The 61627-nt window shown below is 39.7% G+C and overlaps 3 protein-coding genes, 2 non-coding genes and 1 pseudogene across 6 annotated transcripts; 1 reads left to right on the forward strand and 5 right to left on the reverse strand.

Moving 5' to 3' along the window:
• Positions 1-2207: 2207 nt before the first annotated feature.
• On the reverse strand, positions 2208-19792 carry TTC5 (tetratricopeptide repeat domain 5). Of its 2 annotated transcripts, XM_044230884.1 has the most exons (10): positions 19729-19792; positions 15974-16106; positions 14304-14515; positions 13792-13942; positions 12645-12736; positions 10479-10535; positions 9781-9927; positions 9383-9597; positions 5570-5714; positions 2208-2834 (listed from the first exon to the last, which is right to left on the reverse strand). In XM_044230884.1, the coding sequence occupies exons 1-10, from the start codon at positions 19777-19779 to the stop codon at positions 2715-2717; spliced, it is 1323 nt and encodes a 440-aa protein (XP_044086819.1). In that variant the 5' UTR covers positions 19780-19792; the 3' UTR covers positions 2208-2714. The 2 variants fall into 2 exon arrangements, with proteins under 2 accessions (XP_044086819.1, XP_044086821.1); XM_044230886.1 differs by lacking the exon at positions 5570-5714.
• Positions 19793-21376: 1584 nt separating this feature from the next.
• On the reverse strand, positions 21377-24106 carry LOC122894638 (annotated as a pseudogene).
• On the reverse strand, positions 23896-30711 carry CCNB1IP1 (cyclin B1 interacting protein 1). The gene is made up of 3 exons (XM_044230430.1): positions 30415-30711; positions 26682-27015; positions 23896-24638 (listed from the first exon to the last, which is right to left on the reverse strand). The coding sequence occupies exons 1-3, from the start codon at positions 30709-30711 to the stop codon at positions 24436-24438; spliced, it is 834 nt and encodes a 277-aa protein (XP_044086365.1). The 3' UTR covers positions 23896-24435.
• Positions 30712-35355: 4644 nt separating this feature from the next.
• On the reverse strand, positions 35356-35503 carry LOC122894746. Its single transcript, XR_006381818.1, has one exon. It is a non-coding gene; the product is annotated as a small nucleolar RNA SNORA79 (small nucleolar RNA).
• A 1966-nt stretch (positions 35504-37469) lies between these two features.
• Positions 37470-37539, reverse strand: LOC122894749. Its single transcript, XR_006381821.1, has one exon. It is a non-coding gene; the product is annotated as a small nucleolar RNA SNORD126 (small nucleolar RNA).
• A 13202-nt stretch (positions 37540-50741) lies between these two features.
• On the forward strand, positions 50742-59950 carry PARP2 (poly(ADP-ribose) polymerase 2). Its single transcript, XM_044230856.1, has 16 exons — positions 50742-50868; positions 51880-52026; positions 52333-52403; positions 53011-53061; positions 53277-53373; positions 53785-53860; positions 54764-54866; positions 55594-55753; positions 56060-56198; positions 57477-57540; positions 57621-57755; positions 58138-58265; positions 58417-58516; positions 58907-59005; positions 59248-59372; positions 59699-59950. Exons 1-16 carry the CDS (start codon positions 50826-50828, stop codon positions 59856-59858), a joined length of 1698 nt encoding a protein of 565 aa, XP_044086791.1. The 5' UTR covers positions 50742-50825; the 3' UTR covers positions 59859-59950.
• Positions 59951-61627: the final 1677 nt, after the last annotated feature.

Raw genomic sequence — 61627 nt, forward strand, 5'->3', positions numbered from 1 at the left:
CTCTCAAGCTCTCTCTTTCTCTCTCTCAAATAAAATCTTTAAAAAAAATAAAATATATATAAGACTTTCCTGGAGAAAGTATATAATTATATTGAAAGACATTGAAGAAGACTTAAATAAATGAAGAAAATCATGGATAAGAAGATTCAAAGTTATAAAGATGTCTCTTTTCCTAAACTGATCTATATATGGAATGCAATCCCTCCCTCTGCCCATTTCCCCTCCCCCTCTTCTCATTAACTCTTTCTGGGCGGTGTGGGGGATAAGTAGCTCCAGGTGGTGATGATGCGGTTGGTCTGGGGACCAGTCTTTTGAGAACAATTGCTATTAAAAAAACTCTTACACTTACACATTCAGGACAACATGTGCAGAATATTAATAATGTGCTACCCTGACAACAAACCCAAACATCCTTGAACAGTAGGATGACTAAACTGTGGTACAATCATACAAGGAAATATTTTCCAGCTGTGAAAACAAATGAGCTCATGGAGAGGCACACAAGGGGTTCTAAGATACTAGGGATGTTCTAGTTTATAAGCCAGGCGGACATTTTCACAGGTATTCTAATTACTCTCTAAACTACGTACACATTTGCATACTCCCCTAAACATGTACTTCATCTTAAATCTTTTAAGTTCTGTTTCACTCTACTGTAGAGGTCGCTCTTAGTCAAACAGGCTTGAGCTTGAGAAGGTAGAGAGGCCCACGGCCACCCCCAGGGCCCATCCGGCGCCCTACCTCAAAATCTCCATAGGTCCTCACTGACCAATGTGCTACTCACAACCAGGCACAGTTACGGAAAAACGGGAGAATTCCATGGGCCGCATGACCTCCTCACCTTCTCCCTTTAAATACAGCCCCACCCACAGCCTCGAGGCAGACAGCCCCTCCTCTGCCCTCCTGCCTGCTGCTCCCTAGTGGTGTAGTCAATAAACTTCTCTCCTTTTCTGCCTCAGGTTATTCTTTCACCACCTGCGCCACCAGCTTCCAACCGATGGCCGCCCCACATCTGGGGGCCCCCATCCAATGAAAACACCCCATTTAGGCACATTTTTCCACTGTCTGGTCCTAACACCAAGTATGCAAAATCACACCCAGGACTTAGGTAAAAGGGCAAGTGTGACTGGCTCTCATCTCACTACTGACTCGAATGCACACACATCACACCACCCCCACAACCTCCCCAGTTGCTTTCAGCCTTTTCTCAACGCATTTTACATCCCTTCAAAGTTCCTGATTGCTCTCCCATGACTGTAGGTCTCAAAATCAACGCCCAGAACTGCACACAAAACTCCACGTGTGGGCTGTGTTGAAAACTCCCTGGCTACTAGATTCACTGGTACAGTCGGAAAACAGAGCTTTTTGCAACTGCGCACATGAACTACTCATACTAATTTTATCTACTAAAATTCCCAGTAAGTTTTCGCACATGATATTAAAGAGACACCTATGAAGTTGGCCTTTTGGGACCAAAACAATAACTTCAAGCTTTTATCTTAGATTCACCCCTTGTAACTTCTTCAGTTTTATCATCCATTATTATCATCCATTTAGCTTATTTTTATCACCCATTCTCTGAGCAGTCCTCTGAGTTTTATATTCTTTATAAAATGAATGAGTCACCAATGATATTCAAGCCAATGATCAAGAGCTCAACAAGACCGTGGTACCTGAGTGGCTCAGTCAGTTAAGTGTCCCACTTGGTCTTGGCTCAGATCATGATCTCAGGGTCTTGAGATCAAGTCCCAAGTCGGGCTCCACACTCAGTGGGGTCTGTTGCAAGATTCTCTCCCCTATTCCTCCCCCTACCGTCTCCCTCTCAAATAGATAAATAAATCTTGGTGGGGGGGAACTACTACAAAACATATCACTATAATTTAAAGGAACTGAATACCCAGCCCCCTCTGGTCTTGCAGCCCAGTAACACTATTAGAATAATATTACTGTCATCTTGTACCAGGGTGAGGGCCACCCCTAGGGATGACAGAAGGGTGAAATGGTAGGAACTTATTTCCCAGTGACTTTGTGGGGTTACCATTCCTGCCTTGGGCTGCCTGTTGTCAGGATTCTTTTAACTGGGAGAGAAATGAACTATTTTATGTGAAGAAAAAAAAGGGTGGTGTGGAGTGGCAGGGGAGAGTACAGATTGAAGTGATCCTAAAACCAAAATCCAAGCTTGGAGAGAATAAAGCCAAACTACAGTATTATTTTTCTCCAAACAAATTTAATTCTGTTCTAGCCCCAAAGAAGGGGAAGAACCTAAAGTTTAAAAATAAAAATAAAATAAAAATTGAAAAAAAAAAAAACCAAGCCATTAAAAAATTAAGCCCCCTCCCGAGCAATAAATACTGAAATGATATATACACATGAGGCTTAGGAGGGAGGCAAGAACAAGAACCTTGGGAACACCATCCCATGGCAAGATCCCACACTTCTACCAACTCCATGCTCTTTGCCTAAAACACAGAAGAGCAATGAAAGAGGCTGCAGGGATTACACCAAGGAGTGTGTGGCCTCAGGGAGAGCTTGAACAGGATAAAAGGAGGAAAATAAGAGACACACAGTGTCTCACAGGGCAGAGGAAAGGAAAAGTCATCATCTCAAACATCCCCCGCGGCCTGGCTGAGTCACGGGGTGTAGGTGGTCCAGTTGCTAAGTGCCCGTGAGCTTCTCCTCTCAACCCGACTCCTTAGCATGCAAGTCAGGTAAGGTTATTCACACTGGGGCCGAGATGCCACTGTGGCAGCAGCCTGACTGCTGGAGCCCTGAGGCTTCCCATTCACCACCAGCAGGAGGGGTGTCTCCACACGAACACTGGAAAAGGAATAGTCCTAGAAAAGACAAACACACAGAGGCTTGTTACAGATCCTAAGATGGAAGCAACTTCAGCACAGGAATACACCAGTGGGGCTTTCTCCCCATTCCTTCCCCCTCAGGACATACACCCTTACCTCTATCTCACATTAAAGAAACAAAGCTGAGCTAGCAAAGGGGTGTCATTTTCCCCAAGTTTTCAATCTTCAGAAGGAAAATCTGGGGAAAGTAACACGCCAGTAATACCACTACAAGAATGGAACAATTCTCTGAAAAAAGACAGGTTCCGGCAAACAGCCTAGCGAAAGGGCACCACCACCAGCTCTCACAGAATCTGCCCTTCCTGTTGTTTCCTGACAAAACCAGATACACAGAGGGACACTGGGCGGGCTCAGTCAGTGGAGCATGAGACTCCTGATCTCTGAGCTGTGAGTTCGAGCCCATGCTGGATGTAGAGCTTACTTAAAAATAAAATCTTAGGGGCATCAGAGTGGCTCAGTCATTAAGCATCTGCCTTCAGCTCAGGTCATGATCCCAGGGTCCCAGGATCAAGGCCCACATCAGGCTCCCTGCTCGGTGGGGAGTCTGCTTCTCCTTCTCCCTTCCCCCTGCTTGTGTTCCCTCTCTCACTGTGTATCTCTCTTTCAAATAAATAAAATCTTTTAAAAAAATAAATAAAATAAAATAGAATCTTAAAAACAAAAACAAAAACCCAGATACACAGAGCCACCAGTAAAAATTCTGAGAAACTCTAAGTTCAAGTGTTTGTAAGGCCCGAAATTAATCTGCCAAATATAAATTCGAGTTACCTCTCCTTTTGCATCAGCAGGAAGAAACAGAATGTGTAGTTTAGACATTCTTCTAATAACAGAAAAGAGAGCTCCCTTTACCAGTTCAAATGTATTTTAAGTTATAAAACATGTTAAAAAAAGATCTTTATCCAAAAAATACTTTCCCACCAGGAGTGTGAAGGCAGCCCTTTTAAGTCAAAGTAATGAGGTGAATTAAATCAAAATTTTTTTAACATCCTAACAGGAATATGGGCAATAACCAAAAAAAAAGAAAAAGAAAAAAAAAAGCTGACTTATAAAAGGAATATAAATAGTCAATAAACAGCTGATAAAATGTCCAACCTCACCAATAATCAAGAAACCAAAGCAAAACAATACTGATGCTGTATTTTTCATGTAAAAGCAGCATATAATGTTTCAAAGGTTTCTCCCCAGAGCTGAGAAAACTACAAAGAAACACTCACTCACATCTACTGTTCGTAAGAACTGGTAAGACATTCCAAAAATTAACTTGGCAATATGTAGCAAAAGTCCTAGAATTCTGCATACCCTTTAGAGCCAGAATTCAACCTTAAAATTCATTTAAGTAAATAATCCTGAATACAAACAGATACAAATTTTTTCACTACAGTGCCTTTATGACAGGGAAAAATTAGAAATAATCTATATCTGGGGGCAGTGTATTTTTTCTGTAAATGGCCAAGTAACAGTTTAGGCTTTACGGGCTCTACAGTCTCTGTCACAGAACTATTCAACTCGGACACTGCAAAAAGCAGCCACAGACAATCATGAACAAATGAGCGTGGCTAGGTTCCAAAAAAAATAATTTGTGGACACTGAAATATGGATTTTCTGAATTTTCAGGTATCACCAATTATTATTCTTCTTCTTCCAATTGCTTTTATTTGAAAATACAGACACTATTCTTGTCTCACAGGCCATATGAAACAGGCAGGGAGCCAGATTTGGTCAATAGGCCACCAGCTGTCAACCCCTAATCTAAATGTGAAAAATGGTTAAACAGCGACTCGTGTAAGATTTCTGTGATGATGAAATGAGCCAGTACAGGCAAAAAAGCTCTTAACCCAGCATCTAGCAGTCAGTTAAGTTTTCAGTAAATGTTAACTATCATCATCGTCCTTATGACCACCTCTGCGTGTCCATTTAAAACAATGTTGTAGAATATGTAAAAACACAGGAAATGTTCACAAACATTACATATACTATTCCGCTTTTTTAAAATATACATATGAATGTGCATGTACAGATTTATGAAAAAAAAGACTGGAGGTGTACAGACGAAACCATGAACAGTAATAACATCTGAGTGATAATATTTTGGTCCAGTTTTTAAAAAATTTTTGTTGAGATAACTGGCATCTAACATTGTGCAAGTTTAAGGTGTAAACATGCTTATTTAATGAATTTATATAATGGAATCTGATGACCACCACGGTGCTAGCTAACACCTCTATCGTGTCATGTAATTATCATTGCTTTTTTTGTCATGGGAACAATTAAGATCTAGTCTCTTGGCAGCTCAGAAGTATATAATACCATGTTGTTGTCTGTAATCACTGTACTATGCATTAGGTCTCCAGGACACATTTATCTACTGCAAGTCTGACCCTTAAACAATATCTCCCTAATATGCCCACTCCCACAGCCCCTGGCAACTACAACTGTAGTCTCTGTTCTCCTAATTTCAGCTTTATTACTTTCCACAGAGAAGTGATATCATACAGTATTTGTCTTTCTCTGTCCAGTCCTTTTTTAAAATTCTTTTTGTTTACCAGTAGTTTCCCTTTTTAGTAAAAAAAAAAAAAAAATTACATGTATACATACGTATACACACATATATATACATATATAAGCATTATTTTACATATTTGTTAAAGCAAATAAACTCGGCCCCACTTTCAGAGCCTATGAGCTGGGAACAAATCCTGGCCATCACTCACTTTTCCTTTGTGCTGAATTTGGTGAAGCCGGAGGTTGGGCTCGGGAATGGCTACAGAGTCCCCAATGAGCACTCCCCAACTCTGCACCATGTTATACACCATCACTGCATAGCAAGGTCCATCTGAATCTACCAGGCCAAATGTACTGCCAGGTTAAGATGGGTTAAGGGAGGGGTGGGGAGGAAAGTGGGCAGGAAAGAAGAGCAAAAACAGTGGTTTTAAAATACCAACAAAATAAACAAATGCTTTCTCAGTTACTTAGAACACTTATGACAGGTAACCATCATCCACAATGCACATCTGAGTCCTCATTTTTCATACATATATAATATCTTTGATAAAGGTTACGCACAAGACTCATCAGTCACTTTGCCACACACTTGAGATGTATGCACGCTAGGACCATTCAACAAATACTAATAATGAACCAGCTCAAAATGAGGCAGCTGCAACTTTATTCATGGTCTATCAGTTTAACCATCATAACCTTCCAATTCTCTAAGCACCACCACCAATGTCACTGAATCCCACAAACTTTCAGTGATTACCCATCATGTGTCAAGCTTTGTGCTTAGTAAGAAGACACTGATCCAGCTGTGAGTAAGCTTACAGTCTAGCAGGAGTCAGACACTTAAACCGTCACTTACAAGACAAGTGTGAGAGGTGCTAGAATAGTTTCTCCCTCATGCTGAGTTCAGTGAGGCCAAAGGTGGGACCATGGAAACCCAGAGGAGAAAGCAGGGGAGATTTCCTTGAGAAGGAGAGCCTCAAATGGAATGTAAAGGATGAAAAATTATCTGGGTTACAAAAAGAAAACTAATCCTCAGTATGAATAGAAAACCTCTGGGGGGATGGGAATAGGGATTACCTAGGAACACAAGAGAACTTTCTGAGGTGCTGGTAAGTAATGCGCTCTATCTTGACAGGTGTTTGGGTTACATAGATGTATGTTAGTCAAAATTTAGCAAATGTACACTAAGACTTGTATATTTCATTCTACGTAAATTTTACATAAAAAGAAGAAAACTAAATACTGAACTCTAGTTAATGATTACATGCTTAAGTATTTAGGGGAAAGTATGTTGATCTTTGCAATTTACTCTGCAATGCTCCAAAAATAAGATGGATTAATAGATTAATAAGGGGACATAGAGATACATGAGGAACCAAGTAAGGTATTAGTGGTAGAATATGGGTGGTTGGGTATGCAGATTTTTTTTTTTAAGATTTATTTATTTGTCAAAGAGAGAGAGAGAGAGCACAAGCAGATAGTGGCAGAGAAAGAAGCAGGTTCCCCATTGAGAAAGGAGCCCGATGTGGGACTCGATCCCAGGACCCTGGGATCATGACCTGAGCTGAAGGCAGCCACTTAACCAACTGAGCCACCGAGGCGTCCCTGTTCACTGCAAAATTCTTTTAATTTTGCTGTGTTTGAAAAGTTTAAAATAAAATGTCGGGGGGGGGGGGAATGTGAGTTGTATCAAGAAGGAAATGGCATCTAACATTGTGTTGCTTCTCTACACTGTGAAAATATTTCTCCGCACTGTGGAGCACTGGACAAAAAACAAGGAGTCCAAAGACCTGTCTGGAGAAGCAATAAGGGGCTACATTGTGTCCACAGAGACAGGGCGGTGGGGGAATGTATTGGACTTGATGAGTGCCATAATGCATGAGAATGGAGAATTCCAGAACAACTTCCAGAAGTCTTAATTAAGTGACTGAGCAGAAGTGCACCACTGATTGACAAGGAAGTCAGGGTGGAGAAACAGTTTAGAGAGAAAGAGAAAGCAAGCAATTTTGGACATAGTGAGTTATACATTTCTGTTGGGAGCCCAGAGGCAGCTGGATATAGGAATTCAAAACTTAGAAATGAGGCTTGGACTGGAGATACACCTGTGAGCATGGTGGGGGCAGCCACAGCCTTGGATTTATACGACATCACCAAAGGAGAGGACCTCTAAAGATGGGAAAGAACTGGGGCTCATGCCACCACTTGGTACATCCAAATTCATAACCAACACGCAAGCAAGCCCAGCACTCTGCTAGTGAATCCAATCAAAGCCTCAGAACCCTCTACACAGTATGCTAGGCAGCCACTGCTAAGCGATAGAAGCTGGCACCTATTTGCCATCCTGGTAAAGGGAGAAAAGAGGAAAGGACAAAAACAGCATCCTTCTGGACTTAACATTTAGAGGTTAAGAAAAAGAGAAACCGAGGAGTGATAAAATATTTCCTCGAGATCCCCTAAAATCCACATTTGTCCATCTCCCCTTCTCATTCCTCTCAGTTTTCAGGTCTGCTCTAGTTAACTAAACTTTTCTCTACTACTTTCTTGCTCTTCAACTCGTGCATCTCTAGAGAATGCCATGGAGAAAGTTCAGGCATGTAACAGGATGTATTTGGATTTGGATGAAGCAGAAGAGATATGAAAAGGAACAGTGAGAAGAAGTCAAAATGTTGTAAAGCCATGTAGTGGAAGCCACTGGACCAAACACTGGTGATGCTAGACAAAATAAATCCAGTAGAAAACAAAAAAAGGAAACCAGTTAATGAGGGATCAGAAAGTAAGGGTAATGACATAGACTAAACTGTAGTTTTTCAAGAGTTAAAAATTTTCTAAGTGAAGGACACCTGGGTGGCTCAGTCAGTTAAGCATCTGCCTTCATTCAGCTCAGGTCATGATCACAGCGTCCGAGGATGGAATCATGCATTGGGCTTCCTGCTCAGCGAGGAGCCTGCTTCTCCCTCTCCCTGTGCTTGCTGCTCCCCCTGCCTGTGCTCTCTCACTCTCTCTCTGACAAATGAATAAAATCTTTTAAATAAATAAATATCTAAGTGCCTAGATGGCTCAGTCAGTACAATGTTTGACTCATGACCTCGGGGTTATGGGTTCAAGCCCTGCACTAAGAGTGTACAGATTACTTAAAAATAAAATCTTTTTTTTTAAACTATTTTTTTTTAATTTATTTATTTGACAGACAGAGATCACAAATAGGCAGAGAGGCAGGCAGAGAGAGAAAGGAAGAGAAGCAGGCTTCCTGCTGAGCAGAGAGCCTGATGCGGGGCTCCATCCCAGGATCCTGGGATCATGACCTGAGCCGAAGGCAGAGGCTTTAACCCACTGAGCCACCCAGGTGCCCCAAAAATAAAATCTTTCAATGAGTCACTGAACACTGTATCAAAAACTAACAGTGTATTATGTTTGCTAATTGAACATAATAAAAATAAATAAATAAATAAAAATCTTTAAAAAATACATATTTTCTGAGAGAATGTTCTTAACTCATTCTCTCTGCTAGACTGTAAGCACCTTCACTTGGATCCTTTACATTTCACTCCCTACCACACATATACCAGATGCTCAATAAATATTTATTGAATAACATCTAAGACTATCTCCCCATCAGGCCTTAAATTCTAACTTAAAGCTAACCTTCCAGAACTGCCTAGGTATACCTAAGTCCCAACAGGACTGAAAACTCTCCCTCTTCCAACTTCTGGGATCATGAAAACACAAAGAGGCAGGAGAATTTCTAGGTTTTCAATACTAAAAACAGTATTCAAATTTCAGCTATGGATGCAGGACTCCAGAGCACCAAGATCTGGAGGGAAAAAAAAAACAGGTGATGACAAAATCTATGGAGAGATCTGTGAAACATCTCCTAGATAATACCTGCTCATGGACAGTCAGAAAGCGAAGCAGAATGCACTAACCTGTGACCACCAACAACTTCCTCACTGTCAGAGAAGGGCCAGGAAGTAAGACCCATTAGTTCAAAAGAATGAAAAAGAGGAAAGGCAAGAGAAACTCACAAGGGGACTTTCTCCTCTGTGGTGAGGCTGAACACCACCTTTCCTAGGACCACGGCACCACTGTTCATCCCAGGCTGTAGGGCACTCAGTGGCTTGAGCTCCAGGGTCAATTTCTGCCCAGAGGCTGACTGGTAGCGCCCATCGCCACAAGGGCCTAGATGGGCTGGGCGCAAGCTTCCCAGCATGCTCTGCAACTTTTTGGTCTTCACCTTTCCCTGCAAAAAAAAAAAAAAAAAAGAAAAGGAAAAAGATAAAAAGCTATAAACTAGTCACTCACTGTGAGAGTCTACTCCTACCCACTTCTGTAGATAGAGTCACTACGAATGAAGCCTATTTTATTCTTATCGTATTGACCCCCAGGAGAAGAAAAGCAGGATCCAGCCTTTTGACACCTTTACCTTGCTCTCAAGGAGGCTGGTTAATCTATTCAGGAATTCCAGAAGTTGCTGCTCTCGTCGCTGGGGCTCTGGCCAGGCAGGGTCCAGTGCTGCAGCCCGAGAGAAGCCCTCCAGGGCCTCTCCATAATTCTCTTCATATTTATGTAACTGCACAAAAAGTAAATGAAAACCTCCCAATTACATGTGTATCTAACACAAACTATGCCAGGGGAAGTAACAGCACAATGTGCTAGGAATCTACAGAAATAAATTGTTTTCTTTCTAGTGATTTCCCTGATCTATGAGAAACAGCCTAAGGAAAGAATAATGCTTTACATCCCTCCTCCTGGCTCAGGGGATCACAAATCCTGAAGATGGAATCGTTTCAAAGACGCTAACTTCCAAATTCGAAGCTAGTTACGTTGCATACAGTGGGTCATTCTATTTTTGTATTTATAACGAACATTTCAGAAGAGTCTCCTAAACTGTCCCTCCATCCTCTGGGTACCCTCCTGCCTCCTCGGCCCCCTCCTCTTTCCTGCCATAGACTCCACCAGATCCTAAAGTCAAACTGGGCCAACCCTCCCTCGAAATAATGTGGCTTTTCTCTCATAGTTTGTACTCAGCCCTGTCCCTATGAATACTCAGTTACTGTCCCAGACAAAGACTTAGATGTCACCTAGGTGACTTGCAGATGACCACCACCCCACAGGTCTTACCGTTGCCCTGTTCAGATGAAGATCAGGATTGCTGCAAGCTGTCCTGTCAACCTTCTCCTGTAGCAGGAGAAAAGGATGATCAGTGGATCCTGTCTCATTCTTACGGATGGCCATGCCCAACATAGCCTAGTCCTCTCCCCCTGAAAAATTCGAGTTTCTTCCTTGTCAGAATGTTAACTATACCCACACTGTTATACTGTAACTGGCTGAGTTGTATATTACGTAGTCCCTGACACCTTAAGGAGGTAAGGGTTTGGGGGTGCGTATGAAACTTTGAATATAATTTATCCATGCAATAGTACAAAAATAAACATATAAATGCATTTTAATTAAAAAAAAATTTTAATGGTGATATAATGGTATAAATGAGAAAAGCCTAGAAAAGAAATGTCATCAATTTAATGCGTTTCCTGTGCCCATTAACCCCGCTCCAGATACAGGCAGAAGCGTGTTTCTACATTCAAGCCCCCTTCAAAATCCACTGAAAATCAAATTCTGATTCTCTAATTTAAATAGATGACCAGAAAAACCACATGAAAGTGCAGACAGATGTGAAGAAACTGCTATGTTCATGGCCACGTTCAGCTTATTTTTCTGATTATGTTCATTGCCTAGCACATTATAAAAGTAAAAACAACATGGATTAAAACTGTTTAAATGGGGACACCTGGGTGGCTCAGTCGGTTAAGCTGCTGCCTTTGGCTCAGGTCTTGATCCCAGAGTCCTGGGATTGAGTCCCGCATCGGGCACCTTGCTCGGCAGGGAGCCTGCTTCTCTTTCTGCCTCTGCCTGCCACTCTGCCTGCTTGTGCACGCTCTCTCTCTCTTTCTCTCTGACAAATAAATAAATAAAATCTAAAAAAAAAAAAAAACTGTTTAAATGGTTGGTTCAAACATGTTTAAAAATACAGGTTTGGGTAAAGAAATTAAGAGTTAAAAGCAACAATTTAGTGGAAGCCAAATATAAAATTTTTAAAGAATACACCGTTACTATTTTTGAAAATGTAAACATCCACCAAAGTAAGAGATTAGACTAAAACATTAACTCCTCTGCCTTCAAGTTCCCTGATGAAAAAACGTCAGTCCCTCAACTACAAACATGAACAGAAGGTAGCTATATTCTCTATTCTGTCACACAGAACAAATAAGAAATAGTAAGTTAAAAGGCAATTCTTTATGTCAAGACAAGCAAGAAAGCAAAAAATGAGAGATGAATATGAGGCCCAAATAAAAACTGCTTAGAAGGCCAATGTGAACCTTCTTTTTTTTTTTTAGATTTTATTTATTTATTTGTCAGAAAGAGAGAGAGCGAGAGTGAGCACAGGCAGGCAGAGTCAGAGGAAGAAGCAGGCTCCCCGCGGAGCAAGGAGCCCGATGTGGGACTCGATCCCAGGACGCTGGGATCATGACCTGAGCCGAAGGCAGCTGCTTAACCAGCTGAGCCACCCAGGCGTCCCCAATGTGAACCTTCTTATAAGAAGTAATCAAGAGCTCAAGCCTGAAGGAATTCCCCATGTAAGCGACTGTTGATAGAAAAACAGCCTGAAAGGCCTAAGCAGAACATGAGCTCCACTGGATTGATCCTGAGGAAATGATGCAGAATAAGTTAGACGCTGTTTCCTATTTTAAACTTTCATTTTTAAGTAATCTCTATACCCCACATGGGGCTTAAACTCACAACCCTGAGATCAAGAGTCTCATGCACTACCAGCTGAGCCAGCCAAGTGTCTCCACTGTTTTTGATTTTAGCCTACAGGAAACCCAGAGTCATAGTGTCTTGTGGTTAATTGCAAGATAACACTTCATTTATACTTAAGTATTAGAGCTTTCATTTTTCTTTAAACACATATACAAGTATTAATAAACATTATTTTAATATAGACTTTTTTCCCCACCACAAAAGATGAACACATTGGGATGGGTTCTGGGATTTGGTCATAAGTGCCCGCAGGAAATCCAGGTAGTTCAAAGAGCTATCTAGCACTGAGGCACCCTTTAAGTAGCTGCTAATACCCCAGTTATAAGAAGAAATAAGTCACCCCTGCAGACACAGCTTTGCAAAACCATGCACAGTTGATGCCACTGATTACCGTCCATGTTGCTTGCTAAAGAGCCACAGAGAAGACTGAATGACACTCTTGCTTCTGTTGTGACCATAAATACTTACTGCTTGGGCATAGGCACTGAGGGCTTGCTGGGAGATCTTAGGGTTCTGGCCAGTATTGAAGTAAAGAGAAAGATATGCATTCCCCAGAATATCTGAAAGAGAAACAAATGGATTCTGGTTCCTCGTGTAAGGGGCTTGGAAGTCACCACTCCACCCTGGTGGACTGAAAAACCCACAACTCTTCTTGGATCCATAAGACAGGGAACAACACAGGGCAAACTACTGCTCCTAAAACTGGAGACAGACAGGCAAACATAGGTCCTGTGGCTCACCAGGGCAGAAACTCACGAGGCGCAGGAACCAGTGCTGAGGTAGGAACACCTCAATTGTAACTGACGAAGAGCTGGGGGTTCAATGTGACCAAGTCAGGGAGTCAGAAACTCCCGGGGTCCCAGGCATAAGGATGTCCCCACAATATTGTGAGATTTACCTCCAGAAGCTCAACCAGATTCGTACAGCAAGTATCCAAGAACAATCCCCTTCTTTTCCCTACTTCCAGCAGGGGAAATGGGAGAAAGAACTGTTACGAAATATGCTACAGCACCCTGTTCTTCACGAGGCCTGCTCTCAGAAGAAACTAGCTAACTACAGCCTAACTAACCTAAGGAAGGAAAATTTCCATCTGGCTGTAGCCATCCATATGGGGGAGGGGAGGCACCCAGCTGCAGCCACTCAAGCCACCCTGACCCACCTAAGTAGGGGAAGAACCCTGAGAAACACAGTGGTGAGTCACCTCAGAGCCCAGGTTCAGGATATGACCTATTTTGGTTACCCTCAAAAGACTCTCTGAAAGGTCCCCCATCTGACAGACCCCAGTGATAACACCATATTTATATACTCCAAATTCCACTGGGATAGGGAGGTGAACACAGAGCCAAAGCAGAAACCTGAGCAGACTGCACAAAAGCCCTGCCTTGCTTATGTGGAAACATAAGCGTCCTCTCTTGGACGAAAAGATCCAAGAGTTCCTAGAACCGTGGTTCATCAAAATACCTATCAGGCTTCTTCAAAACAAAGATGCCCAGGCTTGACATTAAAAATCAGACCCAATAGGTGGGCTCCAGAAGATTCTGGCATGTGTGGCCATGTTGAGAACCACTGCTCTAGAAACTTGTGGGACTGCAGGAGATCTTTCAAGAGCACTCACACCAGGAGCGGCCATCGTGGACATCCATCTGCACAGCCAACTTGGCCTGTCGGACACTGTCCATGACATGACGAGAATGTTCATCTCCAGTGTCAGTCCGCAGCTGGCGAAGCACCATGGACAGGTTTTGAAGAGAGACCTTGTTCTTGCACTGCAAACAGAGAAGACACATACACAACCTTCCTGATTCTAATCCCCTTTCCCGATCTTTTCTACCTTAATCTTCGAAATCTAATTTCTCATCTTGATTCTTAGCACTGTCTACAAGGATCAACTTGGCTGTTAATTTTTCTTCACTTCTCTTCTACCCCTGAAACTGATCCCATCATCTTCTTCCTTTCTCCGTCTCTATCCCTGTTTTCCTCAGCCACGTCTGCTCCCCGACTCTTCCTCCCCTCTGATTCCATTCTCCTAGTTCTAGTGCAGTCCTATTCTGGTATTCACATCCTAGGGAGATTCACAGAACCAAAAGAATGTTGGCCTTCCCATCTGTGTTTCCCCAGATGGCTCACATGGGTCAGGGCTCCTGAGAAGCAGGTGTGGGCAGCCGCAATATCGCCTTTCTTCCAGTACACCTCTCCCAGCTGGTTCCAGGCTTCCACCAGCTTGGGCTCCAGCTTCACAGCCTTTGACAGAAGCTCCTCAGCCTTAGGACTGTAGTCTGGAGTCACATTCAGTGCCTTTCCAGTCAGCATCAGAACCTGTGCCTTGCCCTGGACAGAACCTAGGAGGAAGAAGAAAAGAGGAAATTGGAAAAACCCAGGCAGTCTTAGAGAAGACCAGAGCACTCTTCTCAAGAAATAACCTCAGGTCAGCCCCAGGAATGAAATAGTTGAAGAAAATCTTTATGAACAAACCACTTATTGAAAGCCTATCAAGGCAGAGTAGTATGTTAGGTAATGGGGAAACAAAGAAAGTATTATCCCTACCTTGGAAAGGCTTACAATCTAGTGGAGAGGACAAAGCATATTCATGGAAGATTAAAACAACAATGAAAAGGGGCATACGCCAATAAATGGGCTTTACCAAGTGAAAAGGAGGGGCACCTGGGTGACGGTTAAGCATCCAACTCTTGATTTCAGCTCATGTCATGATCTCAGGATCATGAGATCAAGCCCCACATCAGGCTCCATGCTCAGCAGAGAGTCTGCTTGGGATTCTCTCTCTCCCGCTGCCCCTCCCTCACTGACTCCCCACCCCAAACAACATGCTTGCTCACTCTCGCTCCCTCAAATAAATAAATCTTTAAAAAGGTTTTAAAAAGAAGTGAAAAGGAGAAAAGACAAGATCCTCCAGTTAAGAAAATGATGTACACAAAGACAGAGAGGCAGAAACCCATGTGGCATGTTCAAGGGAGAATAGAAAGTCCAACCTGAAAGACACAAAAAGTTCCTCTGTAAGTTAAGTAGTCAGAGATAAGGGTAGAAGAGAAAAAAAAAAAACAAAAAACAAACAAACAAACAAAACCCAAAGAAAAAAATGGTCAATGAGATCTGAATACCAAATTAAGGTGTTTAGACTTCAACCAGTCAATAGTAGGAATCTTTGAATATACTTGAACAAGGAGGCAGGAAAAAATGTAAGATTAAATAAAGGAAGTAATATTTAGAAAGATAATTGCATGATCATTACATATATTAATTTGAAAGTAAAAGAAATTAGAGGCAGAAAGGTCAGTTAAGAGATTAAGGGCTCCTGGGTAGCACAGACAGTTGAGTGTCCATCCAGCTCTGGGTTTCAGCTCAGGTCATGATCTTGGAGTCTTGAGATGGACCCCTGAGTAAGGCTCCACTCAGCCAACAGGGAGTCTCCTCCCCCTCCCCCTTGCCCATCCCCCAACTCACACACTCTCTCTCTCTCTCTCTCTCACACACACACATACACACACACCCTCTCTCTTTCCCCCCTTCTCAAATAAGTAAATAAATCTTTAAAAAAAAAAGTAGTTTAAGGAACAGTTATGTTCTTTTATTTCATGGCATCCGCTATAATCAAACTTTAGAAAACATACTTTAAAGGACTAAAAGGTAGCCATCCTACAGAGGGGCCCTCAGAAGAAATACTTTGTTGTACCATCCTGTAGCAACCACAAATGGGATACAAAAGGGTTTACAGAGGGAGAGCAAAACTCTACCGCATTTCGGTGAAGGGCAGGGGGTTGCGCGCTCCTTGCCACTCATACCCACTACTTCCTCCATCTGCTGCAGGGTCTTCTCCATCTCCTCCCGCACATCCTGTTGCTTCCTTCCAGCATCCTCAACACCATGTGTCTCGAAATAGCACTCTCGAAACGAATACAGCTGATCCACCAGTTCCTGGGAAGCATAAGAATGGTACCATTAAGAGGAGAGAATGCCAGACACGGAAATTGGAAACTGGCTAGCCATACCAGCTCTGTTCTAGAAATACGGATCTGCTCTCTCATTGAGGAATGACACAAGAGGCAAGCAGACAGGTCTCCCAAAATGCCACAGATCATGAAGAAAAGTAGCCAGGTCCCAGACCACTCTCGTGTGGTCCCCTGCCGGTCTCAGCACCATGATGATTGTTTTCTCTCCTTCAGCCCTAGCAAGGCTTCCAGCATGACTAAGCACTTCATGTACCACAGTCAAGAGGAGGGAAACACTTTGCAACTTGAGATAAAACAGAGTTAATAAGGTAATAAGTTTACTGGTCCCCAGAGCATAGAACTTCGAAATGCACCCTTAAAACTGGACTTCCTAACAAAAACAATCCTATCCCTGATTTTTCTTGTACTAGTACCTGACCTTTGCAATGATGATGACCAACACAAGAGAACCATTGCTTTCCACAACAAACAGATCAATTTAAGTTTGAGGATCTTGGTATTTTTATAGGATTTTGTTTCTTTAAATATTTGTGGGTTTTGTTGTTTTGTTTTGTTTTGTTTTGTTTTTGTCAAGTCACCTTCTGGCTCTCTTGCATTTGACCCAAGTAAATGTTCCCTTTCCTACTTTTTTTTAAAGATTTTATTTATTTGTTTCAGAAAGAGAGAGGGCATGAGAGGAGAGAAGCAGACTCCCTGCTGATCAGGGAGTCTGACATGGGACTTGATCCTGGGACTCCAGGATCATGACCTAAGCTGAAGGCAGTTGCTTAACGAACTGAGCCACCCAGGCACCTCCCCCATTTCCTATTTTAAATGCCTCTGTCTCTGAGTCTTCCTGTGACAACAAAGCCTTTCCATTATCTATTCTTTACTGAAACTGACCAGCAGCAGAAATACATAACACAGTTCTCTCACATCTTAACTACCTCTACATCACATCCTAAACCCATCTACCTGTCTCCTTCTCACTAGGACTATCCAGGACTAAATCAGCACCATTACTTGCCTGGACTGCTGCAACAGCTTCTAACCTGGTCATCTTGTTTCTACTCTCTCCCATTCTCCTCATTGTAGTCAGGACGACCTTACAAAAATGTACATCACGTTTCCGTAGTGTAGTGGTTATCACGTTCGCCTCACACAAAAATACACATCACATCACAAACTGTTTTCCACTATAGAGAGAATAAAATCTAACTCCTAATCACAGCCTAGAAGACTGTACGTTCTGACCTCACACTACTATTCACCCTGCCACAAACTTCCTCTCCCTTCACTCTCACATGCTCTCCCTTCTACAATAATTAAGCCACACTGGCTTTCACTCAGTTCCTCAGATCCAGCAAACTCAATCCCACCCTGGGGGTTCATACCTGCTATTCCCTCTGCCTGGACACTCTTTCCCTAGATCTTTGCACACCTCATTCCTCATTATCATTTAGACCTCAGTTCACTATAAACTTCTTAGAGAGGCTCTCCCTGACTACCCAAACTAAAGTAACCACTTCCTCTTCTGCCCACTGTTAATCATACTTATTTTTCTTCATAGTCCCTATCAGCTGAAATTAGGTGGCCTATACAGTAACAGTCTGTTGTTGTCTCCACCCCTAGAATGTAAGCTCCATGAAGGGAGGGTCCTAATCTCCCATCCCCCACGTTCAGAGCTATACCTGAGCGCGACAGCAGGGCTTAGGACGTGACAGGCTCTCATTAAAAAAGTTGATGGAATGGCTTAACGAATCATCCCTGTCTCTAACACCCATGTGCTACACTTAATTTAAAACCCTACCCACAGCAAAGAAAATGGACAGTACCCTCGGTAGTAGCAATTTTTCTCAAATATTCTTTGTGTTATTTTCAGGACTCAGCCCGCAGATTCCGATTTTAGAAGTTTTAGCAGAACCCAAACACCTTTTAACAAGCACCGCAGATGACTGTAATGAAAATGGCCTGTAAAACACACTTTGAGAAATAACCTTTTATGACATTCCTTCTGTCCTAAAATGACAAGGAAATCAAAACATACCACCATTCCCATGGATAGCAGTATCACTATCCTTTTACTCTCCTCTACTCCATTCCCCTATTCCATTCCTGCACCATTCCTGTCCACCCACCCCAATATACCCCAAGGTACTTGCTTAATCCATCTATCACAAATGAGCCCAGGAAAAGAGAGTTCTCAGCAAAACTTGTAACACAATTCCTTTTGCCCTGCAATCAGCATGGCTGTAAATTAGGAATTTTAGTGAGGGTTTCATTGTCTGCTTCTAGTCCTGAAAACGAATGTGCAAAATGAATATTTGGCTTTGTCGTTTTGTTTTGCTGGAGTGAACATTTTTAATAACTTCTTGTCTCATGGAAAAACTAATATATGTAAGTTGCTAAAATTCATGCAAGTACACATAAAAAAAATACAAAGTAAGAAGTTCCTCATTATCTCCCAAACAATCTCAGGGATAACCACTGTTTAGTATACATATACTAACATATATACACAATGCTTCCAATATGGAGCCAGGATTAATTTCAGCCAGTCACATTAGGAATTCCCCAGTCACACTAGGGAACGAAATTAAATTAATCTCAGTCAAGTGGAAGTAAAATAAAGTTCACACTCTAAAAGGTGTTATTATCTTAGTCTCCTCAAAAAAACAAACAAATCTCACCAATGTTTAAACTTTTTCATTACAAGCCTTTAAGCAGGTTATAAACCTGCCACAGGTTTAATGTTTATTCCAGAGGGAGGCATCTGGCCAGCTCTGTCTGAAGGGCATGCGACCCTTGATCTCCGGGTGGTGAGTTTGAGCCAAATGCTGGGTATAGAGATTACTTCAATAAATAAAACTTTTTTAAAAAATAAAAAATAAAAAATAAATTCTAGGCTGTCTTAGAACACAAAGAACTCAGTTTCTGAGGTTTAAGGAAAATCTTGGGTCACTGAAAGAAGGTAAAGAGCAAACATGCAGTTAGTGGCTACCTACCAAGTACAAAAGACTAGTCCTAGACACAACGGCAGTCAACTCTGAACTGGGTGGAATGTGGACCCCTCGGCAGATGCCAAACTGGGATTGCAAGTGTGCAAAAGAATCAAAACTGTGGAGTCCTGAGCGGACTGACCAGGATACTACTGGTGCAAGCTCTTACTCTGCTTGTTGCCCATTTCAAAGCAGGTAAGCAGCGAAGAAATGGCCTTTGTGGGAATCACAACACATGATAATAGCCCCTGCAGATCTACCACACACATGTGTATACTACTTGTGACGGGTGAACGGAGGGAGAAGAAAAACCTCCCTAAGAACGTGCAAGAATAAAGTTAGGAGCAACAAATCCTCTTCCACACGGGACTGGAACTGAGTGTAGTCAGGGCGGCAGCAGGAGGTCCTACCACACGGCAGCGCTCCTCCCCCGGCCCGGGAGGCTCCCCTCTCCCACCGCGGCTGCACCCTCAGGAGTTGTTATAGTAACCGCACTGACACATGCAGCGTCCTGCATGCGCCACGGAATTCGCTGGTACTACATAAACTGGGCTCCCCGCTTCTTCCCGAGTAACAAAGGCACATACAGATTTTAATCTATGGTCCCACCTGCAATTTCTGCAAGACCTGCTTGACTTCCTCGTCTTCATCAGCCATCATTTCCCAGCCACTCTCCGCTTCTCCGCCCCCAACTTTGTAACCACAGAGACTCATACCCACCCCACCCCACCCCGCATCGTGGAGCCAGAGCGACATCTAGGGCACTGGAGGCTTATCTGCATCTGAGTAGAAGAGCTGGTGGATTAATGGGTTTGGTTTGGGGTTTTTGTTTTTGCTTTTTATGTGTCTAGACATTTTTCAATTAAAAAAATACATGGAGTAATTATACATTTAATAAATTAAAATGGCAGTTTCTGATTGCAAGAAAAAAAAAGTTTTCGTATAAGAATTACTATAAAGTTATAATGCAAATACATTTTTTTTTTAAAGATTTTATTTATTTATTTGAGAGAGAACACAAGCAGGCAGAGAGGCAGGCAGAGAGAGAGGAGGAAGCAGGCTCCCTGCTGAGCAGAGAGCCCGACGCGGGGCTGGATCCCAGGACTCTGAGTTCATGACCTGAGCCGAAGGCAGTGGCTCAACCCGCTGAGCCACCCAGTTTTTTAAAGATTTTATTTATTTATTTGTCAGAGACAGAGGGAGAGAGAGCAAGTGAGCACAGGCAGACAGAGAGGCAGGCAGAGGCAGAGGGAGAAGCAGGCTCTCTTCCAAGCAAGGAGCCCGATGTGGGACTCGATCCCAGAACCCTGGGATCATGACCTGAGCCGAAGGCAGTGGCTTAACCCACTGAGCCACCCAGGCGTCCCGCAAATACATTTTTTATTGTGAAGAGGCATAACATTTCCTTTATGGGCAACTTGTCATGTATCCATCGTGTAATATCAAATACATCTGTACTCCCATAAAATAAATATGATTCTTTTGAGGGCAAAAAGCCAAATCAAAGACAAAATTGAGGAAAAACTTGAATAGTAGACTATGAATTCTTCAGAAGACAAAAGCTCTGAGTTTAAATGTCTTTAAACTCCCTAATTCCTGACAGAGTTCTCAGAATATAGTTTCTCAGTTAATGAGTAGCAAATTGACTTACTGGTTAAATTAGCAACTCTGGAGCTTCCTGACAACAGTATAAAATAAGTGGATAATTCGGAGTAACTAGCTTTTGGACTTTAATTTAGTTACTTTGAAACAACATCATTTAGTACCAAATGTTTAAACAGCCATTAGAATTGCTAAACTGTGAAATCAGCATTATTTATATCTGATCGGGTATACAAAAATCATCAATTCTTTTTTTTTTAAAGATTTTATTTTTATTTGTCAGAGAGAGAGAGGGAGAGTGAGCGAGCACAGGCAGACAGAATGGCAGGCAGAGACAGAGGGAGAAGCAGGCTCCCTGCCGAGTAAGGAGCCCGATGTGGGACTTCATCCCAGGATGCTGGGATCATGACCTGAGCCGAAGGCAGCTGCTTAACCAACTGAGCCACCCAGGCGTCCCAAATCATCAATTTTTTCCTGAAAAAAAAATGGTAGTAGAAATCCCAAAGAATAAAAAAGAGACTACTAATTAGGGGTCACATTTATGAACCTAGCACCATCATTCCAGTCTTAGGCCATCCCAAGTGGCTAGAAGGAGGAAGGGAAGAGATGAGCATGTTGGAAAAGCATAGTTCTTAATTTGTGGCCCATTGGTAATCTAAGCCAACACAGGATCTAGCAGAGAGGAAAATCAGAGACTGGAATTTAAAACAAAAAAACTTTTGACTCTGAGGCACTAAGAACAACAGAATCAGTATATCCAGAAGGCCATGCTGGAGTCCACCTCGTGAACTAGGGAATTCCTTCTTTACGTCCAAGTCCTTTTAATTTCTATAAGTTTTTTTAACCAGGTGTGATATGTCATAATTCTGAGCCAGATACATTCCAACCACATTACCAAAAGTACATTCAAGCAGGTACTAGAGCAAGGTTATCTGCTAGAAATGTGCAAAGGATGGCTAGAAACTGATTTTCATGAAACGGCACTGCGGCAAATCAACTTAACCCAATGCCTTTAGCTCAAAGAAGATGCTCTATAATCACTTTTGAGTTTATAAACTTGTTCTTTTCCCAAATCCTGGAAACTTCTAATATTCTCAGGTTGATTGCATGTATCTTTTTGTTCCATATCTTTCTATTTATACCAAGATTATAATACCATCTTCTGCACCAAAAAAGGACAGGTTAAGACAGTGTATGCCTGTGTTGTAAGTTTAAAACCTTAAGGGAAATGTAGTACAATGGTAAGGTAATTTGTCTGAATATTTTCCAAACTTGACAGTTATTTTCTATATCAGAGGGATTTCATCATTTTAAACAGACTATATTAATAATTCTGCTACACTCAGAATGGTATCATGAAAGTCATAACTAATAGTATATCAGTACATTAATAGTGCCAACATACTGATAGACTATGTCTAGAAAGATAAATAAGAAACAATGACTATCTCTGTAAAAGGAAATGTGGACCAAGAGTTGTCAGTAGGCAAAGAAAATGCTTTTGCTGTGTACACTTTTGAACTTATCATGTGCATGTACTACCCATTTAAAAATAAACATAAATTTTACATAAAATATTAGTTGCTTCCACATAGACTATCTCTAAAAGAGACACAAGATACTGACAACAGTAGTCGCTTTCAAAAAAGTGAAGTGAGTGACTGGGGGACAGGGTGAAAGCGAGACCTCAATCCATGCTTTGTTTTACATTTTTTTTAATTGGTGTCATGTGACTATATTAAACTCTTCAATAAGTAACTAATTAAAAGTAGCATGTAAAAGTCCTAAGAAATTCTCTCTACTTTTTAATTATAGCTTACATGTATTTCAAACTGATCCTATAAACCTAACACAAGAAGCAAAGTTTCAAAGCAGAAGTAAATCATAAATAAACATAAAATTATTTCCCCGCCATTTTCTAACAAAATTTAAACTGCAGAGGGAAGAAAAATACTTTGTAATGTAATATATAAAATATGTTAACAGCTATGAAATGGGAAGAGATATTTTAAAACTTTTTAAGTGAAGACTTTTCATCCTCTTTCTGATATACCATTTTAACTTTGGAATAGAGTAAAAAATGTTTTTGAAAAAGCTTTATATTCTATACTACTAAGGAAGAAAACAGTACTTGCTATCCAATTATGTAAAGCAAAGATATTCACTTGCTTTTCTATGACTAAATATAAAATATCCTCAAATACATTCAGTATGACTTTATTACCCAAATATCAAAGGGATTTGGTATTTAGAGTAATTCTACTATAATTCCTCCTAACCCAATAGAAATAAATAATAAAATTCAAGAGTTAGAAAAGGTCTATAGGATAATTTAATTCAGTCCCTCATTTTACAGATTCATAAGCAATCCCAAAAAGTTTAAATTCAGATTCAAAACCAACCTACGGGGAGAAAACATAGTTAAATCCTAGATGTTCTGCTTCTGCAACCAGTAGGCTTTCAAATCATGCCACTAAAATGATGTACAGTAACTGAAAGTATTTTTCAAATTTCTTTTGGGCTTTATGTTTGTTTGTTTGCTTTTTAAGATTTATTTAAGAGAGCACATGTGCAGGGGAGGAAAGGCAGAGGGAGAGAGGAGACCTGAAGCAGACTTCCTGCTGAGTGCACAGCCAGACCCAGGGCCCTATCTCAGAACCCTGAGATCATGACCTGAGCGAAAATCAAGAGTCGGACACTTAACCCACTGAACCACCCACGTGGGCCAGCTCTACGGTTTAAATAAGTTGTTTGTGATAGTGATCATAAATGCTATTTAATAAAGGAAAACAAGGAATAAGTCTTTAAAGGTATTTTAATTAATATAACCTCTTGAGATAAATAACATATTGTAAATTTTCTGTGGTAAGAGTGCATCCCTAAATAAGGCACTGCTGTCAGAAGGGTGGAGTCATTTCATTTTAAAATAAATGCCAAAAAATCAACTTTACAAAATAATTTTATCAATGTGAATCATTTTTTTTAATTTCTTTTCAGTGTTCCAGAATTTATTGTTTATGCACCACACCCAGTGCTCCATGCAATACATGCCCTCTATAATACCCACCACCAGGCTCACCAAACCTCCCACCCAATGTGAATCATTTTTAATTGTAAATATAGACTTAACATACAAGCATGAAATTGTATTCTTATTCACCAACATGAGCACACTCCAAACAAATTAATACAAGGGCAAATACAAAAATACATACAAATAGATGTACATACCCAAATAACAAACTACAAAGATTCACCTGCCACTTCCTGAGACCAAAGTCTCTGCATAAATATACTGAAAATACAGAAAAATATCAATATAAAGGAACACAAATACACACACACACACACACACACGCGTAAATACCAGAACACAAAGTGACATGTAGACCTATAATATAGGTGCTTATGTACATATACATAAACACCTAGTTCAGTCAGAAATAACACAGACAGAAAACAAACGGTCATCTACAAAACATGAAAATTCAACAGTCACAATAAAATTGGGCTCAATACAATGCTCATACTTTAAATAATGCGGGGGGAGCCAGACCCTAAAGGGACTCCTACTGGCACTGAGTTTCTCAGAAGTTGAAAATGTAATAACACACAAAGGTTGGTGACTCCTATCCTAATCAGAATAAAGATTATTTGCTAAATGAGATCACTAACAGAGATCTCATTGAACAGAGAAATATTCTGTAAAGTGAGCTAAATTCTTTTTACTTTAAAGGCCCTGCTAGAGATTTGCTGCTGCTCTAATTCACGACTTGGGGAAGCAAAACTAAAAAAGCTGTTGCTGGGTTCAGGTGCTGTGGGAGACCCCACAAAAAATGGTCTGAAGTGAAAGTCTCCATCTCCACCACCCCGATTTCGAACTGGTGTACTGTCCAAAGGAAACTTGGAGTTGTTCCCTAGAAAAAAATAAGTGAAAACCTTAAGCATCTATTTCTTCACAGATCTTTAGAAACAAAACACAATATTATTTAAGAAATTTTTTTTACTTAATAAATATTTTAACAGAACTCAACTCCTATGAGACTGTAAAATATAAGCCTAATTTTGGATAAAGGGCTATGATAGCCCCCGCTCCCTCCATGACCACAGTATATACCATATCTTCTGCTGTGACACAGTTTCCAATAGCCATGACCTCATCACCCAAAGTAATTTGACACAATGAAATATTTTTTAGTAATGCTAGAACTTATAATTTATAATCTTATTCATTGTCTATGTAATCTACTTCAAAGGAATATAGTGTGTGTATAAAACCATTTGACCCAGTGCTTTAAGAATATTTTTCTTTTGGGGCGCCTGGGTGGCTCAGTGGGTTAAAGCCTCTGCCTTCAGCTCAGGTCATGATCCCAGGGTCCTGGGATCCAGCCCTGCATCAGGCTCTGCTCAGCGGGGAGCCTGCTTCCTCCTCTCTCTCTGCCTGCCTCTCTACCTAGTTGTGATTTCTCTCTGTCAAATAAAAAATTTAAAAAAATAATTTTTCTTTTAAAGATTGCCATAAACACTCTAGAAAATATATGACAACTATGAACAATTGGCATATACTCATGATCCAAGATCAATTAGAATAACCTTAAGAAAAATCAGACAATAGATCTGATTAAATAAGCATCTAACAACTTTGACCGAGCCGTTCTCTGGCTTCTACAAGTTTTAAAGGGAACATGTAACTAACTAAAGGAAGAGTGTGGACTATATCTTCTTTAAGCCAACAACTGTAGCAAGAGGTGAAAGTAAAAAGTTAAGTGTGCATAAAATGTGGAACAGGAAATAACTAGTAAATATGAAAGAAATCAAAGTAAATGTGGATCATAACAAGGAAAAAATATCTACAGTATTAATATACAATAACACTTTGACTAAATTATAATTATGATTAACTGAAAGTTAAGCAAAAATTCATTTTTGTTTCAGTTCTTCTAGCTGATAAACCTCATCTCATTACTTCCTGCCTTCTCTAGGATATCTCCTCCCCACTACATCTTTTTCTTCAGCCTATAATTCAAAAAATACATATTTAGGAAAGTCAAGTACAAGAAACCTCACTTTCTTATATGCCAAAACTAACTTACATTAATAGCATTACAAAAATCTATTGGATTCTGTTATATCAAGAGTAGTATAAAGAGAAGGACTCAAGAAGAGATACGATATTCATTGCATTTGCCAAAGCACCTAGAAAGCAAAAAAGTACTGGCATCTTCCTAGATTGTACACTTCCAGAAAGCAGGGATCCTATCTGGATAATTCTTATATCTCATTGCCTAGGATTATGTCTAGCAGCTTAGCACATGAAATATGTCTGATAAATATTTGGTAAATGAAAAAATTTGAACCAAACAACCAACAATAAGTTAAGAACGGTGTACTCAGTATTGCCATGTGAAAGAAACCAAACATGGCCTTTTTGAGTGTGGGCTCTGAAGACAGTTCTGTGACCTTAAATTTACTTAATTTACTTAAATTTTACTTAATTTACTTAAATTTTCTTAATTTACTTAAATTTACTTAAATTTTCTGTGCTCAGTTTTCTCATCTGTAAAATAAGGATAATAATAATAATAACTACATCATAAAGTTTTGAAAATAAGAGGAATACATGTACAACTGTAACAGTGTCTAGTATTTGATAAACAATCAATAAATAGCAGCTAATATCATTATTATTACTGCAAGGAAATAGCTTTCCACTTAAAGTACCAACATGAAAACTTTTACTTTGGAGAGATTTTTTTCTCTGTTTACATTGAAGATGTAATTTAATCACAAGCAAATAAAATAGATAAAAGCAAAGATGCACATGTTGAGACATGGATGAAGAATCTGGAGCTTACCACCATTTTATGTCTTTGGAGTCTCCACTACCTTCCTGGAACTGTGCAGAACACAGTGTGAAAGATTTAAAGAACAGTTATTGGATATTACATATCCCTTCTTACCTAATGGAAAGCCAAAAACACCAGACTGTGCAATCATGGAAGGCTCAAGGGTACTTTCTTGGTTAGCAATACTGATGTTTCGCAGCCTAAGGCTATCATAGAGGCCTTGGAGCTTTTGATACTGACGATTTCGCTCCATAAGTTTCTCAGATATGTCACTGAACTTTTTCTTATATTCTTCTAGCACTTTCTTCATAGAGGTGACCTCCCCCTTCATAGAGGTCAATTCTACATCCTTGCTCTGTATTTGCTGAGTATATATCTTCTCCATCTGTTTCAGATGGCCTTCGGCCTTGCTGAAATTATATTCTTGATAGAGACGTTCCTGATGTACCTGTCCCAAGACAGGAAAAAAAAGACTTTTAAGGTGATAAATATAGTTATATATTATAAAAGTTTAAATGTAAAAAAAAAGAAAGACTTACACTGGGATGTTATTAATTTAACATTTAGAACCGGGTTAAGAAGGAATCCAGATGTACAATAGAATGGTTATTATAGTAAATAATACACTCTGTCACTAAATGCATAGGAAAAAATTCTGAAGGAATACTCTCAAACTACTACAAATACACTAACAAAAAAAGGATTTGTCTAACCTTAACAAGTGACATGTAGTCTTAAGGTTTTTAAGAAATAATTTCATATCTCAAGTAATCCATACTACAGAAAGCAGATTATAAAATAGCCTCCAATTAACCCTACCTCCTTGTACTTAGATCCTCCTTTTGAATGTGGACAGAAACTATGACTGGAATACAGGAAAAATGACAGGATGAATACACTACATAAGACTATAAAGTCTGCCTTAGCACATTCTCTCTCTTGGCTGGCTTTGTAGAAGCAAGAAGCCATATTACAAAGGGCAACAAGCCAAGTTACCAAGAGCACTTTTGGGGCAATAGCCAGCAAAATACTGAGGTCACACTGAATCTAAAAATAGACTGTACAACCTTCACAAAAATTGACTCAATACAAATCAAGACCTAAATGTAAACACAAAACTGTAAAATTGCAATATGATAACAGAGGAGAAAATCTAAATGATCTTGGGTTTGATGGTGACTTTTTAGATGCAACACCAGCAAGCACAATCTACAAAAGAAAAAATTGATAAGCTAGACTTCTGTTCTGCAAAAGACAATGTCAAGAGAATAAAAAAGCCACAGACTAAGAGAAAATGTTTGTAAAAGATATTATCTCATAAAAGATTGTATACCCAAAACATACAAAGAACTTTTAGAACTCAACAGTAAAAAGGCCAATTTAAAAATCAAAGTAATAAAAGATAACTGAAAAAAAGAAAATTCCTGTAACATCTGAGTTAGATATATAGAGAATTCTTATCAATAAGAAAAAAACCTATAGCAATTGAAACAAGCAAACTGAAACAGGCAATTCATAAAAGAAAAATCCATGAAAAAATACAAGAAAATGTTTTCATCTAAAAGTCATCCAAGAAAGGCATATTAAAAGATTAACAAGATTTTACTTTACTCATGCTAATTGGTGAGTAGAAAGTTTGGAGAATCAAGCACCATCATACACTTAAGGGAACACAAAATAATATGGCCTAACTGGACGGCAATTTTAAAATACTGCAATTTTGGGAATGCCTGGCTGGCTCACAGCATGCTATCTTGATCTTAGGGTTGTGAGTTCAAGTCCCACATTGAGTATAGAGAGCACTTAAAAATGAAATCTTTAAAAAATAAAATAAAATACTGCAATTTTTAATTTTTTTTATTTTTTAAAAATCTTTTTTTTAAGGGTGCCTGCGTGGCTCAGTGGGTTAAGCCTCTGCCTTCTGCTCAGGTCATGATCCTAGAATCCTGGGATCGAGTCCTGCATCAGGCTCTCTGCTCAGCAGGGAGCCTGCTTCCTTCCTCTCCCTCTCTCTCTGCCTACTTATGATCTCTCTCTGTCAAATAAATAAATAAAATCTTTTTTTTTAATATTTTATTTTTATTTATTTGACAGAGAGAGATCACAAGTAGGCAGAGAGGCAGGCAGAGAGAGGAAGGGAAGCAGGCTCCCCGCTGAGCAAAGAGCCCGATGCGGGGCTTGATCCCAGGACCCTGAGATCATGACCTGAGCCGAAGGCAGAGGCTTTAACCCACTGAGCCACTCAGGCGCCCCAATAAATAAAATCTTTTTAAAAATCTTTTTTTAAGATATTATTTGTTTCGGGACACCTGGGTGGCTCAGTTGGTTAAGAGCTGCCTTCAGCTCAGGTCATGATCCCAGCGTCCTGGGATCGAGTCCTGCATCGGGCTCCTTGCTCCACAGGGAGCCTGCTTCTCTCTCTGACTCTGCCTGCCACTCTGTCTGCCTGTGCTCACTCTCTCTCTCTCTCTCTGACAAATAAATAAATAAAATCTTTAAAAAAAAAAAAAAAGATTTTATTTGTTTCTCAGAGAGAAAGAAAGAGAGCATAAGCAGAGGAAACAGTAGAGACAGAGAGAGAAGCAGGGTCCTCACTGAGCAAGGAACCCAATGTGACTCATCCCAGGACTCTGGATCATGACCTGAACCTAAGGCAGACACTTAACCGACTGAGCCACATAGGCGTCCCCAATTATTTACTTATTTATTTATTTATTTAGGAGAGAGAGAGAGAAGAGCATACAGGGGAGGGGCAGAGGAAGAGAGAGAATCTTAAGCAGACTCCACACTCAGCTTGGAGCCCAACTTGGGACTTGATCCTGAGATCATGACCTGAGCTGAAATCAAGAGTTGGATGCTTAACCAACTGAGCCACCAGGCACCCCAAAATACTGCAATTTTTACAACTTTGAAATGTATTCATCCACTTTCGGGAATTTAAATTAGCAAAAAATTAAATGTGGAATTTGATGATAAGAAAGCTCAACCCCACTTATTTTACAACGTGAAAATAAATTATGATGCAATACAACTATTAAAATTATAATTATAGGATAGCTAACTTTAAAATACTTAATAAAATATTCATAAGTATAATGTCAGCTTTAACTGATATTACCCTTACTTTTAGACAAAATACATATTTATGCACAGAAAAAGTCCAGCAATACACAAACAAATATATCAAACAAATATATCTGAGTGATGGAATTATGGTTCATTTTTTTTCTTTCTTTTGGATTTCCAAAAATTAACCTGTTACTTTAAAAAAAAATTATTAGGGTTCCTGGGTGGCTCAGTCAGTTGAGCATCTGCCTTTTGTTCAGGTCATGATCCTAGGGTCCTAAGGTCCTAGGATCCAATCCCAAATCAGGTTCCCTGCTTGGAGGGGAGTCTTCTTCTCCCTCTGCCCCTCCCTGATGCTTGTGCGCATGCCCTCTCTCTCTCTCACGCACACACACATTCTCTCTTTTATACTCTCTCAAATAAATAATTTTTTAAAAAAATTTACTTAAAAGAATGTTTTCTATATATTCATAAAAAATGAGGGATGCTTCAGTGGCTCATTTGGTTAACCATCTGCCTTTGGCTCAGGTCATGATCCCAGGGTCCTGGGATTGAGTCCCCCATCAAGCTCCTTGCTCAGAGAGGAACAAATTTCTCCCTCTGTCTGCCGCCCCCCTGCTTGTGCCCTCTAACAAATTAAAAAAATAATAATAGGATCTTTTAAAAAAATGAATACAATGAAATGAAATGAATACAAATGAACACAATGAAGGAGAAGCATTAGAAACTTCCACATATGCCTCAAATCACACTCTCCAGAAAAACAAGCCTAAGCACTAACCTGATATGTCCAGAAGGCCAGTGCACGGGAGCTAATGTCCAACACAATTTCCGGTCGAAGTCCTGCCAATACCATGGCTTTATATTCCTCTGATGGACTGAGTTCTGTGCGGACAATGTCTAGCTTTCCAGAAAGGGTACTATTGCAGGCAGGGCAGATAGCTGGTGACCGACTAAACTCACCACTGCCATGCTGATCACAGAAGATGTGAGAGCAGGCAGTGACCCATGCATAACCAGAGAGTTTGAGGCGACACTTGCGATAGTTACAAAGCAGCATGTCTTCACACAAAGACATAACAGAGAATGAAGTCTCCAGATGCTGAAAAGAATCCTAATAAGAGGTAAATGAAAAGGTGAAATAAGTCAAATTTCAATGAAATGAAATAGAGCATGTTTTCATTTTATTATGATAAAACAATGTATTTTATTGTTTGCATTTATTATAATCAATATATTGATTTCAGTGACTCAACAATATTAACTGTGCTCCTTTATATAAACCTCTAGAAAGCCCATGAAAAAAAAATTTAAAGAAAAAATTAAAGACACAAAGTGATCCAAATCTTACTAAAACCAAAAATAATATGCACATGGAAAATAAAGTTTAGGAATATTTACAAAGTACAAATAAAAATTAATCTGTGCCTTTTGCCATTCTTCAATACCTAAACAAAAAAGCCAAATTTATACCCATCCATAGTTTGCCAGAATATTTCAGTACCAGGCACCAAGTTCAGCCACTCTTTAGGAAAAAGTGTTTTTTAAGTTACAGTTTTATGTTTTTCATATACACTGATTTCTCAGATTCTTTACTTGTGTTGCCTTACCAAAAAAAGAGTAATAATATGTAGTATTAAATGGAAAATAACTTAATTCGTTCCAGCAAATGACCATTATGAAAACTGAAAATCTGAACAAAAGCTGTTTACCATCAAATAATTCACCTATTAATATAAATACTATTGAATGCTATACTCTCAGTAAAGAAGTTTGTGAAACTAGGGTGCCTGGGAGGCTCAGTTGGTTAAGCAACTGCCTTGGGCTCAGGTCATCCGAGACCCACATCAGGCTCCCTGCTCAGCAGAGAGCCTGCTCCTCTCCCTGACCTTTCTGCTCTCTTGTGCTCACTCTCTCTCAACTAAATAAATACTCATAAATAAATAAATACTCTTCTGTTATTTTTCAATATAGTGTCCACTCTCACTGGTTTTACTAATCCAAACTGGACAGCAATATTCTGGATATACCAAAACCATACATTGTATGAAATAACTTTGACACACCAATTACACACCAAGGAGAACGTTCATATTTAACACATTTATGAACCGACAAATTCTGTCAAGAATGTTGCCTTGATTCCAAAGGGGGGGGAAAAATGTTGCCTTGGTCACATGGGTCGATGAGGGCACTCTGACACCTTTACCCCTAAGTACCCACTGAGTTAGTCTCCAACGATAAATGGTACCTTGCAGCAGGAATTACGAGGCCTATTTTACCTCCAGGGGGATAACAGGCACAGGGGAAGCAGAAGAGCTGGGAAGTTTTAAATCTGAGAGCTTCCTCAGGCAGAGCGGAAGGTGCAGCTAATTCCAAATTTTCCCCGACTCGGGGAAAAGCCAATTCGGCAAATTTTAAGTTAATGAAGACCAAGTTTTTAAGAATTGGACTCACGGAAAGTTCACTTGAGTTCTTTCTGCTTTCTGCACTCTACAGAGAAAATAATAACAATAATAATACAAATAATATATCCAACCTGAGGGGCCCAGAAAAAGCGCGGGAAAACGCCGTCGCCTCCACAACTCCAGCGCTACGCTGGCGAGGATTCGCGGTACCTCTCCAGTACGACACAGAACGCATGCGTGGGGTGGCCCTGGAGCCTGCTGGGTGGTGGGCACAGGGCTTCCGGCCGCGCAGGATCCTGGGACCGTCAGGCTGTGGCACCTGGATTCAGGCACATATCCCCACGCACGCGCGACTCAGGCGCTGTGAGGGCGTGAATCCCACTGAGCATGGTCCGGCTTTCCCACATGGGAGCCCCGTGGATAGGCCATGGAGTACGCTTTACTGCCCTCAGCTGGCACAAAAAGTAACATCCTAGGCTATCCTGGGTATAACATTTGAGGTCAGAGGCTCCTGAGTAAGAGCAGGATAGGGACAGCTGGGAAGCTAACAGGGCAAGCTTGTGCGCCTGCGTATTTGCGGGTGTTTGTCCTGGGAGCCCTTGGGGAGGACCGCCTGGGCAGCACAGACTTGCTAAGTTGTCTCAAGGAAAAGTCCCAGAAATTCGCAACATCTGTACTTGGATAGTTATCACCTCCATGTTGAGGTAGATTCTGCCGTTTTATTTTTTAATCCATCTTGATAAAGACATCTTTCTAGCTTTTACACATCCTCTACATACATTTAAAGAAAATAGAACTTTTCCTTCGTTTAGAATCTGTATTAGGAACATTCATTACAGCGCCTGTAATGAAGCGAGAGGATCAGGTGTCAGCTTTTTTGAGGTGATCTGCCTGCCTTTTTTGAGGTGACAGCTTTTTTGAGGTTCTCTCCTGGACCTACTTGTAATTGTTTAAATGTTTGTGCTTGTTTTACTCTAATGCTATTACCTGTCACTTTCTTTTCTGTTCTTTGTAAACTGTGTGATTTTCTGCTCAATCTATATGAGTTCATTAGAATCCATATTGAAACTAAACTGAGAAGGGCTTGAAGGGTTCTTAGAATACAAGCCTTAATGCTGTCTTTTGTGGCCAGCCACCTGTCCAGATGATGTGACCCCATTGTGAATTAGTAAGACACAATCCAATGAATCAGCAACACAATGGATACCAAAGCCCTGCAAACCTTTTTCTGGGTAGTGAATTTCTAACCCGTTCTTCTTCAAACAAAAACCTATCCTAATTAAACAATTTTGTGCTGGTTTTTGGTCTACTTACTGCTTTCTTGTTCACAGTAATTAGAAAAGGTCATCTTGACCTCTGCATACATTTCCTAAAATGTCTTGAAAGTTTAGAGTGGTAACTTAATTCCAGTGGTACAAATTGGATTCAAACAAAATTGGGGTTTCATGTGTAAACTCCTCACATCTATTTTGGCTATCTGAGCCTTTTGTGCATTTTCTGATTTTTAACAATGCCAAATGTAGTACAACAAAAGAGTACAATCTCAAAGTTAGAAAACATAAAGCCAGCCAAATTTAGCCAGAACCTAATTTTGTGATCTAACTTACCTTTGTACTGCAATATGATCTCTTCTACTTCTTCATTAAGACAACTGATTCCCGAAACCTTAGTGTTCCCCACACAATTTTCCCACTAACTCAATTACAAATTTCCAACCCATTTGGCCAGAAGTTTGTAGGAGTAACATATATATATGTGTGTGTGTGTGTAGTATGTATATGTTATGTATGTATGTATACTTTTTTTTTGCCAACATGTTTTGGCAGATAGAATAAATGGGGGCAGGGTGCTACAAAGTCTTAATATCGCAGTAATCTGGAACACCAAGACCTGAACTAGCCTGCTTCTCAGTGGCACTGTGTACTCTTCTGTTATGGCATAGACAAACCCTTCACTGGCTCTTTTCTAGAGGGCTCCTGGGGATGAGACTACTGAACTCAATCAAGGCTGAAATACAAAGACCCAACCACTAAAAAGAGCTTTTTAAAAATTTTTTATTTTTTATTATTAAATATTAAGCATACAAAAAATGTGTGAAGAATGAACATCACTCAGCTTTTTTTTTTTTTACTCAGCTTTTATAAAATGAAATCTTTCTCACATTTTATATTATTCCTCACATAGCCAGATTGTTTTGGTAGCCATTCTTCATTGACTCTTAATGGGTCAGGCATCATAATTAGGTATCAAGAGTTTAATATTTTTTAAGATTTTATTTTTTAAATAATCTTTATACCCAAGGTGGTGCTTGAACTCACAACCCTAAGATCAAGAGTCATAGGCTTTACCAACTGAGCTATCCAGGCTCCCCAAATACTAAGTGTTTTAAGTAGACTCCGTGGTACTCAGATAGTTTAATGTACCTATATATACAATTTCCATCAGAGTCAGAGTGAAAATTGAAGTCCCAATTATTACATATAAATAAATATCTTGCTGAAATGCCATTAAAATGGTTGCCATTTTCCAAGGACTTAAAAAGATTTTTGCGGACGCCTGGGGGGTTCAGTTGGTTAAGGAGCTGCCTTCGGTTCAGGTCATAATCCCAGGGTCCTGGAATCAAGTCCTACATCGGGCTTCTTGCTTGGCAGGGAGCCTGCTTCTCCCTCTGCCTACTCTGCCTGCCACTCCCCCTGCTTGTGCTCTCTCCCTCTCTCTGAGAATTAAATAAATAAGTAAAAATCTAAAAAAAAAAAAAAAAATTAATGGAGGTTTCAAATCACTTCATGTATTTTTCAGTATCTATTCTGGGCCAGGCATTACAGATAAGGAAGCTTTCCCACTTTCATGGAGTTTATAATCTAGCAAAGAATCTAAGAATGATAAAAGCAAGTATTTCACTCTTTCCTTTGGTGTCTCTTACATTTTTGCAAGTTGATTCTATAAGCCATTTCTGGTGAGAAAAGTCACGTTCCATCTTTAATTTGAAAATCATCTACCTTCATGCTGGAAAGAAAAAGACATTTTTAATGCTAACCTGAAATATATAAACAGCTACTCAGTAGAAAACTGATCAGTAGAAACTCATCAGTAGAAAACTAATTAAACCACTTAAAATTTAATGATTTCAGAGCATAATGTTTCAGTAACTCTCAGAATCAATTACTAGACCTCTTTCTTTCATAGTCCTAGGTCAGTGCTATTCAAACACTTTTGTAGTCAAAGGGATTTCTAAAAACTACATCCTCATGTTTTCATATTAGTTTTATTTTTCAATCACAGATACATTCTTAATCTATCACCACCTGCTTCATAATTGTTTGACTCCGCAAAAATCAGAAGACACTAATGGATGGCCAACGCATCCCCATGGTGCCCTGAGTGAAGACAAGTCAGCTTTCATATATGATGGAATAAAATCCCACTACCAAAAGCTCCAAGCAGTGAGAGGAACAGCCATCAAAATTTATCTCCAACCATTTTAATAAATGCTTTAAGGAACATTTATAAAAATAAAGCTATCAAGTTGCTCTTAATAGGAATCACTACGTCTAAATTTTTAGGTCAACTAAGAGCTAGAAGAGCCAGCTAGATAGACAAAATGAGGAATAAGATGATAAATAAATTGGTACCAAAACAAGATCAATCAACTAAAGAAAATGTTACTGGGACAGTTATATAGAGATATATCCTATAGTCCTTATCACTATACTTTGCCTAATTCTAGAATTAATTGAGTTTTGTGTGCTGAAGATAAACATAATGAGGTATAGACCAACTGGCAGAAAGATGCATATAAGCAAAAACTGCACAGGACTTTGAAGATAAAACAGCTCACATTTTTGAGTGATTACCATATGCTTAAACAATGTTCTAAGCCCATGCATTTATTATGTAATCTTCAAAGTCAAGTACTATTCTTCTGAATCCAGTACTATTATTCTCATCTTCTAAGATATAAGGGTACTAAGACCCTGAGATGTTAAGAAACTTGCTAAGTTTACATAACTGATTACGTGACAAAAGATGGGTCTGAACCCTGTCTGACTCCAGAAACCATGTTTAACTATTATATTATGCTACATCTCAACATCCTTAATTGACTTTTTTAAAAAACAAAATTTTCTGTACAACATAGTAGCTGGCCATGAAGTCATAAAGCTGAATTTTCAAAGATTCATATATATGTCAAAGTTTCTTGATTTCAGATAAGCCCTACCATAACAGAAAAATGTTGTCATCATCTATTGTATATCCAGGACTTAGAGCACCCAAGAATTCCAGCCTGGGAAAAGAAGTGAGACTCAGATCTAGTTTCAGTCTCCTGAAACTTCATTTCTGCAAAAGACATAGCCAAAACTAAAAACTACTTCAAGTGCTGATATTACTTTGAATTATTATTTAAAAGTGCTGATGTTACTTTGAATTACTATGAATTACTGAATTATTTGAATTATTAGCATTTCCTGTATTTCCTGCCTCATATGTACCCCATTCTCTGCCGAAACATGCAGGCACTGGTAAAGGATAGAAGCCTGTTCTGTGTAGGTTCAATTATACAATACCTGAATATAGTAAAGTCAGAAAATACAATTAACAAGATCACCCTTAGAATATAATTCTATAGGAGACAATAACCCCTGGTATTTGAATATATCCTTTCAGATAATTTCTGAAGTAAACATAAGTATATGAAAATGTTTAAGCATGAGTGCCTGGGTGGCTCAGTGAGTTAGGCCTCTCTGCCTTCAGCTCGGGTCATGATCTCAGGGTCCTAGGACCCAACCTTGCATTGGGCTCTCTGCTCAGCAGAGAGCCTGCTTCCCCCTCCCTCTCTCTCTGCCTGCCTCTCTGCCTACTGGTGATCTCTATCTGTCAAATAAATAAAATTTTTAAATCTTTAAAAAAAAAAGAAAATGTTTAAGCATAAAAAGGGTTACACATACTGCTCTATAACTTGTTATTAATATATCATGAATACCCTTCCATTTCAAGAAAGATAAACCTCTATCATAACTTTTAAATGTCCATATAGTGTCACAGTTTATGATCTTGGCAAAATTGACTTAACCGACTCTGGGATTCTCTTAATCTTTATTTTTTTTAACATATAATGTATCATTTGAGATTCTCTTAATCTTACATATAAATTAATAAAATAGTGATGTTTAAAACTGCCGAGTAAAATGGTTGACAGAATTAAACCAATTATCAGTGTTTTTTCTGTAGTGTTTGAATGTTTAGATTAAGGATTCTTGACCCTAGTTCTGCCTATCTCAAGAAGATACCACAAAAGATCAAAGCACAACAAAGTGTTGTAGTGTCAGATCTGTAATTCAAAGATTTAAGAACTACCTGGGCCTGGAGGCTAGAATCCAGTAAGAATTCCAAGAAGCAGAATTCAACTCCAGGTATTTGCCCTAGCTTTAGTCTCTCAGAGCATGTGTTTAATCAGGGTGATCAGCTGAAACATGGACTTAACTTCATCATAGCAAACTGTAAATGACTGATGAAGGGCGAACCACCACCAGCTCCTCATCTTTAAACCAAGCGAACCCTCTTAACGTAAGAACTAAGGCTTTTTCAAACTACCAAATTCTAACTACTAAGAACATGGGGCCCCAAAACTTAGGAGATGATTAAAAATCCAAACAAAGTAAAAATAGTTTTCTTTTACACTTACCTCTGGTATCAAAAGAATCAGCTTCTATCTAGAAATTAGTTGAACTACACGATCTACCAACTACCTGAATACCAACTTTCCAGATGTATCATCTCTGGAAAATAAAAAGTAAGCAAGTAAATAAATAAAAGTTATGATTACATGCCTTGAATGCACACCAGCCTACTCCCCAGTCATACCCTTATAGCCTCAAGGAAAATTAACCTCAAGGAAAACTTCATTCTGTATATTAACTTCTAGTCAGTAATATAAATTGACCCATCTATTCAGAGAACATCATGAAATGCCCAATCTCAGTATCACATTAGGGCAGGACTCTTACACAAGATCAACTTTTGTATGAATTTAAAGTTTTGGGACGCCTGGGTGGCTCAGTTGGTTAAGTGTCTGCCTTCAGCTCAGGTCATAATCCCACAGTCCTGGGATAGAGTCCCACATCAGGCTCCTTGCTCAACGAGGAGCCTGCTTCTCCCTCTGCCTGCCTCTCCCCATTCTTGTGCTCTGTCTCTGACAAATAAATAAAATCTTTAAAAAAAAAAAAAAAAGTTTGGGGGCACCTGGATGGCTCAGCCAGTTAGGTGTCTGCCTCCACCTCAGGTCGTGATCCCTGGGTCCTGAGATTGAGCCCACATTGGGCTCACTGCCCAGTGGGGAGTTTGCTTCTCCCTCTCCCTGTGTCCCCTCACCTCTGCTTGTGTTCTCTCTCTCTCTCTTAAATGAATAAATAAAATCTATTTAAAAATTGATTAACTGATTAATTTAAAAGTTTGGGTAAAACAGTACAATAAGACTAACCACACTCTGAAAGGATACAAGTCAACAGTCTCACAATAAGAGAACAGGTATGGAAAAAGGAAGGAGCTGTGTGCTGGCTGCAACCAGAGCTGGACAGCCTGGGGAAAATTCAGCAATATGGGGCATAAAAGGCATGGGATACTGCTGCAACCTCTCCAAGTCCATACGGTGTGTAACTACAGAAAACCCTTGTAACCAGTCACTAAATTCACAAAATCCTAAAGAAGAAGAAAAAAAAAAAGGTAACCCATAAGATAAATAAGAAGATAATCTGCTGGCCCCTGCTGGCTCATGAAACTCTACCTCAAGGTTCTGAGTTCAAGCACCACTTTGGGAGCGCAGTCTACTTTTTTAAAAATGAGAAAGTAATCCAAAATAGTTAACATTTTTTTTCAAAGCGTGTTTCAATTTCATTTCATCCAACATTGATTGTATTTAACCTTTACTCTTGGTAAAAATTAATCACAATAAATTAAAGAAAACCTTTCTTTGTCAAAGCAAAATTGTAGCATCATTCAGAGCCCAACATGGCCACAAGATGGCAATATAAGAAAAAGTATAATTTCTTCTTCCAACATTTGGTGTAATCTAACATCTAGGTGAAACAGGCCAAACACAAAATTCATCACTGCAGGCAAACTTCAGACTATTCCATGTTCACCAGATAACTAACTAGAAAGTTTCTTATATTGCATTTAATGATAATTTAAAACTTACTACTAAAAATATTAGTTATATTTTTACCATGTTACTTTTCATGCATCAATGTGAAGATTTAAAAATCTATAACCTCAGATATAATCTAGCTAGAAAGACAAGATTCATGAATATTAGTGTCCATGGGGACACCAAATAAGCAATAGAGCAAGCAATGCTAAGAATAAGAACCACTGGTCACAGATGTCTTCATGAAGAAAAAAGGTACAGGTCTTGAATGAGCCTTAAAATTGTACTTAAAATAATACCGTATTGTATAGTTTAAAGTTGCTAAGAGAGATCTTAAAAGTTCTCATCACAAGAAAAAAAATTGTACTGTCCTATAGGTAACACCACATTCATTCGTTAAAATTAAAATTAAGTTAAAAACTAACTTCTTGGGGCACCTGGGTTGCTAAGTGGGTTAAAGCCTCTGCCTTTGGCTTGGGTTGTGATCCCAGGGTCCTGGGATTGAGCTCCACATGGGGCTCTCTGCTCAGCAGGAAGCCTGCTTCTTCCTCTCTCTCTCTCTGCCTATTTGTGATCTCTATCTGTCAAATAAATAAATAAAGTCTTTAAAAAAAAAAACTAACTTCCTCAGTCAGGCACATTGTAATTGCTCAATCAGTAGTCACATGCAGCTAATGGTCACGATATAGAACAATATAGAACAATATAGATCACACAAAATTCTGTTAGACAACAGTACCTTAAAGGATGAGTATAACTGAAATACAGACAGAAAGGAAACAGTAGCTATCATTCTTAAAAATTCCTACTTTCTATCAAGAACTGTACAAATCACTTCACTCAAACTTAACAATCTCGTATTTACACGGAAATTTGAGGCTCAGAGGAGTTGAATAAATTTTCTAAGGTCACCCAGCTATTAAGAGCTAGGATTTAAATCCAGTTCTGTCAATAATCCCAATTTTCACTTCACCATACTACTTCCTACATGAAATAAGGAGTAGAGCTACAGAAGATGGTTTGCTTTGGCACATATCGAGAATGCTCTAGAGGCTCAGTAGGTCAGAAAGAGACTGAGGTGTTTTAAGTACCTGAGATATGCGATCAAAGCGTTATTTTAACTCCTGTCCTAGAGTTGAATACTGTTTTAATTATGTAAAATGTTTTCAGAGGAGTAGCATATTAGATTAACCAAGGAAACAGAGACAGGAAATAAGCATTGAAGTGCAAGGTTTCTAAAGCTTTAACACTGTCTCCCTCAAAATCCCATGATCCAAGTGTTCCCTACCAGAGAATAATTATATATACACCTAAAGGTGCAACTTCTCTATTCTCACAAACCTAGGTTGTAACAGTTCCGGTCTCTGTATCCTTGGCACATAACCTAAAGTTTAGGACACAAATCCTGATGTTAAACACATGACCCCTCTCCTAGGATGAGATGCTCCCTGAAGGATTCTAGCTATGAAATGTCACTGTACCATGTTCTAGCTACAGAAATGTCACTGTACCATGTGAAGTCCACTTCATATTTACTGAGCATTTAGGGATCTTAAACAAATATTTTTTAAATACTTCATGAACTATCAATGACCCACTCATTTTGTTCTCTGTGAGAAGTAAATGCTGCCAAGTGCTGGTGCTCATGGCCAAAAGGTACATTTTACATTACGTGAACAGATGCTTCATGAAGACCTGATACAAACTCCAAATTGATAATACCAAATCATTTGGTGCTTCTGCTTTAAGATTACTACCACTGCTCAGTTTTACCCTGTTCCATACCAATTACTCAGTGCCCACTCTGTGTCTAGCATTATAGGATACAACAGGAATTCAAAGAACCTATTCTTTTTTAGATAGAAATGACACATAGACATGGGTGAGACAGAGAGAACACTTAAAGGCCTATCTTAGTCAAAGTTCAAGTACTTGCTTTATGATCCCATCAGCCTTTAACCATTCCTACTGAGAATGTCCAAATCCAAACCCACTTGATCATTAGGGCATCTATAGCAGATGTTACAGATGCTTTCACAGTGCCACTTCCAGACTGGCACCCAGGGGTCTGAAGACCTAGGCCTTCCTTCCTCCATGGATTCTGTCTTCAACCTGAAACAAAAGGAAAACAACACAAAACTTCACCTAGGAAGTAAAAGCGGACCTGTCACTTGTCATGGCTCTCTTTCAGGGATAGCTCTGTATGACGCTGCTATCAGAACAGATTCCAAGTTTTGTTTCCCACTCACTGTCAGCTACTTTAGAAATAGTGATTGTTTTAACCTCTCAGAGCATATAGAAAATAAAAGTGGGGAGTCCTTTATTTCTCAATCAAGACATTTATGGTGTTGGTTGGTTTCTAGTCATCACTGTGTACAAAATAAATATAAGTAACAGGAAACACTGCATGTTTAGTCCTTATAAATATATCAAAACCCACCTGAATGTAATATGTGACAAATGACCCATACACACATATGTTGGGGGAAAACAACAAGATTGTAAACTACCTAAATGTTGACCAATAAAGGTTAAATAAATTACGGTATGTACATACATTAGATTACTGTATAACCATTATAAAGAACGTGGATGGGTCCACGTGGATGGCTTATTCCATTAAGCCTCTGCCTTTGGCTAAGCTCATGATCCCAGGGTCCTGGGATCAAGCCCTGCATCAGGGGCTGTCTGCTCTGTGGGAAGCCTGCTTCTCCCTCTCCTGCTCCCGCTCCCTGTGCTTGTGCTCTCTCTCCATCAAATAAATAAAATCTTTGCAAAAAAAAGAATATGGATATTCTTTATTTACTCATTTGAAAATCCTAAGTGGGAAAAGGTAGATAACTAGTAGAGAATGTAAAGACGATGGGAGGGTGAAATACATGTATTTGCTTATACTTACATAAAATACCTCACAAAGGATACAAAAGAAACTGTTAATGCTATTACTGGGGAGGGGAATTAGGTGGCCTAGGAGACTGCATGATACATGCTTTGATCCCTTTTTAATTTTGAACCATGTGAATTTATTATTTTCAAAAAATAACATAACAATAATACTTGAGAATTATAAGGATTATGCGAAGTCTACAACCATCTATTACCACATTTCATTCCACATTATTTCTTTCACATCTTGTACCTGGAAGAATAATGAACACCTACATTATATTCAAACTGATATAGATCAAGGAGGAAAATGGGAACACTGAAGGTCACGAGGCAAAACGTTTTTATAAGAAGAAAGATATCCAAAATAAATGTAGTGCTTACTTCTAGAAGGTATCTTACATTGATTATAATACCAGCCTTCCTACATTTTGATTTTCCAAAGGGGAACCTCATCATGGTTCACTGACTCACCCAAGGTCCCTGGAGGAGTAACCTGTGGTGCTAGTATTTGATAGGCTTGTCCTGAGCTAAGACCCCTGATTTTTCTTTAGTGTATCTTGGGCTTTTTAGGGAAAATTGGGACACATTAAAACTGGGAGCTCCTCTTAGGGCTCACTAAAGTCATCAACTTCAGAGGTTGCTGCCTAGGCTCACTAAGAAAACTGGAATGCTCTGAGCAAAGACCAGGGCAAAGACAATGTTTGCTACAGCTCCCTCAATCCCATCAAGGACCTGGGCCCTGCAGACACAAGAGAGTTATAGTGTATTGGTCTGAAACTCCTCCCAAGATCTACCCTCTCACCCCAAGAGATGTAAGTCGAACAGCGTGTTGGGATAACAATACCTTTCCCTCCAAGCAAAATGAATTCAGGTGTTTTCCAAGAACACAGGCCCTCATACATGAAGCAGAGTCTATTGTTTCTGGGTCACCGGGTCTCGGGGAAGGAAGGCAGACCCAGTGCTGCAGAGGGCCACGTGGAAACAAGACAGAGCATTTCCCTGCCTTCCCCCAATCTCCACACAGCCGAATTAATGCCCTTGTGACTCACACATAGTCCAACACTTGCTTGAAATAAAGGCCTGCCGTCAGGATACAAGGTTCAAATGGAAGAGAAATTCAAAACAGGGAGCAAAATTAAGTGCACACTCACCAGCCCACCACCAAAACTGAGAGAGTAAGTGGAGAGACAGGAAGCAGTTTTCAGAAGTGGCCTCAGAGTCTGATTGGCTGATAAATTAAAAGCAGTTTCCCTTCTCCTTTACCTTAAAGGGTGCGGAAATGAGGCAACCCTCCTTCACCTATTTGTCTCTTTTGGAACAGTGATGCTACTTGCCCTATTTTTAGATTGAATTTTTTTAAACCAAGTTTCCTTTTGGTAATGTACTTAACACAAGCAAACACAGGCTAATTCAAGCTGTATATACACATTCTTGCTTAGATGGCCCTACTGTAAACAATTTTCATTCCTTCAGGATCATTTCCTAAATTTTCCCACCTTAAAATGGTTAATTTACACAAGGTAACAGGTTTCATTAATAACAGTCTAGATCCACTTAAGTTAGAACTTACCTTCAGGGTAATGTTCCAGTTAACGAGCGTAGTGAACAAAAGATGGGTGTGGTTAAGGGTTTAGGTTTTGAAGTAAAATTTAGCTGTACAAACCTTACTACACTAACCCTTATCTTCTTGGCATTTTTGGCCAGTTATTACCACTAGTTCAAACTCCTTTGTCTTTTCTCAATTCTTCACAAATTTACTGTTTCTTAGTCTAAAAGTATAAACTCTTCCTGCCCTGGTCACTTCTTCTGGTCTTCATTCTCTTGTGAAAGCTCCTATGTAAGTTAAAAATTCAATAAAATTTGTCCTTTTTTTTGGGCGCCTGGGTGGCTCAGTGGGTTAAGCCGCTGCCTTCGGCTCAGGTCATGATCTCAGGGTCCTGGGATGGAGTCCCACATCGGGCTCTCTGCTCGGCAGGGGGCCTGCTTCCCTTCCTCTCTATCTGCCTGCTTGTCTGCCTACCTGTGATCTCTGTCTGTCAAATAAATAAATAAAATCTTTAAAAAAAAAAAAAAATTTTGTCCTTTTTTTTTTCTCCCCATTAATCTCTTTGTAAGGTTAATTTTCAGGCCCTGCCAGGGACCCTAAGAAGGTTGCCTTAGAGTAGCAAATTAAGATGTCTATTTAGGGGTGCCTGGGTGGCTCAGTGGGTTAAGCCGCTGCCTTTGGCTCAGGTCATGATCTCAGGGTCCTGGGATCGAGTCCCACATCGGGCTCTCTGCTCTGCGGGGAGCCTGCTTCCGCCTCTCTGCCTACTTGTGATCTCTCTCTGTCAAATAAATAAATAAAATCTTTTAAAAATAAAATAAAATGTCTATTTAAAAAAAGAAAGCGAGAAAGAGTAAAAGAAAATCTCTATTTCAAGGTGCTGCACAGGGATATTTTAGGACATTTCACGTAAGTTGTGATAGTTTGCAAGATACTTCCTAGTTGCATGATCTGGAATAAATTTCTTAAACTCTCTGAGACTCAATTTTCTCCCCTGCACCATGGGGGAGAGTAATACCTACCACCCTAACATAGATAGAAATGTGGGAGAGTCTAGCATAATGACTGGTCATAGTACATGCTCAATTCATGTTCTCCTTTCTTCCTTGCTCATTCCTCATTCTTATACAGAGAGGAGATGAAAAAGTAACTGCTTGTGAGTTTACTTATACACTTCTATTTGTCTACACATTATACAATTCTTTCTAGATACAAGTAAATCAATGGAAGTTAGTTTTTTCTCCTAAATGTTGTGATTAAAGACCTATACTTGCCCATAATTTCCTGCTTAAGAGTGGGCAAGGTTACATTGCAGATTTTCTTCTTCTCCTGTAACATATATGAATGGATCATTTTGGAACCCCAGAAAGATGAGTATAGGGCTCTCTTAAATCATTGTGGGAAAAACTACTTTAGTAAAGGGCTTTGGAATACCAAGATGACATACAAAGGCAGAGAGGTACAGATCCTGTACGTTTTAAGGGCTAACAAGGAAAGGTGGCCCAATCTCTAAAGTGGGTTCCTGGAGAGGGGAATGAAGAAAGAATCTGGGTCCAGGACCCATCAAGTTGCTGATGCTGAAATCAGGTGACTCTACAAGACAATGCTAAAAAATGTGAAGCCCTGAGTTGCTCTAAGTAGAACATTTTGGGCCACACTTAGCACGAAACAAGTAGGATCAGCCACCTTCAAAGAACCATACTGACCTATGCAATGATCTACTTGAACAACATTATCATTCTAGCAATGATAGTGTGGCTATACCAAGTGAGTGAAAAACAATAGAGAACACACCAGACTCTGTGTTTTGGGATGAACATGGGAGTCAAGCTGCCCCTCCCCAAAGCCCTAAATATTTTTGGATAATTTGGGGGGAAGAGAGGGGCATGTTGTTCTTAGCAAGGCATTGAAAAACAACTATCTCCCCACCCTCCACACACACTCTGAATTCATGGAAGAATCCATGTCAGTTACATGTCTATGGTTACCAAATGATACAAGGATTAGATGGTATCACAGATTTAGCCCATTATCCCCAATTCTTGATGTTACCATTATAAACAAAAACAAAAAGAGTGAAAGAAAGGAAACAAATCTCCCTGCAAATCACCCTTCTTCAGAAACCTTTCTCGGGGAGCCTGGGTGGCTCAGGAGGTTAAGCCGCTGCCTTTGGCTCAGGTCATGATCCCAGGGTCCTGGGATCGAGCCCCGCATCGGGCTCTCTGCTCAGCCAGGAGCCTGCTTCCTTCTCTCTCTCTCTGCCTGCCTCTCTGCCTGCTTGTGATCTCTCTCTGTCAAATAAATAAATAAAATCTTAAAAAAAAAAAAAAGAAAAAGAAACCTTTCTCATCCCCTGTCTAATCACCTCTGGTGGCAGCTACTCTGTTCATCCCTCTTGTGCATCTAACATTTCTCTTCCTCTCTTCCCCAGTTCCATTCTTCCATAGGCCTCATCTTCTTGCATACAGTCCCTGACCTTGAGACACTTGGGATAAATAGTAGATCCCTTTGCCTTAATCACAATCCTTCTTCTCCAGGCTTTTCAGCTTGTTCCTTCCTTCTCTGGACCTTTAATACCTTTCCCTTCCCACCTTATCCCATCAGTACCTATGTTAACTCCTCTTCTCTTTCGTCCCCATTGGTCAGGCTCTGGAGGTCTTCTGAAATTTGGCTACTGTTTTGTTTCCCAAAAGTTGAACAAATTTATGAGGCCAGAGCAATATGAATATTGCTGGGATATACATGGAAAACATACAAAAAATATCATAGTGATTATAAGACCAAACAGCAAACTCACATTTACATTCTGTAAATATGATTATTACAGTTTTTAAATTAATTTATTTATTGAGTGTTAGAGAGAGAGAGCACACAGTGGGGAGGGGCAGAGGGACAGAGAGAAATTCTAAGCAGACTCCACGCTGAGGGCAGAGCCGCACACCAGGCCCACCAACCTGACGTTGATCATGATCTGAACCAAAACCAAGAGTCAATTGCTTAACCAACTGCACCACCTGGGCTCCACCAGTTATTAATTTTTTTTTACCCCTTCTTTTCCCTTTTCTTTTCTTCTTCCTCTCTCTTCCTCTTCATTTGTCTTCTGTTCCTGCTATTTTTCCCCACATATTTTATATATTCTAGGAATTTAGACATTTTTTTAGATACTACTTCTGCACCTTCTTAGAACCCAAATAAAGAAAATAAAACCATATATATTTCTAGATTGTTTCAGCCATTTGAGGTTTGCAAGATTTTATGTATGAACTAAATGATTCTTACCAGAGCACTGAAGCTAGTTGCTCAGTCCAAGGGGATACAAACCGAAACTGGTCCTTAGGAAGAGTCCCTTTATATTTCTAAAGGCCTACTTATTTATTCTTGGATATCATAAACCCATTTTTCATACACTGTACTTTTTGAAACATATAGACTTTCCCAGAAATTATATACCTTTTACATTTAGCTTGATTAGTCTATGTTTCCTGTACCTATATGGTATGATATAAAATGTAAATAAATCTTAGGGATATCACATTATAATCAGTAACACTACCTAAAATTTTCACTTAGCAGGATATGAAGTCTGGATTTGCAGTTAACTCTTCTCTTTAGTTACACTTATTTTGACTAATTCTTCATTTTTTCCTTAATATATCTTCAATGCATTATGGCAATTTTAAGCACACAGTATACTAGAGAAAGGAATATAATGGACATCTATACATTGGTTACCGAGATTTAGCAACTGTCTTCCTTTGATTATTTTGGCTGAAGTATTTCTAAGCAAATTGCAGATGTCATGACATTTCACCCCTAAATATTATAGCATGCTTTTTTTAAAGGAACTTTAAAAAAAAATCGTAACTACAGTACCATTGCCACATCTAATAAATAATCCCCTAAGACTATCTAATACTCAGTTCATATCTATATACCCTCCTGCTCCCAAAAGGATTTATTTTTTAAGATTTTATTTATTTATTTGACATAGAGAGAGAGATCACAAGTAGGCAGAGAAGCAAGCAGATAGAGAGAGAAGCAGGCTCCCTGCCAAGCAGAGAGCCCGATGCTGGGCTCGATCCCAAGATCCTGGGATCATAACCCAAGCCGAAGGCAGAGGCTTTTAACCCACTGAGCCACCCAGGTGCCCCCAAAAGGATTTTTAATTGCTGGCTTGTTTAAAACAGCATCCAAATACCACACACTGCACTTGGCTGTTATGCCTCAAAAGTCTCTTTTAATCTAGAACAGTGCCAATCTCTGTTGTTACTATTATTATTCTTTTCTTATAAGAATAAACTTACTGAAGTGAGTAGGCCAGTTATCCTGTGGAATACTAACACTCATACCTCACATTGTTATACTAGTGAACCTGAACAATTTTTCCATGTCCTTGCTTATCAAATTTGCAAACGGTTTATTTGTATCATTTGTCTAGTTATGTACAGAAGATTTGGTTTCTCTTATGACTTTGGGATAGCCCTTTACATGTTAAGTACATTGAATTCAACTTTTAAACACTTTGTAGCTTTCCACTGGGCATTTACTAAAAATCTTTGGTTTTCTTTCTTTCTTTCTTTCTCTCTCTCTCTCTCTTTCAGACTTTACCTATTTATTTGAAAGAGAGAGAGAGAACGAAGGAGCAGGGGGAGAGACAAAAGGAGAAGCAAACTCCCTGCTGAGCAGGGAGCTCAATACTGAGGATCCTAGGACCCAGGGATCATGACTTGACCCAAAGGCAGAGGCTTAACTAACTGAGCCATGAAGGCGTCCCTCATTTTCTTTTTTAAGAATATATAGTCAAATAAGGTATTTCCCCCTGTTCTTGCTTTGCTTAAGACCTAAGAAAACTCTCATTCACCATACCTTTGTTAAACAGTTTCTTCTGGTTATGGATGATATGTTTTAATACTATTTTAATTATGTTTACTTTGTATCTGACTACAGAAAATTGTATCTTCAAAAATATATTTCAGTAATTTTCACTCTGACCACCATTAAAAAAAAAAACTAAATAAAGAGAAGAAAAAATAAAAATAAATTTTAAAGAATATGGGTGGGGTGATAATTACTACCAAGAAACTTGAAGAATATAATAGCTTAGTAGATAAAAACAAATTTTGGTATTACCTAAACCTGTCCTGCCTCTTCTGAACTGTGTGTCATGGGCTGAATTGTGTATGCCCAACAAAAAAATGTTATGTTTTAACCCCTCAGGAGTTCAAAATGTGACTGTATTTGGAGGTAGGGCTTTTAAAGAAGTAATTAAGGCAAAGCAGGTGATTTGAGTAGGCCCTCATCCAATATCACCTGTCCTTATAACCAGACTGGGACGTAGACAAACACAGAAGGAAGACAATGCATGGAAGACAGGTAAGAAGACGGCCATTTGCAATCCAAGGAGACAAGCCTTAGAAGAAACCAAGGTTCTTCTAAGACCACCCAGGTTCTAAAACTACCCAGGTCCAATAGGTTAAGGGTCTGACTTCAGCTCAGGTCATGATCCCAGGGTCCTGGAATGGAGCCCATATCAGACCAGAAGCCCCACTCTCAGCAAGGAGTCTGCATCTCCTTCTCCCTCTGTGGCTCCCCCTGCTCACACTGGCTTTCTCTCCTCTCTCAAGTAAGTAAATACATAAGTAAATCTTTCTTTAATTAAAAATTAAAAAGAAGAAGAATCCTACATTGTAGACATCCTTGTCTTGGATTTCTAGCTTCCAGAGTTGAGAAAATAAATTTCTGTTGTTTGAGCCACCCGGTCTATGACAGTTATGGCAGCCCTAGTAAACTAATATACTATGTGAGCTTGAATAAATTACTTGAATTTTTCGAAAGCTCAGCTTCCTTAGCCATAAAATGGGAACAATAATAATACTTATCCTATGGGGTTGTTGTGAGAATTAAATCATGTTTGCAACGCTCATAGCATAGTAATCAGCAAATAAATTCTAGGTATTATCAATTTGAGATTAAATGACATACATGTTAAAGCACTTAACTCTGCCTAGTACCCAAAGCTCTGATAATTATTTTTAAAAAATGTTCCATTTTTGTCACATTTTCCTATCTCCAAATTAACATCTTTTAGACCAGTCTAGCTTATTTGTGTCATAATTAAATTAGATGCAACAAATGTTGACTTACCAAGGAAAGAAATTAACCAATTCAATCCAGCAAACATTTGCTGAGCACCTATATTTTGTCAGATTTATTTCCAAGTATCTGATAGACTTTGATATTATAGTAAATGTTATTATTTCTTAAAAATTTTATTTCTATTTGAAGCTCTTGTAAAGATGCAATTTATTCTTACGTGTTCTTTTCTATCAGCCTTGTTAAACTTCTGTAATGAGTTAAAAATTTTTATTTTGTAGTTTCTTATTCACAACCAAACCACATACAAACAATAAGAATTTTGGTTTTTATATTTTGATGAACAAAGCTCTTTAATTCCAGGAAATCAAGTGTATCAATCTTTTCTCTTATAACCAGTGACTTTTGTCTTAAGAAACCCTCCTTCCTTACCTCAAGGTCCAAATGGAGACTTGTTAAGCTTGTTCAGTGCTTGGCCCCACTCCTGACCCAAAGTCATCACATTTTCCCCGCTCCTTCCTCATACTCTGCTTTTCTTCAAAAAGAGGCGGGGGAGAGTAGTCTGAATTAGGTTATGAGGCCCCCAGCCAGGGTACCTCACCTCAGCCATTGAACTCACTTTGCTGGCCGTGAGTCTGTTCCAAGCTCCGGCTAAGGAGGCATCCGCCAGGCCCTTCCGCAGGGGGTTGGGTCCATGGCATCTCCTGCCCAGTCTGCCCTCGCGCGGAGCCCCGTTCTCTGGGAACTCACCTCCCCGAAATCAGGGAGGACCCTGTTAGGGCCGCTCTATGGCCCTAGTCTCAGACCTTCCCAGGGGACATGGGATAGAGTGACACAAGGCACTCAGCTCGTGGCCCCACCGATGAGCTTCCCTCCGCCCTATGGGAAAGGGTGGCCCCAGCGAGCATTTATAAGGCTCCCGCATCTAAAGACATTTTACAGTTATGGTGACTTCCCACAACGCGTAGCAACATGCAAATATCGCGGGGAGTACCGCCCCTGTCCCTTGCACGCGTCTTCTCAGCACGCACGCACGCGCGCTGTGTTCCCGCCCTGTGACTCCAGGCGGGTATTGCCCGGGGCGGGTTTGCCGACAGGAACGTTCAGGCTCCATGGCTGCCAGACGGCGGGGGACGCGCAGCAACGGGGTCGGAGGTTCGGTGCACATTGTAGGGGGCGAATACTGGGGGGCGGGGAGTCTGAAGAGGAGCGGGGCCCTCTGCTCTAGCCCCACCCCTTCCGTCGCCCCCTGACCGTCCTTGGCTATCAAGCTAGTTTAGGTGCTGAACTTTTTAAACTTCAGTTTTCAGAGCTTTTCGGATTACAGAATTGTGTATAAGAGCTTGTGGACCTTTAGTAACTAACACAGTGCCAGCACTATTTTAAATACTTAATGTCATCTAATTGAAAATATTTATTAATAATATTTATTTATTAATAATATTTATTAAGATGCATCATTATTTTATGTATCACTAAGAAAGGAAAAAAATGCTTCCAGTTAAAACGTGATTCATTGTTTATATGTCATCCATTGTAAGATGCAGCCGAGTTTCAAAGATAGTAAAATTCAGGTCTTAGAATTGAGGAGTATTACACTCTCTCTGTGTTATGTTCTTATGTGCATCCATCCTACAATTGTGTAGGTCCATCCTACAAATTAGGTGCTATTGTTGTCCTCCTCTGGATTTTACAGTCGGGGCAACTCAGGTGCAAAGAGATGAAGTAAATTCTATAAGTTTCCACAGCTGGAAGAGACCCAGCTAGGCTCTAAACTAGAGACAGATTCCAGAGCACTCTGTTAACCATTATCTCATACCACGTTGGGTAGTTTGAAGATAGGTATTGGGAAAGTTTGGGGATGCAAGTAAAGAGAGATAAACAGTCTATATGACACTCATGCCTCAGGCTATGAGCTCACAAGAGCCCTGGGGCTCCATCTTATTTTATTTTATTTTAATTTGGCTAGAATAGCAATTTAGGTTGTGATTTCTCCGACTATTGCCAAGAACAGTGGTATGGCAGTTACTATTTCTTTGTAAATTTACAAAACCATCTTAAGCCTTTTCTTTAAAAAGATGATGTTTTTTTAAAGTAGGATTGTGTTCAGTGGATACTCATTCTTTCTTTTGGTTCTTTGCCTATTCTTTATGCACATGGCATTAGATGAAGCTGGACGAGTTCATAATGGCAACACAGCTATAGAAGACCCTCTGCCTGCAAAGAAAACTCGAAGATGCCAGAGGCAGGGGGTGAAAAAGGAGCCTGTGAATGGAGGAGAGGCCAATAATAACAAAACAGAAGACAAGCAAGGTCAGCTTCAAGTGGTAGGCCAGAGAGGACATGGACCAGCAGGATTGTCTATGGGAGGGGTGAGGACAAAGGATGCCTTGTTCTTTCAACTCTTACTTCTTCCTTTCTTAAAGATATGATTAATTTTCTATCCTTTGGGCATACCACAATACGAATCTCCTTTCTTGGAATCTTCAGTTTCATGTAATTTAGACAGATTGAGACCTGGACAGATCAGGATTGCTTGGGATGGGCAAAGTTCATTATGACATGATAGTTATTTTTGATTCCCATACAAGTAGCTGTAGTATATATCTCCTCCCTCAGAGTCCGTGAAGACCTTGCTGTTAAAGGGCAAAGCTCCCGTGGATCCTGAGTGCACAGCCAAGGTGGGAAAGGTGAGAGATTCCTTTGCCCATCAATTTCTCAGAGAGCAGTTGTTCTTTTGCTACTGGGATTCCTGTCTGGAATTCATTCTACTAGTATTCATTTTAGGAATCCTCCAAAACGCTACTAGTGATTAATTTTCTCAAAGATTAAGAGATGGGGGTACTGGAGTTTGGGGTTAATAATCAGGATTTTTTTTTAACTTCTGGGGTTGTCATCAGCTTTCCGCACCTCATTCTCTTTCTCAGGTAGCAAATTATACCATTATCAAGGAAGAACCATCTTTGTTCTCATGAGAAACTGGGCTGTGGTATGGCATGAGTTACGAATGTGAAAAGGATTTGAAGAATACAGAAGAAAGGCTTCCTCTGGAGCAAGTTTCCTTTAAGTGTTAGAATCATTTGTTTTTCTGTAATTACAAAAAAAAGCCAACATGTTTTTATTATAGGAATAATAGGTTATATGTAAAAGAACATGCTTTTGCAGTTCTTTCCTGGAAGGTAGATATTGGTGGTGCTGGAGAATGACACCCTGAGACAGAAGAAAATTTAGAGCATTACTAAGGCTCTCATGAGGACTGAGACTACACTAATGTCAGTGTTTTCCTTCTCTCTCTAGGCCCATGTGTACTCTGAAGGGAATGATGTCTATGATGTCATGCTAAATCAGGTAAGGGGAGGAGCTGTTCTATGTATGGGAATTTTTTTCTTGGTAATTACAGATGAGCATGTCTCAATGCCCAGATCTTTAATTCTTAAGTCCCTGATATTAGCCTTATAGTAGCTTTTTCCTTACAGCAGTTACTAGTACCTGTGACCAAGGAAGACATCAGTTTATGTGGCTTCCATTTGTAAACCTGTCTCATGTTCATGTTTCTCTTATAGACCAATCTTCAGTTCAACAACAACAAGTACTATTTGATTCAGCTGTTAGAAGATGATGCCCAGAGGCACTTCAGCGTTTGGATGAGATGGGGCCGAGGTAATGACTCTTATTATTGGTTTTCTCATTTGTCATTCAGAAAGCCAGAGACAGCTTAGTGAGTAACCAGAAGATCCTCTGGGTTTAAATTGGTCAAAAGGAGGCTTTATAACCTAGGAGGGGCTAGCAAAAGGGAAATTGCAAGCATCTTCATTAACAAGTTCCCACTGGAAAAACTAAGAGCAGCCTGTTGAGGCTGCGAAGTGTCCTGCAGTTGGTCTGCTAATGCTGTTCAGGGACTGTGGCAGTTAGCAGATAACTAATACCAACAGGATCAGTCCGCTCGACCCATTCACCTTTCCCTCTCCCCTTCCTGCCTATTTGTCAGATGCTTAAGTGGGGAGACTTTGAGAAAGTTCTTCTTGGATTGGGAGGCAAGAAACCATCTTATGTGTGGAATTTATTTTGCAGTTGGGAAAATGGGACAGCACAGCTTGGTGGCTTGCTCAGGGGACCTCAACAAAGCCAAGGAAATCTTTCAGAAGAAGTGAGTTCTAAGAAATGAGTATCAAAAAATACCATTCTTTTTCTTCCATGTATCTTCTTTAAGAATTTATAAGAAGTGTGATTTGGCCTCAATGTTAATGTGTTTCCACTGTGACATTCTATGAATAGAATACCAAACTGCATCCTTAGTTAGTGATTACATCACCTGGAACCTTGAAATTAACTAAATTAACTAAAAACAGGGGCGCCTGGGTGGCTTCTGCCTTCGGCTCAGGTCATGGTCCCAGGGTTCTGGGATCCAGCCCCGCGTCAGGCTCTCTGCTCCACAGGGAGCCTGCTTCCTCCCCTCTCTCTGCCAGCCTCTCTGCCTACTTGTGATCTCTCTCTCTGTGTCAAATAAATAATAAAATCTTAAAAAAAAAAAAAATGAAAGTATTTAAAAAAAAGAAAGAAATTAACTAAAAACAGAAGAACCTAATATATTTAGCATATGACCAACATTTAAGGAAATTTGGGAAAAGTGGGTAGGATGCGAATATTCAGTTAGAGCTTTAAAAATTCTTTCACTATGATATGGAGACAGAACTTTCTGGTCTCTGGGAATCTTTCAGAGAAAGAACTCAGAAAGGGATCTTTTGTCTAAAATCTCAAAGGCTTTTGTGGTATTTTGGGGCCTTTGGGAAACTCAAGAGTCCTTTTTTTCCATTTTTTTATTCCTATTGACTCTAGAGCCTTTTTTTCTTTTTTTCATTTAGGGTCCTAATTTAGAATCCAGGATTTTTGGGAATTCAGATATAAGAGTTGTAAGAAATAGTTGGGGGGAAAAAAAAGAAATAGTTTGGAGATGTTCTAAGGAAACAATTATAAGCCCATTCCTAGTAGTAAGAGTTTTCTTACTTGTAAGATTTTTTATAAGACTTTCTCACCATTGTGGATCCCACAGATTCCTTGACAAAACAAAAAACAATTGGGAGGACCGTGAGAAGTTTAAGAAGGTGCCTGGAAAATATGATATGCTAGAAATGGACTATACCACCAATACACAGGTAAACTCCAGCTGTACATTTGGGGAGAAAACTGCTTCCTCTGAACCAAGGTGAAGTCTAGCAGAATGGCTTAGATCAGGTCCCAGACTAGAACAGATCAGGGTATCCTGAGTCTTGCTATTTCCCACCTAAGCAAAGGAAACAGTTCCCTCAGGGGTAACTTTAACGGATCTTTGTAATCTTGAAAGGACTGTAGATTAAAGATAGAATATGCTTTCTAGTCTCGTTATTTAATATGGTTCTTTTAAAATCTTTGGTCCTATTTCCAGAAGTTTAATGTATGGATTGAGAGAGGAGTAATATATAGTCACACCATGAAATAGCATTTAAAGTTGTCTTCACTTCTGGTTATACACCACATTTAAAAAAATTAATTTCAACAAGTTGAGTTGGAACCAGGATGCTGAAAACTGTCACAGTATCTGAGAAATGTAAAAATCTTAAGTCTTTTAAAGATGAGAAGATCTGAGACCTAATGGCTGTCATAACATACTTAAACATAGACTTGTTTTTAGACTTGTTCTGGGAGTTTAACTGTGGGAGCCATAGGGAAGAGTAGAAGGTGGAATCACATCAAGTACTCTAACCAGGTTAATAATGGGATGAGCCTTTGTTCAAGCAGAAGCTGATTTGTGTTCACCTGCCAGGGGTACTGTAAAGCCAGCCCTTGCAGGGACCTTAAAATAGATCCTTCCGGATTTTTTAATTCTCTTTTTTTCCATTGTAGAGTGAAGAAGAATCAAAAGGGGACTCTCTTAAATCCCCTTTGAAACCAGAATCACAGCTAGATCTTCGTGTGCAGGAGCTGATAGAGTTGATCTGTAATGTCCAGGCCATGGAAGAAACGATGGTAGAAATGAAATACGACACCAAGAAAGCCCCACTGGGTAAGACTTCAGATTCTTTTTTTTTTTTTTTTTTTTTTTTTTTTTTTTTAGGACTTCAGATTCTATCCCACATTCTCTTTTTGTATTTCCTAGTTCCTTTAATAGGATATTTCATTACCTTCATGATTTAAAGCTTGTCGATACTGTGAATGAAAGAAAGGAGATCTGGGGTGAGAGGTAGTGTCGGGTAGGAAACACTGTTTTGAGAGCTGAAAGGTGGGAGTCTTTGTCGATTAGGCACATGAATACTGTTTTCAGGATAGGACCCTAGTTGTGAGTTCTGATGATCTCTGGATGGGCCTGCAGGAAAGCTGACAGTGGCACAAATCAAGGCAGGCTACCAGTCTCTAAAGAAGATTGAGGACTGTATTCGGGCTGGTCAGCATGGACGAGCTCTCATGGAAGCTTGCAATGAATTCTACACCAGGATCCCACATGACTTTGGGTAAGGCCTGTGCTGTTACACTTCTCTTTGGTCTTCTACCTACCTATATCCATCTACATCACTCAACAGTAACTATAATCTTTTTACTCTCATTTCTAATGAAATGATCATCTTAGATAGATACAGAGCCAAAATGATTTATAGATAGCCTGTGTAGTCCACTTACAAGTTTGGGATGCCATCTCCTGGCCTGATTATAACCATATTTTCTGACCGAGTAGAAGTTATCAAGAAAAGTAGGCCTAGATATCCAGCCAACAAGTAAAATAGCTTCAGGTGTGAAACTCCCTATTCCCTATTCAAATGACAGTAGGTATAGAAAATACATTTTATCTTTGTTGATTCTATATTCTGGTACTTTTTCTGTTTTTATTCTTTTCTTTCTTTATAGCACTCTATGACCTAAAAATAACCCTGAGTGACCAGCAGGTCTACTTCTGTTTCTAGACAGGACTATATCCAAGCTGTTACTTTTTGATGTTGATATATCTTATTTAAAAAATAAGATTTGGGTATTATCGATAACAAGAAATAACAAGGGTTGGAGAGGATGTGGAGGAAAAGGAACTCTTGTATACTGCTGATAGAACTGTAAGTTAGCACAGCCACTATAGAAAACAGTATGGAGATCCTTCAAAGAATTAAGAGTGGAACTACCATATGACCCCACCATACCACTTCCGGATATTTATCTGAAAAATATGAAGACACGAATTCAAAAAGATATGCATCCCTGTGTTCACTGCAGCATCATTTACAATAGCCAAGATATGGAAACAACCTGTGTGTTCATTACAGATGAATGAATAAAGAGGAAGTGGTGTATATATATACAATGGAATACTACTCAGTTATAAAAAAAGAGTGAAATCTTGCCATTTGCACATGTTAGATGGATCTTGATGGTATTATGCTAAGCAAAATAAGCCAACAGAGAAAAACAAATACCATATGACTTAATTCATGTAGATTCTAAAAAAAAAAAAAAAAAATTCATAGATACAAAGAACAGAGGAAAGGGGTTGGGGGTGGGTGAAATAGGTGAGGGGGGCCGCTATAAGGTGAGGGATAATAACTGAACTTGCAGTGATGACTTTAAAATTACAAAGCTGTACATCTGAAATGTATTAAGGGAACCCATAAAAAATAATTTCATTTCTAGTCCCAGATATCAGAATCTATACAGTGTGTGTGTTTTATCTTTAGTCTGTTACTTTTAGTCATATGCCTTTGGCCACCCATCAGAGAACTGATTATGGATTATATCTCTGTCCTTAGACTCCGTACCCCTCCATTAATCCGGACAGAGAAAGAACTGTCAGACAAAGTACAATTACTAGAGGTGAGACGACGTGTGGATTGGGAAGTATTACTCTCTGGTTCCAAGTCCCTACACATTGATCCTCTATCTCATCTTGTCAGGCTTTGGGAGACATTGAAATTGCCATTAAGCTGGTGAAGACAGAGCTGCAAAGCCCAGAACACCCATTGGACCAACACTATAGAAAACTGCATTGTGCCCTGCACCCTCTAGACCATGAAAGTTATGAGTTCAAAGTAAGAAAAATGATCATTTATTTTCCTACTTGTAAGAAAGTAGGAAATGCTACTTACCCCATTGTTCTGTGACTACTCTGGTTAAGAATGAACTTTTTTTTTTTTTTTTTTTTTTTTGGAGAGCAGCAAGCAAGGTTTATTGAGTGATAATACTAAGCTCCCAAAGGAGGGGACCCAAGAGGGTTGCCCAAGAGCAAACTTTTGTATAGAGCAGAATTTCAGTTTACCAGGAATTAGGGAAAGTAGAGCTCTTTCTCACTGTCTTGTGAGGCCATTAGGGAGCAGAGAGTCTCTGATTTTTACCAGAAGCCCTGAGGTTCTTCAGTTTGGTCTGGTCTCTTGTAGAGTCCACACCAGCCATTTCTTTCATTTCCTCTCACAGGTGATTTCCCAGTACCTGCAGTCTACTCATGCTCCCACACACAGGGACTATACCATGACCTTGCTGGATGTCTTTGAAGTGGAGAAGGAGGGTGAGAAAGAAGCCTTCAGAGAGGACCTTCATAACAGGTCTCAGTTTAGCTTTGGGTTTGGGAAGACATTGCCTTGCCAGAAGTGCAGTTATGGAACTTCTGGAAAATGTGAGAAAATGGCTTTTTTATCCTTATGGTCTATCTCTGCTGAAGAGCAACAGAGTACAATAATAATACTTGTTCTCTAGGATGCTGCTATGGCATGGTTCCAGACTTAGTAACTGGGTGGGAATCCTGAGCCATGGGCTTCGAATTGCCCCACCTGAGGCTCCCATCACAGGTTACATGGTGAGTAGAATCCTGGAAGGAGGCACAAGGGTAAAGGATACAATAATTTTCTTAGTCCTTTCCTCTCCTCCCTTCTAGATTAGGATTCCATAGTACCCTTCCCAAGAAGTAAACCAGCTCACTGATAACCCTGACTTTTTTTTCTTTTTTTACACCCTAACATTTCTTACTATGTCCCTCTTTCTTTAAATTCCTAAAGATATCCTTTCTACCCCCTCAGAAAGCAGAGACTCATGAATACACCTGCTTCTCTGGAAAAGAATTGCAAAGGGAAATGGAGAAAGGTCTATATTATGTTTAAGATCATGAAGCACAGGGTCAGTGGTACAGGCCTTCTTGCTAACACAGTGGATTAAGCAGCTGACCTTCAAGTTTGTTTATATATTTCAGTTTGGGAAAGGAATCTACTTCGCCGACATGTCTTCTAAGAGTGCCAATTACTGCTTTGCTTCTCGAGTGAAGGATACTGGACTACTGCTTTTATCAGAGGTGAGATGAACATATTTATGATCTCTAGTTTATTATTAGTTCCTGTTTTTCCAGAGGAAAAAGGTTTGATTCCGAACCAAGAGGTTCACCTGGGAGAACTTGAAAGGGGAGCCAAGGGCAATTTCCATTCCATTCCTGTGCAGGAGGAGGGGAAGAAAGTAGTGATGGGATTTTCTGTTTGGCCTTAGAGCCATCCAGTTCTCAGGAAGATGTGGGTGTTTAAAGATCTTTTTGTTTTGCAGGTCGCTTTAGGTCAGTGTAATGAGCTATTAGAGGCCAATCCTGAGGCAGAAAGATTACTTCAGGGCAAACATAGCACCAAGGGACTAGGCAAGATGGCTCCCAGTCCTGCCTCCTTCATCACCCTGTGAGTACTCAGAGCCTGTAAAGCCAGAAGACTTCTTTTGGCCAGATAAGACTCTCTACTTTCGGGGTGCCTGGGTGGCTCAATGGCTTAAGCCTCTGCCTTCACTCAGGTCATGATCTCAGGGTCCTGGGATCAAGCCCACATCGAGCTCTCTGCTCAGCAGGGAGCCTGCTTCCCCCTCTCTCTCTATGCCTGTCCCTCTGCCTATCTGTGATCTCTGTCAAATAAATAAATAAAATATTTAAAAAAAAAAAAAAACCTCTCTACTTTCTATATTCCAGCTTCTCAGAGGCAGATATTGACACGTTTTTTTTTTCATTTGGCAGGAATGGGAGTATGGTACCCTTAGGACCAGCAAGTGACACAGGAGTTCTGAATCCAGATGGTTATACCCTCAACTACAATGAATTTATTGTCTATAACCCCAACCAGGTCCGTATGCGATACCTGCTAAAGGTTCGGTTTAATTTCCTGCAGCTGTGGTGAATATTAAATAAACTAGATAAGGTCTAATCTTCAAACAAGAAAATAAGCAGTGTTGTACTCTTGAATTATGTAATAAAAATGGCACAAATCTACCACTGGCTTCTTTGGGCTTTATTTCTCCAACCACGTATTTTCTTCTCATGTTCATACTTCTTCATCTTCAGGACAGGAAGTACACATTGCTCTATGTATCCCATAGCTAGCTGCAAGTTACTCAGGATCCTGTTCCTAATAGCAGAATAACCTCTGTGCCTTGAAGGACACTAATGGTGACTGATGCTTTTCCCCATTTAAGTAAATTTTTCTGCAGCGTGGAGTTTGTTGGGTATTACTATAAGAAGGGTCGAGACTGGGCACCTGGGTGGCCCAGTTGGTTCAGCAACTGCCTTTGGCTCAGGTCACGATCCCCAATCTCCTGGGATTTAGTCCTTCATTGGGCTCCCAGCTCCACAGGAAATCTGCTTCTCCCTCTAAGCTTCTCCCTTCTCATGCTCTCTCTCACTGTCTCTCTCTCAAATAAGTAAAAAAAATCTTTAAAAAAAAAAAGGGGGGGTTGAAACAACTGCAGACCAGGTCTCCCACCACTTATCCTAGGACTCAGCAGATGTCCAAAAATCTGCAAGCACTTACAGGACTTGTCACTTAAGTCTAAATACATCTCAGGGAGGAAAGGAGAGGAATTAGAATGAGTTTTGAGCTGCCTGCTCCACCTAAGAAGTACCAAAGTCCACGTCAGATCCAAAGACTTCCTGATTATTCATAAACACATGCAACACAAATATATGTACATAGATACATGCACACACACACACTTACACACACATAACACATACTTACTGAGATAACAGTGAAGGTTATTTAAATGAAAACAGTAGCCTGTAACTTTTTAGAGACCAGATTACCAATATCTATCTAAATTTAAAATATACATACCCTTTGACCCAAAACTACAGATGTACTTGTTTGTATAGATGAAGTCAGTGCAGCATTGTCATATGCAAAAGATCCCTAGATAAGGAACTAGTTAAACATACTCACTCACTGAAATACTGTGCTGCTGTTAGAACTAGACTATACACACTTCTCCAAAAAGTAGAAGAGAATACTTCCCACCTCATTCCATGAGGCAATATGAAACCAAAATCCGGTAAAGATACCACCAGGAAAGAAAACTATAGACCAATGTCCTTTAAGAATACAGATGTGTGGGGCACCTGGGTGGCTCAATGGGTTAAAGCCTCTGCCTTCAGCTTGGGTCATGATCCTGGGGTTCTGGAAAGTTCTGGGAGGTTCTGGGATGGAGCCCCGCATCTGGCTCTTTGCTCAGGGGGGAACCTGCTTCCTCGCTCTCTGCCTGCCTCTCTACCTACTTGGATCTCTTCTGTCAAATAAATAAATTAAAAAAAAAATACAGATGTGCAATAAAATGCTACCAAGCCTAAACCAGTAAAGTAAAAAGAATTCTACACCATGACAAAGATTTATTAAAGGAATGTGAGGTTGGTTCAATATATGAAAATCATATGACTATCTTAGGACATATGTAGGACAAAAGTCATATGACTATCTTATTAGATGCAGAAAAGGCATGTGGCAAAATCTAGCACCCTTTCATGATAACAACATTCAGCAAAGAATGGAAGGGAACTTCAACCTGATAAAGGACATCTATGAAAAACCCACAGAAAGACAAATAGATGAATGACTCCATACATTCTGGAATGACTCCATACATTCTGGGAAGAAATGATAAATAATCCTTCCAAAAG

The sequence above is a fragment of the Neovison vison genome, chromosome 13 (genome assembly GCF_020171115.1).
Source record: "Neovison vison isolate M4711 chromosome 13, ASM_NN_V1, whole genome shotgun sequence".
NCBI lineage: Eukaryota > Metazoa > Chordata > Mammalia > Carnivora > Mustelidae > Neogale > Neogale vison.

What these genes read in the sequence shown, in the direction of transcription:
- PARP2 (XM_044230856.1), top strand. Translation starts at nt 50,826, where the DNA reads ATGGCTGCCAGACGGCGGGGGACGCGCAGCAACGGGGTCGGAG. An exon ending in AGGATCCCACATGACTTTGG is followed by an intron (nt 56,199 to 57,476) that starts GTAAGGCCTGTG and finishes CTCTGTCCTTAG; the next exon opens with ACTCCGTACCCCTCCATTAA. An exon ending in ACAAAGTACAATTACTAGAG is followed by an intron (nt 57,541 to 57,620) that starts GTGAGACGACGT and finishes TCATCTTGTCAG; the next exon opens with GCTTTGGGAGACATTGAAAT.
- CCNB1IP1 (XM_044230430.1), bottom strand. Translation starts at nt 30,711, where the DNA reads ATGTCTTTGTGTGAAGACATGCTGCTTTGTAACTATCGCAAGTGTCGC. An exon ending in TGGCCTTCTGGACATATCAG is followed by an intron (nt 27,016 to 30,414) that starts GTTAGTGCTTAG and finishes GTCTTGGGACAG; the next exon opens with GTACATCAGGAACGTCTCTA. An exon ending in TGTTTTTGGCTTTCCATTAG is followed by an intron (nt 24,639 to 26,681) that starts GTAAGAAGGGAT and finishes ATTTTTTTCTAG; the next exon opens with GGAACAACTCCAAGTTTCCT.
- TTC5 (XM_044230884.1), bottom strand. Translation starts at nt 19,779, where the DNA reads ATGATGGCTGATGAAGACGAGGAAGTCAAGCAGGTCTTGCAGAAATTG. An exon ending in AGGTCTTGCAGAAATTGCAG is followed by an intron (nt 16,107 to 19,728) that starts GTGGGACCATAG and finishes TATGCTTCCCAG; the next exon opens with GAACTGGTGGATCAGCTGTA. An exon ending in TCTCAGGAGCCCTGACCCAT is followed by an intron (nt 13,943 to 14,303) that starts GTGAGCCATCTG and finishes CTCTGTTTGCAG; the next exon opens with TGCAAGAACAAGGTCTCTCT.